This window comes from Oculina patagonica, chromosome 4 (assembly GCF_052425735.1).
Source record: "Oculina patagonica isolate OP01 chromosome 4, crgOcupat, whole genome shotgun sequence".
Classification (NCBI taxonomy): Eukaryota; Metazoa; Cnidaria; class Anthozoa; order Scleractinia; family Oculinidae; genus Oculina; species Oculina patagonica.
Genome location: NC_135761.1, coordinates 37,663,092 through 37,724,039, shown reverse-complemented (window position 1 = coordinate 37,724,039; position 60,948 = coordinate 37,663,092). Strand labels below are relative to the sequence as shown.

Sequence of the window (60,948 nt, the reverse complement as noted above, 5' to 3'; positions counted from 1 at the left end):
CTGTGACACTGTATTCTATATATTACCAGATTTTCTTTTAAAACGATTACAGTGCATACAGTTTGCAGCTGCTAGTTTTGTTTCAGGTCATGATGTAAGAGACTGTAGTGACGCCTGGAAGCTAGGATGGTTATCAGTGAGGGCAAGGAGAGATTTCCACCAACTTAAACAAGTTCATAAGGCATTTTATTCAGATTATTGGCCTTCTTACTTAAAACTTGATACAGTGACACTGCGGTCAAGTTCAGCAACTAGACTTGTAATTCCCTTAGAACATGGAACCTTCCAGGACATGTCTGCCAGCCTTTTCAACAACCTACCTGCCAACCTTAGAACTTGTAGCGATTTCAAAATTTTCTGCAGGGGAATCAGAACGCACTTTCTTAGGTCAAGATGCGCCCAATAGTAGCTTTTAAATATTATTTTAGCTATAGGAATTTTTGTATTTTTATATTAATTGTAAGTTTTTAGCTTTAGGAATTTTTTATTTGTCTTTTATATCAAATTGTACTCTTTTTTATGTTAGCTATAGGAATTTTTGTCTTTTATATTAATTGTAATTTTTTAGCTATAGGAATTTTTCTTTTGTCTTTTATATCAAATTGTAATTTTCTATATTTAGTTAGTATTAACAGGTGAAGAGCCATGTAGTATGGATATACTGTTAATAAACCATTATTATTATTATTATTATATTATTATTATTATGAAACCAGCTAAAGTTTTGGGATTACAGGCCTAGCCCTAACTCCTAAGCTTAACCCTAGCGAAAAAAGGTTAACCCTAAACCCCAAGGGTTAGGGTTAGGGTCTGACACTAGGGTTTCATTTCAAATTTGGGGTTAAAAAGCTAAACCCAAGTTTGAGGGTTAGCGCTAGCTTTCACTGCAGTCTGCTTGTGGTTAGCTGCTTTTTGTTGTTTCGGACAAGACTATTGTAATCTGTTACCGTTAGCTGTAATTTGAGGTGAAAGTGAAATAAAGACTGATTGTTGATTGAATACAGTTGCTCGTGTTGTCACATTATACTAGTTTTGCTTTCGGTTAAGTGCCGCCGGCTTGCTCTCACTTCTATCTCCACTCCTTACATCATTACACATCTACAAATTTCCACGAAAACAAGACAAACTAAGGCACGGATCGATTATTTATTGATTGATGAATATTTAACGAGGCACAGAAAAAAATTTTGCGAGGGAAGGTCCCCTGCGAAACCTATAAAGAATTTTTTAAAGTCTAAAACCAGGTCACTTCTCGGCAACTTTGTCGCGGCAGCACCCAAGCAGACCCTGCAAAACTCGCGTTGACGAAGTTCCCGGCAAGAAAACTCTTGTTTTTGGCTGTTTATGCGGCCAGGCTCAAAACTACCTTGGTTTGTGCAACGTTTTTTCGAAGCGCTAAACAGCGCTGTTGTACAAAACAAAGGCAGAAAAATCACTCAATTCTTCGAGCGATGCTGTAAACTTAGGGGTATTCAGACTTAACGATGTCCTTCAACCACCTGGCAGCCGCACTTGAGCTAAAACTAGTAAACAAAAATATTCACATACATAAAGTTGCCCCATGGACCTCAGGTAGTCTGCAACCTTGACAGTCTGTCTTTTCAACAAATTTGTTTTTTAATGATCTTCATTTCTATAGTGAAAGAACATACTGCAATTTTTTTACACAATTAGAACTCGAAAGTGTATAGCCATAGGTTATACTGTACAGTTTTTGACATTTCATGTTGTAATTTCCAAAATCTACACACCTTATTTGATGGTTTGGCATATATTTTGTCCTCTCTGTTTGGGTTTGTATTCCATGAACTTGCCCGACTGTATTTTGCCCTCTTCTACAGTGTCATAAATAGTGTTGCTGTACATTTTTACTCCTCATTCATATATATTTTGACTCAACCTGACTCAACGGCCGGTAGTGATATCGCACGCATTCTTTAATTTACTTAAAAAGAAGGGCCGCTGTTTCGACAATCTATGAACCAGCCACTTTCAGTTGGAGTCAAGTGGGTGGTGGCGTTTCGTCTGTGTATGTAACCAGTTATTAATTGGTCATGTTAGTTTATGTCATGCAGTGTATGCAAGGCGCTTAACTGGAAAACACTCAATTTTCACACTAGGTTTCGATTCATACGTAGTTTTCAGGTGCTAAACAAAGCTTATGAGCCTATGGTAATGGCTTACCTTGACAATCATTTTTTCAGATATTTACAAGATCAACAGCAGCCACCTTAGCATGTCTATTTGTTCAAAACATAAGGAGAAATCTGGCCTCAGATGGCGCTGCCAAAAACGATTGTGTTCTGTTTAACCAAGTAGGGCACCTCAGAAGACCACGCAAATGAAGGGAGATCGAAGTGTTACGTCCATGCAGTCAAAACTTAATGACAAGATGACCTCCACATTAGTCCCTATCAAATCTCGTAAGACCTTATGACCTTTTGCAGAAGCATCCATGTTACGTACAAAAACTGTATACCTATCACTAAAGTGATAGGTATTTTAGTTATTGTTTACTTGGTTTGATTCTGAATGTTAAGGATTTGAATATCATTCTGTTTCTATTGGTTTCAGCAATATGTAAGCTGTGTCGTGTTTTGCTGAGTAAGTTACCATTATTAACACAAAACTGCAAACAACTTCTACGTTTTTTCTTTTAAAAGGTTTATATTAAAGCCAATTGTTTGTTGTTTAGAAAAATTGAACGAGATGTCAATTTTTGTATTAATTTGATCAAAATGATCAATTGGTTGAGTACGAGTCAAGCTTGTTTAAGAAATTTAAAACTCTAGACTAATGTCTATGGAGAAACCTCAGCAACTTGATAGGTAAATTTTAAAAGGGTTTCTCAACTGAATCCCCAAAGTTAATGGACTGACTGAATGGTTTGGTTTGTATGCAGGTGACATCGAGATTTGTGATGAACTCATTAAAATCTGAATACTCAGACCCAGGATCAACATAGAGGCTACAGGAAGAAGCTGTAATGGCTTATTTCAATTGATGTGTTGAAGAAACAAACGACAGCTATGAGTATCATGTATCAGCCAGTTTAAACCAGCACTAATAGTTCTAGTATAAACTGGTACTAATAGCTTTTGTATATTTTATCTTATTGTACAGATGTGAGTGAGTCTGCTAATAGCGTTGGGAGTATTAAAGATATTTTTTAAGTTTCTTACTGGAAAAACCACATCGCCAGTTTTACCTGCAGAGAAGAACAGTTAACTTAATGGTTTGGCTAAGAACTATCCACGATGCTATTTTTTTGTAAGATGTTGTGCCTAAACAACTTCAGTGTACAATACTATTTTCTTGTACTTTATGTCTGCAATATCGTTATGGCTGGTCGACAGAGCTCATTAGTGCAAGATCTTTTGAACGTGTTACAGACATACCAGTCTGGAAACTCACCGAGGCCGACGGTGAGTGCTTCTGCAATTGCACGTTCTCTCCAAGAGGACAGTGCACTTGCACAAAATATTGGTCGCGTTCTAGGTTCCTCGTCCTCTCCTTCAAGTGCTTCAAGTGGCAGTCATCCACTCATGCCGTTTCTTCGTCAACCTTCTTTGGCCTGCGGACTGTTTAACCTGTACGGCAGGAGAAAGAAGAAGGACCAAAAAACCTATGACATGAAGCTAGTCATAGTTGATTTTATCGACAAAGTCAATGATACCGCGCAAACAAAGCGATTTAACGGAAACACTGATAGATTGTCCATTTCGAGTGCAAAGCCAAGAGCCAGATTCTCCAATTCGTGCTAATAATAATAATAATAATAATACGACTTTATTTAATGAGGGTAACAAAGTTTGATGGTGGCCCAGTAGTTTACAATATGGCCCTCCCTAATTAATTACATATTACATACTTAAAGTGCTAATGACATCAAAAATAAAAAACTGAATAGAGCTACTTAAAAGTTAGTTCTTGACGTTCTCATCATAGAGAAAAAATATTTTGGCCAGAAAATAATTAGTTTTTACGTTATTGACCCTCAAAATGTCCCAAAATTGGCTAATTCAGCTCCAAAATGGGCGACATTTTTATTTTGCATTTGTTTGGCTTGTGACGTCATCGGGTGGACTCGTATCTGTCAAAAAGGGCCGACACACACACACCCGTTTGTCTGGTGTTATACCAGGTGCAAAAGATTTAAGATGACTGAAAGCTGGGGCAGTGCCCACCATTGATAACACTGTGTTTAAAGAAACCGACCAGAGAGAACGAAGACAAGGAACACATGCACTATTTTCTTTCAAAGAAACCCGCTTTTTCGCGCGAGTCCACCCGATGACGTCACAGCCTCGGACGCCATGTTTTCTTTTGTTGCCAAAAGGGAATGATTTTTCGAGCAAAATAAAAGCACGAAGAAACGGTTTGTTGTTGTTTTTAATATAATTTTTTGACTCAACATACATCAAAGAGTTGAAAAAAACAATAAAAGTGGGGTTGAATTTTTGATGTCATTAGCACTTTAACTACAAATTAAATAAACCTAACTACATATTATATACTGAAGACAGTGATAAAAATTTTAACAATGAGAACTAAAAAAAAATGTTAAAAAATGTTGCTAATTTTAAAATGTTCTATATAAACCTAACTACATATTATATACTTAAGTGATAAAAATTTAAACTTAATTTAATACAATAAGAGCTAAAAAGTGCTGCTGATTTTAAAATGTTCTAGTCCAGCATTTTGTTTTAGTAGCGTTTGGTGTAGTTTTCCTGTAAACTGTTTGTGCAATGCAGCATTACGAATAGAAGCGTCAACATTGTTCCAGAGGCGGGTTGCGCTGGCGTGAAAGGTCCTGCCACCTGAAATTCTTTTATATTTAGGAAGAACTACGTTGTTCTTTGTTGTAGCTTTAGTGTTGTAGCTATGAGTGTCCTTTAGATAATGTATATATGGAATGAAATAATCCGGACAGTGTCCAAAACTAATCTCATGTAATAGATAAAGCTTTCTGCTACGTATAATATCGTCTATGGGGAGACATCCTAATTTAGTAAATAACTCCACAGAGTTATCAGAGAACTTAGCATCAAGTATTAATCATGCACACCGTTTTTGGATTTTAAGTAGTCTAATTAAATTCTCATTGGAGCAATTACCCCAGACAGTGCAACAGTACTCAAGGATAGGCTTGATTAGAGAATTATATAGCAGCTTTCTACAATGAGTTGTTAACTAACATCTTGCACGCTTTAAGAGACAGAATAGAAGATCTTATAAAATCGAGATTTCCTTCTTATGACGGAAGTTATTTCTATGCTTTGAGGCAGGGAAGGACAGTTCTAAATTTGAGTCCTTACCAAACTTTAGATGGTAAGGCCGTGCACACTCTTAAGTCGAGGTCAACCAACAATGTATATGTTATGTTATCGAAACTGGCGTGAAGAAAAAAGATGAAGAAGGGATAGCCCATGAGGAGAATGTGAGTACAGTATAAAATTTTATGTCGCAGTTTCTTCTTTATTCTAAATTGTTTACATGTAGCCACAACCTTGTCTTCAATCTCAATTTCTTTCCTCTATGGGGAAACTTCGGAGAGAGGTCCGAACAAGTTACTATTATGAACACGAAACTGCACACAACTTCTACGTTTTTTCTTTTAAAAGGTTTATATTAAAGCCAATCGTTTGTTGTTTAGACAAATTGAGTGAGACGTCAATTTTTTGTATTTATTTGATCAAAATGATCAATTTGTTCTTAATATCAACTGATTTGTAGTCAAGGATAAGAAGAGAAAAATTTATTGCACATGTTTACCTCCACTGAAATTAAGGCGAATTAAATGGGGAGATTCGAATGCTGGAGATTAGAGGTCAGGGAACGGGGAAGGAGTCAACTTTTTCACCTACTCAAGTCTGTAGGTGGCATTATTCTAATCTGTACACACAGCACTAGCTACAGTTGCCGCCTATCCCAGCATGTTTTTCAACATGTTTACAGACGCCAATAATGGTGAGGTACCAGCCCAGACTACCGCGTGTCTCAAAGCAGATGATCCAATGGAACCAAATGAGTTAGGCAAATCGGCCATAAGATTATTTTATGATGGCACAAATGCCACAATGCACAAGGAGAACACTTAAAAAAGGAAAAGAGCGTCTGATATATTGGCTGTTAAAGACAGACAGAAAGAGTCAAAAGAGAAAGATGAGGTAGAGGAAAGGCAACAGATCACGAAGGGAAGGTGGTACAGGAGCTGAAAGCAAAAGAAAGCAAGAAAAATTATTCGTGAACAAATTGTATTGTAATATGTTATTGTGCTATAAATATATATATATGCACAGACAGTGTATATGTCATTGTAAGACCTCAACTTATTAAAGTATACAGTAATTAGGTTTACCATCATGAACACGAACTTGCCCTAATTTCTACGTTTGTATTACTATCGAATGGTTTATATTTCTGTAAAGCAGTATTGCAGCTCTTCCCAACTTCGACTGCAGCTATACACGCAGCATTGGACAAGATTTTTCAGAACAAACATTTCACCTCACACAGGAAAAGAATTATTAACAAGGCAAATGAAATGCGTAGAGACGGCGAATCGATAAGTGCCTGGTCTTTGGATGGCAGAATATTCGTTAAGACCTCTCCAGAAGGAAGATCGATCAGAATTGGCGAATTGGAATACTTGGATTAACTCTAGGTAAACAAACCTCGCAAAGCTTGGGACTGTTTTGGATAAATTGTTTTTTGGCGGATTGGAATGCAAATCGAACCCTGCAGAAAGGAAACTCTTACGAAGCTATTTTTTCTTTCTTTTTACGCAGGTCTGGTGGTAAATGTTTTCGTTAGTTTACCTTTTGTAATCATGAGTTTGTTGTGGATTGTCCCAGAGCCAGTAGAGGATGAGCTTCACATTAAAATTCAAGTCAGACATTCTGAAGGAACACTGTGACAACTTACAGGTGACCGAGGTGCTAGACCTATACAAAAGAGTAAGTTGAATTGTTCCTAATGTAATGTCACAGACCCTATAACACATTCTAGTACCATAATATTTAATGTTAAAAATTAAAGTCGATTTGATGAAACAATAAATTTGCATGGCTACAAGATGACCTGGCCAACAACTTTAACCATCACATTATTTATAAAAAATATGGCAACAGGTTCTTGCTGGTACGTACTGGATAAATTCCTCTTTTACCTTATCACGGTGGGGCCAAACTACCCCCTAATGGTGCATGAGAGTAGCGCGGCGAGTGCTGGGTAAAATTCAAGATGACAGCTAGGTAAACAACAAAACCAAGATGGCGGCCAAAATTAAATTTACTGACCCACTTCGTCCAGCTCTTCTAATAGTAAAAAGCAAATGTTTGGATGATGTTTCGACTGGCGGTGGAATCAGACGAGTAAATGGCTTTTTTAGCAAGCTTGAAAGTGGGGCCCAAACTTTGGAAGCCAGTTCAGTATGCCAACTCGATTTGAAAATGTGCAGATGCTATTACCCTCAAGAGACATGGTTGCTAGGGCACTGAGGAAGATGCACCAAAAAATTATTTGTCGGCTACACGTGAAACCAAAACTAGTGAGTCCATGGTTTGCAGAGTTTTTTGGTTTTTCTCTTTTGTTTGTGTAAAAACCCAAACAAAAGAGAAAACCTGATGAGTTTGATACTTGTCTATGACATGGAAAAACTGGTTTGGGAAATGATGCATAGATGATGCTTACATGAATGACTACCGTTTGTGTATTTAATAATAAAATTTCAGGCGTGTCCCGAAAGACTAAAAGTTTATCTTGCAGAAAATTTAATAAATGTTCGCGGTGCATGATATAAACCTTAATAGAACATCAGGGACAGCAGAGCCAGGTGGGCTGGGTGGGACTTCCTAAGAGAAGTCTTTTAACCCCCCCCCTCCCCCACTTCAAGTCACAAGTCAGCCCCCCCCCCCCCACCCCACTTGGAAAAATGGTCCGCCATCCCTGAAAATCATTTTACCGTTTAAATCGCCCATTTAGAACCAGAAATACCATTTTTATTCAATTTATCTGTTGGGAGCGATATAAGCCTTTAGGTTTGCCACGATCAAGTACGCTCAGTCTGATGTTGATTAGATTATATTTGATTTTAATGTCGACCACAATCCAGACAATCAGTGAAATGAGGTTTGCTAGAACACAAATTAATATGAAATAACTAAGAATAAATCCTAAATTACATAATGAAAGAAAACAATGACGAATTACAATAATCTATACTTACATCTAATGGCGAAACGAAGGGCAAATAAAGTACAACAGAGTCAAATATGTGGAGTCAAAATCATCCGTCGATATCCGTCGGTATCTATCTATTTCACAATCTAAGAGGTCTCAAATAACTATCAATAGCTTAGTGATTAAAAAAGGGATCATCGGTGATTTATAATTAACTAAAAAAACGTAAACAAAACAAAACAGTTCAGTTCAATATCGGTGTCAACATCCTGGGGCCCCGATGAGGGAAACGGGGTTTGCTCATCTCGAAGTACTGGTTCCTATGCATCTGAGGCTTCCAACAGGCAAAGCTTTCTGATAGGTCGATGAAGAGTCGAATGCTTTGTCTTTACCTCTGCGCTCCGTACAAATCCGTCCTTTCCTGTAAACACTCTCACGATCCGACCAAGTAGCCACTGTCCTCTTGGGACGTTCTCGTCGACAACTACTACCAAATCGTCGACAGCAAGGTTCTTGCGCGGGTTGTTCCATTTTTGACGCTCCTGTAGGGTGGGGAGATATTCACGTAGCCATCTTCTCCAATAGTGATCCGCCAGGATTTGTGACTGCTTCCACCTCTTACGACAAATCAAATCGGCATCATCAAAGTGGCCAGGGGAAAGGGTCATCGCAGGTGACTTCTGCAATAGGAGGTGGTTCGGAGTAATAGCTTCCATATCTCTCACATCATCAGAGTTCGGGCAAAGGGGTCTGGAATTGGCAATACCTTGTGCTTCGGAAAGTACTGTTCTTAAAACTTCTTCATCTATCAGCCTTTCTCCTAGAATGGCCTTCATGGATCGCTTTACTCCCCTGATGAGTCTTTCCCAGACTCCAGACATGTGGGATGCACCTGGTGGATGGAAAACCCATTCACAGTCCCTATCTCTGAGCTCATCTTCGATTTGTCGATGGTTCCACTGGTCTATGGCTTCTCGGAGCTCACGCTCGGCGCCGATAAAATTAGTGCCATTGTCAGATCGCAGCTGCTTCACGTTTCCGCGAGTGTTGAGGAACCTTCTCAGGACCATTATGAATGCATCAGTTTCGAGCGATTGCGCTAGTTCCAGGTGTACTGCTCTGGACGTCATGCATACAAAGATACATCCATAACGCTTCACAGTCCCTCGTCCTCGTTTAGCATGCAAAGGTCCAAAATAGTCCACTCCAGTACTGGTGAAGGGGGGCTGATAAGGTGTCAGTCTCACCTTGGGCAGTTCGGCCATCTCTTGTGTCATTTGTTGAGCATATCGTCGTTTGCAACCAAAGCAATCGCCTATCACTCTCTTGATTTCAGACCTTCCCTTGATTATCCAAAACTCTTCTCGAAGCCTTGCCAGTAGGTGCTCTGGTCCACAGTGACCAAGCAGCTCGTGGTAATGTCTTATTAAGAGGGTCGTCACATGGTGCCTTTGAGGTAGGATCATCTGGTGTTTTGCATCGTACGTTATAGGCGCTTCACTGATTCGTCCAGAAACCCGAAGAACTCCGTCCTGACAATTAAGCATTGGCTTAAGCTTGACGATCGTGCTTGAAGGACTTACTCGCTGAGTACCACTCCCCTTTCCGTTAAGTTCGCGAATTTCTCGTTCAAATGTTTGCCGCTGCACCAGGGCGACGACGGTCAGCTTTGCTTTCCTGACGTCCGATGTTGTCAGCCTGTTCTGAATGATCTGCTTCCCATTCTTCAGCCACTTCACGAATTTGGCTAGCCAGGCAACACTCTTTAGCAGGTTTCTCCAACTTGAGTGTCTTTCCAAAAGCTCTTGAAGTGTAGATGTACTTGCAATCCTTACGTCTGTCGCGAGGGTCGTTGTTTCCTTCTTTACTTCTAACTGCTCATCAGGAACATTCTCAATCTCGCTGTTTGGCCAATGATCCTCCGTCTGCCAGAGAAACTGTGGCCCCTTTAACCATCTGTCATTGTCCAGAAGTTGCTGTGCATCTAAGCCTCTAGAGCAGTCATCCGCGGGATTTACCTTCCCTGGACAATGACGCCATTGCTCCTTGTCGGAAGATTGTCGTATCTCATTCAGTCGATTGGCGATGTAGGTCTTGAATCTCTTGCTCTCATTGCTTATGCAGAATAGTGTTATGGTACTGTCAGTCCAGAAAACGGTCTTGTTAACCGGTAGGTCCAACTCTGCTTGTATGAACTTGTCCATTCGAACTGCTAAGACTGCACTCTGTTGTTCCATTCTTGGAATTGTGGGTGCACGTACAGGGGCATTTCGAGACTTCCCCAAAATAAAAGAGCAGCTGATTGTCTGGTCTAGATGGGTTATTCTGAGGTAAGACACTGTCCCGTATCCTATTTCTGAGGCATCACAAAAGTGGTGTATCTGGACTTCGACTTGTTTCTGGTCAATAGGCTCACTGAAATAGCAACGAGGAATCTCAATCTTGCTCATCAATGGCAGCAGGTCCTTCCATCGACTCCATCTTTCAAGTAACTGGCCTTCCAAGGGCTTATCCCACAACCATTTTCTCTTCCAACAATCTTGTAATATCTGCTTGGCGAGAAGAACAACTGGTGCTGCAAAACCCAGGGGGTCATAAAATGAGGAGACGTATGACAGGAGTCCTCTCATTGTATCAGGCTTGTCGCAACTGACAACCTTAAAACCAAACGTGTCTTTCTCCACATTCCACCTGACTCCAAGTGCACGTTCAATCGGGAGGTCATCTAAGTCGAGGTCTATAGATGGAACGGCCCTTTCTTGATTGGGAATAGCTTCCAGGACAGCACGGCTGTTAGACATAAACTTTGTTAATCGGAAACCGCCTCTCGCGAGCAGGGACATGAGGTCGTGTGCAACCTTTATGGCAATTTCTTCATTCTTTAACGCTCTCAGCATGTCATCGACGTAAAAATGTCTCAGGACAGTGTTTATGACTATGGTATCGTACTTGTCCTTATTATCTTCAGCGACTCTTTTCAGGCTGTAGTTTGAGCAGCATGGGGAATCGGTCGCTCCAAAAACATGTACCGTCGTTACATATTCATGGGGAGGTTCATCAGTGGTGTCACTCCACCAAAGGAATCTAAAGGCGTCTTGATCTTCAGGTGCTACTTTGACCTGGTGAAACATGGCTTCAATGTCGGCCATAAGAGCCGTTTGATCTTGTCGAAACCTCGACAAGACAGCCACGAGGTTATTTGTCATGTCTGGACCCTGGAGGAGGTTCTGGTTTAATGAGACGCCTTGATATTTGGCTGCGGCGTCAAAGACGACTCTCACCTTTCCTGGCTTATTCGGGTTGATGACAGCATGATGGGGAAGATAGTTTGTCTTCGGCGTTGTCATTCTTGCTTCATCGTCCGTAAGCTTCCTTGCATATCCACGGTCAATGTATTCTTGCATTACCATCCTGTATCGTTTTTCAAGTTCAGGGTCACGTTGAAACTTTCGCTGGAGACTGCTTAGTCGGGACTCGGCAATAGCTTTGTTGTTAGGCAACTGGGGATTGTCTTCCTTCCATAGTAAACCCGTTTCGTAATGGCCGTCAACAAGCTTTGTGGTTTCTCGGAGGATATCTTCTGCTCTGCGGTCCTCCACGGATACAGATCTATCTAAACTTTCTTCAAATCCGGTCTTCTCTATTTTCCAGAACTCTTCGACTTGACGAGATAGCATTCTGTCGTTGTCAATGAAGTTGACACTAACTTCTGTCAGTACCTCTTGCTTCCCTTGTATGGCTCCAGCTACAGTCCATCCAAGCACTGTCTTTGTAGCATACAAGCCACAATCATCGTCAGGGGACACTTTAACGTCTTGAACTATGTGAGCCCTCCTGACGTCTTCTCCGATAATCAAGGACACCTTCTTTACTTCCACTTCCGGGACTCTTATGTCTGCAAGGTGAGGGTAGTCTTTGTGGTTAATTTCATGCGGAAGCACCTTCTCATTAATGTCTAGCTCTCCCACAAGCCCACTTTTGACCTTAAGGATTGGTTGATCATCTGTGGGTTCGACGGCCTGCAGTGCGAACGAGGCTTCTCTGAATTTACGGTCTTGTTTACCAAGAACTGTAGTCACTGACACTGAAAGTGGGGGTCCATCGATGTCCAGTATTTCTGCGAGGTCGTCGCTGATTATTGTTCCTCGACTGGCATTATCTAGAAGGCCATAAGTAGTCAAAGATTTACCATTGCTTGCAAGAACTCGGACTGGGACGACATGCAGTAGCACCACTTGATGTTTTTCTTCGGTCAGCGTTGTATAGGAATCCACCCTTTCCTTTTCTTCAGGAAGGATGTCGCCGGGCCGCTCTTGCTGTGTTCTCCCTGACAGCGAATTCTTGTGGAGCAACTTATTATGAGGGAAGGTAGCATGGCAAGCGCATCGCTCCACAGAACGACAATCTGCCCTCATATGTCCTGGGACCAAGCAAACATGACAAAGCTTCCGTGCCTGTACGAGTTGCCATCTCTCTTCAACGTTTTTTCTTTCGAACATCGGGCAATCTTTCAGCAAGTGCTTTTGGTGGCAGCAAGGACATGTCTCTCGTCCTTCGGTCTCCTCTCCCATGCTGGTAGCCATAGTTGATAACTGTCGTAAGCCGTTGAAGTATCTCTTCGGCAGTGCCGCTGATCTCTCTTGTTTCATCACTGGACTTGTTGTCCTGACCTTTGTGGTTAGATGTCCGAACTGGGGATCACTCATTATTCTCACTTGTTTGCTAACTAGTTCGAACACGTGAGTCAGATTCGGTCCAGAGTCAGTCTCGTCACGAAGTTTTGGAACTTTCTTAGCCCAGTCCATCTGTAAGTGGTTGGGTAGTCGCTCTATGACCTTCTCGATGTTAGATGAGGCATTTATCTCATGCTGATATTTCTTGTTGTTCTCGAGAGCCTTTAGACAGGTGCGGAGGTGATTCCTGAGTGTCGTAAGGCCATCCTTGTCTCCGTTTTCGATTCTTGGTCCTTCGGTTATTTTTCTAATGCAGGCATTTACAACCTTGGCAGGGTGTCCATATTGATCCTCAAGAATTGACATCGCCTCTGTGTAGCCGTTCTCTTCAATCTCACAGTGTTGAATTGCTTCTTTAGCTTCTCCCTGTACAAAACTAAGCAGGTGGGTTACTTTTTCCTTTTCAGTGAAGCCTTTCTCGCCTAGCCAATCTTCCATTCGTTGCTTAAATGTCGGAAACTGCCCTGCATCACCGTCAAACTTCAAGGGATCGGGCTTCGGTATTCCTTGTCTCTGCATCATGGTTTTCATCACTGTGGTCGCCTCCGCATTCTGTTTCATAACGCCGATTAACTGCTGATTCATCTGAATAAATGTGTTTGAGATACTCTGATCAAGGCTGGGCTTGGTTTCCTCGTTGGAAGATGTAATACTTTGGCCAATAACTCGGCTATCTCCAGGTATGATTCCGTCAACTTTTGATTTATCGTTCGGTATTGCGGATTGGAATATATCAACACCTTGTTTAGGAGTAGATGTCGTAACCCCTTTAGCTGGTAAGTAATCGCTCTCAATGGGCTCATGGCCTTCAAGAAGCTTGTCTTCCTTGCCGTCTATACATGTTTCTTCATCATTTTCCAATTTGACTTCTTCCGCTAACAGCTCTGCCTCGTACTGTGCACATTCCACTTCGTTGCTCAGGTCTTGGAGCTTTTCTTCTAGCTCCGCTTCAGCTCTTTTGCTTTCCAATTCAACTCTTGTTTTCTCTAGTTCAGCCAGCTCTTTTATTTGCTTTTGTCTTAACTTTGACTTTCTCTCGGCTTGATGCAGCTTGAGCTTAGCGATTTGAGCGGATCGGGCGGCCGCGCGAGCTTTAGAAGACGTTGACGACCTCCTCGAGTTAGCAGAAGATGTACAGCTAATGTCAGATTTGTCATCGTTAACCTCAGACTTTGTGGGCATGTCGTCAATGACAGAATTTACGTCTCCCAGGGTGCTCATGAATATTTGTCGAGAATCAGAGATTTTGCGTTGAAGCTGTTGTCTTCGAATTCCAATCGTGTGAAGCTCTTTCGAATCGGTCGAAAGCGTGGCGTATTCATTGTAAACACGCTGAAAGTTTTGCCATTCCACAGCCATATTGTCAAATTCCAGTTGAATATCATCACGGTTAACAACAACATCGAAACCAGATATTTTGATGAGCATCGTTTCAATAGATTTCGCGTGTTTCTCTAGGTCAGTTTTTAATTTCTTGCTACGTATATCGTCGAAAAAACTAGCGTATTTTGGATTTGGCTTCCTTTCGCGTGCCGATTTTCTCAGTTCAACTTCTGTTTTCGCTGCTTGATCGAGATCACGATCTTCGCCGCGGGCGGCAGTGATTTCATTCTCCGCCATGTGTATAAACAGATAAGCTCTCTTTCCGAGTTAAAAGTCCATTCGTTTCTCCCTTCTTCTCTTTAGATCAAACTAATGTTGGGAGCGATATAAGCCTTTAGGTTTGCCACGATCAAGTACGCTCAGTCTGATGTTGATTAGATTATATTTGATTTTAATGTCGACCACAATCCAGACAATCAGTGAAATGAGGTTTGCTAGAACACAAATTAATATGAAATAACTAAGAATAAATCCTAAATTACATAATGAAAGAAAACAATGACGAATTACAATAATCTATACTTACATCTAATGGCGAAACGAAGGGCAAATAAAGTACAACAGAGTCAAATATGTGGAGTCAAAATCATCCGTCGATATCCGTCGGTATTTATCTATTTCACAATCTAAGAGGTCTCAAATAACGATCAATAGCTTAGTGATTAAAAAAGGGATCATCGGTGATTTATAATTAACTAAAAAAACGTAAACAAAACAAAACAGTTCAGTTCAATATCGGTGTCAACATTATCCGATATTTTTTATCCTGAGCATGAGCGCTTATTGAGGTGGGCGCTTATTAAATTTTCACCATTTTTTGATAATAGTAAGTTTATTTTGAAATAATAATAATAAGCGGATGTTTTCCCAGGATAACCCTTCAGTAACTCTTCCAGAATAACCTTGAGACAGGGGAAAGGAATGCAGGGAGCCTTGAGGAGCTCAAAAAAGAGTGCAAGAGCTACAGAACATGAACTCAGAGCTGAGGAGCCAAAAGAGAGAAATGGATGAACTAGCGAAAAAAAATGACGAACTGGTGAAAAGGCTCAAAGTTAAAACTGTGAGGTGCTGGAAGTGCCACAGGATTGGACACAGAAGAGCCGACTGTAAGGGGAGGGGGCAGAGGGGAAGGGGGAAGGGCAAGGGCAAAAGAATGACAGTTAACTTGGGAGGGACTAAAATAAATATTTCGTGTTAGGTGTTTTTTACTGAACTTGGGAAATACACTCTTTTTATAAAAACCCTTTTTTATAAGAACATTAAGGCTGAGATTTACCAAAATCTTAATAACATGCTAAGAACATACCCCAGGCTGAGAGTGAGAAAACCTCTTTATTTTGCCCATTTGGGCTAACTGCTTGTTAAATGAGCAGTACAAAAGGAAATAAATAATAAAACATGAATATGTAACAAAGCAAAACTTTAAATGTGAATTGAAAGTTTTTGTAGAAAACGCTCTCTTTGAGAAACTCTCTTATGGTGGATTTCCAATTCTAATTTTTTATGTGCGTTTGCTTAAAAAATAGAAACAACAGAACAAAAACCAAGAGCAACGAATAACAAAAGAACTGCGTATGTGCATATAAGATGCGTTTGCAATCGAAGCTTTTTCTGAGCGGTGCTGTAAAGTTTCAACGTTTATTGGACGTGGTACTCTAAATTTTATAGTCTATTTTTATTAATATTTTTTCACTCTAAAAGGGAATGTTAGGAGTGTTCGTTTTTAAAACCAAAACATTGCACCAGTAAGATTGCAAGTTCACAAATTTGAAAGTATAAAGATTCATGAAAACAGTTCAAGCCAATAGGTTAAAGGCATATTGACTTGATTGGTCTTTCAGACCAGTTGTCTATTTATTAATTTATCTAATTCTTTATTTGTTACACAGGTCTGCCGGGATGCGTTCATCTCTATATACCGCATCACGTTGCGGCGTGTCAAAACAATAAGATCAAAAGCCTACCCCGTAGACCAGCGTGGGCGACATGGAAATATTTGGAATAAGGTTTCTGAGGAATGCAAAGACAGGGTATCACGCTTTTTTTCTGTTGGTGTAGATAGTATGCACCCTTCATTGATCCATAGTTATGTCTAGATGAGAGTATGTAAACATGGTTGTAACGTCATGATATTTGTTTCAGGGGTTTACAATAAGGCAGTAAGTTATGCAAATAAAAATGGCCCAGTATCGGGTGAGTGGGGGATGCCACCCCTTAGTTTTTTGAGAAATTTTGAACGAGAAGTTTTTATTTCTGTGATGGCAATATATTGATATTTGAAGGGTTCGTCCATGACTATTGACATTGACCAGACAATCACATAATCACATACTGTGTGGCCAAAATGTGACTTTTTTTAAAAAAAAAAACTTCTTTTAACACGCTTAAGTTGTTGCTAAATCTGTATATAGAGAATATTAAAAGGTGGCGAGAAGATATGAATTTTATGTTCCAGTGGCAAAAACAATATTGCAATGAGTGACATACTGTTTTTTTGCCACAAGAACATAAAATTCATATCTTTGAGCCAACGTGTAATGTTCTTTTAATTATATAGACAAATATTACAGAATTGAATGAAAAGCACAAACTTGGAAGAAATTGTAGGTGAATCTTGTAGCTTGGCCGCTGGAATTTCTTAATATATTTTTTATATATTTTGTAAGATAATTCTCAAGTAATTTTAAGTCATATGAAGTTTCCTTCATCGTGTCTGAAATTTGAAATTTCCTTCCTTGTGTCTGCATTCAAGGCTTTAGTGAATTCACTTCTCTAGTGCTCACCATTACTCAACCGGCATTTAGTAACGTTTTCAGCCTTGCGATGATGCAAAATGACATCATTGGATGAAGTTTACCAGTGGTATATTTTTCCCAGTAAAAAACTCAACCCCTCTTGTAACACGGTAGGGGTTTGTATGTACATTCGAGGGTAAACATTTGATACGATACGTGTGGATAATCTGCTGGTTGTTCATATATATGTTAATTTGTCCAGTAAGGTGCATTTATTTAATGTCTTGGATGACTTTCTAACATACTTTTTATTTTTATGTAGGTCAGAGCCCACATCAACTCATTTTTGTGACAGACGTTGCACTATTTGCGCAAGGAAAACCCAAACAGAATACCTAGAGCAAGGATGGTCAATACAGAAAATGTACTACAACTATTTTGATAATTAATTATTTCCGTTTTCCCGGCCAAATTTGTGATCTAAAGGCGTTTTTTCAAGTCAAAGTTCCATTTAAAGAATAACGTCGAAAAGTATTATAGTTTTTTATCAATATGATGAACAGTATTTTGTCAAATAGAATAGAGCCATGAATGTACAATCATTCTTGCCATAGCAAGAAACTGGTTTATTGGTTTGGAACACTGACATCTGCGCTAAACATATTCTTTTCGACAGTGTAATAATACTTTCTTAGATGTCAGCAACAGAACATTACGCCAGTTCCACCAAAACTCACCCCCAGCATCTCCATGCACATTACCGGGATATCTTCAATGTGGAATTTAACTTAGGGTTTGCATTCCCTAGAACTGATACTTGCGCAACATGCGACAAATTGTCAATGAAATTGAGAATGTCGGAGGGCACAGAGAAGGGAAAATAAGAAAAGCAACTAAAAGAACATCAGGACCTTGCTGTGGCAAATTTTGAGGTGAAGAAGAGTGACAAGGAAGGTACCATTAAGGACTGGTATGGAATGCCCCTTCCAGTTGGTTCTGCTGCTGTTAAGCACAGAAGTAAGGACGCCGTTGACGTAATCACATACGACTTCCAACAGAACCTGGAAACACCTAATCTTCAACATAATGATACGTTTTATTAAAGACAGTTATAATTTTGGTGTTATGATTGCGTCGCAAACCAGGAATACGTGTATAAGTGGGACGAGACCACAATTAAACGTGGGTCAGTGGAGGTTGCTAACTGACTTCACTTTCTTACAGAGTTCAAAACAGGAGCAAGGTAAGTTTGAATTATTTTGTTTTTGGAACATCGGTCGGTTGCATCTTAGTGTGAACACATCACCAAATTAATGATTTTAAGAAACAGCTTAAACAATATTTTAAAGATAAGGTTAACTTGTAATTAATTGTAAATAATTTTAAATAGCTATTAATTAAGTGTATATATTGTATTATCATTCTTATTATTTTTCAAACTTTAAATTAAATTTGATTGCATAATGTATATATTGTATGTTTTAATTTTCTTTAATTTTCTGTAGATGAAGAGCCACTTGACTGTGGATATGCTACAATAAAGTCATTATTATTATAATAATATCATAGGTGACAAATTACTCCTTAATTTTGGCGCGAAATTTTAGCGTTAATTTATAATTTCACATGTGAAATTAGAAAATTGCCATGGCAACGTAGTTAGCGGCAAGATGTCGTCCGGAATAAAAGATGTTTTGAGGCTTAAACTTTGTACATTTTCGCTTGAATTTCATCTTAGCCAGCTAGCCTTGACCATGTAATAAAACTTTTGATTATATTTTATATTTCAACATCAAAACGACTTCAAGACTTAAGCCAATTACATAAATGGCATCGAGCAGATTTTTGAGCGTTTTACACGGGCGCCATTTTCAGTTCATTCAAGACGAACTATGTGAGAAATAGTTGACATTTGATTTATCTTTGAAACTTTTTATCAACAGCAAAAAGGAATCTCTCAAAGGTTTTCTTCAAAGACTAAAAAACTTGCGAACTTAAACAAAATGTATGCTTTCAACTTTTCAAAGCTCGGAGTTCGCGATTGAATATACCAGTCAAAAACCTACGATTGCAAACGTAATTTGTCACCTATGATATTAAAATGTAATAAAATGTTATACTCGTGAAATTAAGAAATAATTTCACTTGCATTTTAACAAAATTCTAATAATTTCCCGAGCCTTTAAAACGCTCGTGAAATTATTTCCTAATTTCACTCGTCACCATTTGATTACCCATACTTATTAATACATGTTCTAGTTGGCTATTAAGGAGGCACGATGTAGTTTTTTTAGCTGAAGGGTGGTTGTTTTGAATATCAAACTTAACTAGGAAGCCAATGTTCGATTTTTGCCAAAAACACCATAATGATCAAATATGGTCAAAATTTAATTTTTTACCCGTCAATAATTTAAACATTTAAAACAACCTCTCTTAGGCTAAAAAAACTACACCGAGCCTCCTTAAACCGTGCATGCGTTTCTCAAATTTAAAAGTTTGAAACCTGACGACGTTTAGTTTGAGCGATCACATAAGTATCCTGGCAATAAATAAATTTTTTGTCTTTACGATTTTGGTCAAATTTTACTTTCTTTATATAAGAAAAGGCTTAAATTTTAAGCCTTCTAATTCTGAAACAGAACGGTTTGATAAAAGTTTTCCCCTGGTGTTTCATTGCGGTGATTAAACAAAGCAAAGCCACTGTTAATAATTTAACTTTAAGTAAATTGGGCGGGCCAAGCATAACTTATGTCAGTTTCAAACCAGGTAATACAATTCAAAAACTGCAAGAGTTGGAGTATGCCTGAGGGGACAGTGTACCGGTACAGCTAAATGTAGTGAGAGTTTCAATTCAGTATCATTAGTAACCCTTATATAATTAATTAACTTACATGTGATTCAATATCACAAAAAACGCCACATAATTTTATCTCTGTCGGTTAGTAAGCTACTCTGATGGCTGTTCAGGCGAAAACAAGAACAAAACCATAATTGCCCTCTATGCAGAGCTCCACCGTACAGGTGTGTACGAAGTGTCCTGAACCACAAGTAACAGGTAAGAGGACACATGTTCCTTCAGAATGACACCGACTTCAGGCCAATAGAAAAAAGAAAGAAGAGCAACGGGGGACTGGCACACAACAGTGAAGGAGGCGAACCAGCTGAAGCCATTCAATGTGCAAGGAATGAAGCAGCACCACTTCAAAGACTGGAAGTCCTTCGTATTCCAGTTACGTGGGCAATACAGTTAATTGATGGTATCAGGAGTAAGTTTCTGGGACAAGGTCCACATTGACAGTGAAACAAATAGGGAGAGTGACAGTTCATGGCACGATGACCACAATGTTAGCGAACAACAGTCGGATGTCGACTTCACTGAGGAAGCCTCAACATCTTCTGGCAACAGAAAAGAAAAAAGAAATTCTGAGAAAACCAAAGCAAAAGTGAGCCCTGGCACACAGATAGGAACACATGCAAAAGGTAAAAGTGCAAGGAAGACCGCGTCAAACAACAAGAACGACAACACAAAAGGAAAAAAGCGAAAAGCACTGGCAAGAAGACAAAAGGAAAGGTACTTACCCTAAAGGAACTAGACGTTCAACAAAAACCAGTACGTTGAAAAACATTACAAAACACACTACAAAGTTATTCACAAAATTCTCGACCATAAATACAATGAACTGCATTACCTCGTTCTTTGCATGTATTCATCGTACACAAAGCGTGTGTCAGCAATTTCTAAAGATGTGAAGAAAGACAGGAAGGCTCATTTGTCTTTGTGCTGGGTGAGAAGTTTAAATTCTTTTCTGGATGGGTCATCTAAGAATTCGAATGTGTGTAGATCGGTGTTTGCCGAACTTGCAACTGAGTATTCGTCCAGCAGGATACGGGCAGTCACTGGAATATTGCATTCCTTAGTTTATGATTTTGCTCAAACAGAAGCATACAACTTTGGTCAACCTCAAGATGACCCACACATTGTTAAACCTGAAGATGATGTTGCATTGTACCACATGTATGGTGCAGCTCTTTGCCAGATGATGAGATTGAGGAAAGACACTATGTCTAAAAAGAAGGGTAAAAGAGGAATGACATCTGGCAGCAGAGACCAAATGGAATTGAGCTAGAATTCCTGACTCATCTGAAAGAAACTGATAAAAGCCACCTTCCAGCCGCTCTTAGAATTCTTGATGAGGGTCATCTGACATTCGATAAAGAAAGAATTTCTCAACTTTGTGAGAGGAGCTGATTTGAACATTTGTGAATATGTGAACGAGCGCAGCTTGAAAAAACACAAGATTAATTTTTTGGAAGTTGTCCATTTCGATGTTTATAATGACAAGGAGTTGTTGAAATCCTTTGAATGGTCAGCAGAAAAGTGTGGAGTGCCAGTGGATACAAGCAACAATGTTATTGACAAAGTCTATAATGACATGAACTGTGACAGTGCAAGACCAGAACCAAAGAATTCTTCAGGGGGAAATTCGAAAGGGACGTGGCTACATCTGGTAAAGTTGTAGAAGCTGATCAGTTATTGAGAGATAATCTTATTGAGAGATAATCTCAAAACATTTAGTATTGCCAAAAAAGGTAGATTATTAGACAATATCTTTAGAGGCATTGATTTTGATAATTTAAATAAAACTATTTTTAAATTTTAGCTATATCAAGGATAACAGCTTTTACATGAGAATTAAGTATACCCCTGCTGTTATCCTCCCACTAGTTTTTTATTATTATTATATATGTTATCGTTTTTTGGTGGGAAGTATTTATTGTTTGGGAAATCTTAATAAATAAATAAAAATGAATGAATATTTTTTTCGTGTTTTCATTTACAAATATGGATTCTGCCTGGAGAAATCCATGAAATATAAGATCCGGGAAGAAATTGGCAATCATTTCCTGGATCATGCTGTAAAGCTTGTAAAAGAGGGTAATATTTGTCATTGTGCTAGACAATATTGACAATACAGAAGTGTCCATGCAGTTGCCACCAGCATGGTATTTGATAGAGTTGCCTCTGACTACTTGCCTGATGATGGCCCAAAGAAAAACTTGGCCCACTGCAACCTTAAGGAGACCTTAAGCCTCACTGACGAAGAAAAAAGATGTACAAGCGAGAGGTACAAAGTTTTAATAGGCAGAATCATTGTCGAGTCACTTCCAGCATTTGATTTTCTAAGACTGTTGTCCCTGCGCATACACCTTGACAGTACCAGGAGGAGATGAGCACCAAATCAGTTGTGGTACCACTTCCAGTTCTCATGATGGTTGAAAAAAAGTATGCCGAGCTTGTTGATGTACTAGATCAGCTTGAGGTTTGGATGCGTGAAATCTACAGCAAGGCTGGCATGTGTGATCCTGCAGATCCAGACCACTTCCCACCTGGTCCACCTGTTGCTGCTCCTTCTAGACCTGACCAACCATCTTCGCATGTACCACCAGTTCCTGAAATTGATGATCCCTTGGCTAATGTGAAAGTACCTTGCTCTGGCGACCAGCTCACCAGAGTAAGATTGGCTGGTGCCAAAGATTTGGTGCAGGATGTCACACTCCTCAGGACAGACTGGACCACCTCTATCTATTTAGAATTGTGGACTGGCACAGTAAAGCAGCCTTCACATTACAAACTAAAGTTTGCAAACTTGTGTTGGCAAACTCAAGTTGGTGTGTGTGAACGACACAAAAACAGTTGGCAATCACGTTGGCAAACTGTTGGCGACAAATAGACCTTGTCTCTATTCTCGCCAACTTTTTCACCGACTTTTTCGTGTTGGCAAACTGGAATTTCACGTGTGAATGACTGCCAAATATGTGTTGCTATCTTTCAACCAATCAAAATATCGCTCTATTCACATGATTTGTGTGGCACTTCACAAGATGGCGAACGCACACGAAGATCGCAAAGCCAGATTCAAATTCATTAGAGAAGTTCACAATTCCCCAGCTGTTTGGGACGTTTCATCACCATCTTATTAATTTGAATGCCATGGTATCTTCAGTGCGAAGCTCTTGAACGAGTGTATTGTACACGCCAAGGGAGGGATTTCTGGAAGTGTACGGCTTTGTCCAAATCTGTCTCTTTCGCCAACGCTTTCAGCTGAACATTTGATCTAAGCAGTTGTCCACAAACCTTCAAAGAAACATATCAGGAGGAAAAAAGCCAGTCATGAAAAAGAAAGCTAGAACTAGATTACACAAAAATTGTCATCAGAGATGGCAAATATGGAATGGAGCATGCCACATGCAAGGGTCTCGTCGAAGAAGATGGTGAACTAGCAGGTTTTACGATAGCAGCAAAACCCAAGGCAGCATTGCAACACTGGTCAGCAAGAGAATAGTATGCAAATAGAGCTACGTTCTTTTCACTCTGTCCAGTTTTGGCCGCTTTTTGTTACTCCAAATTGGGCAAAAACATGGTGTTTCAAAGCGACGTACATACAATGCGTTACTTTCGTTAGCTTGTGTGATTTCCGGTGAGGTGAATCTTTACCGAAATATGATTTTTTGTAAAATAATAAATGAGAGTATTGCAATCAACATGTCCTGCATGTCTTCTCAAACTCTGACGGAAATATTTATTTGAAAATCACGAATTTCAGACACAGTAGATTTCTTTTTGGAGTGGATATTTATCGAACAATGGACACTCCTGAATTTGGGGGTGGGGTGCAAAGGCATTCAAGCCCACGATGGAAGGCATAAAAGAGTTGAAGAATTTCGAAAAGGGGACTTAAATCAACAATTTTCGATCAAGTGGTCCATTGTCACAAAAGCAAGCGCTTACAGGGGAAACCTGTCACGCTGCAATTTGAATCTGACAAAGAAGCTCTGCATACTATCAGCTGACAGATCTACTCTCTTGAACAAAAGATCTGAGCTTGTTACCAAGTGCAGGAACAAAAACAAGTACTACACGGCCAATCAGAGACAGGATCGTACAAACCGTCCTCCATGAACGTAGTTTAAATTGTATTTCACCCGCATATAATGGCACAGCCTGATGATTGCTTCGTGCGTGAAACTCTGAGTAACTGTCTGTGAAGTTTCTATCTTTAATTATAGTATACCTCGATAAAGGATATTTTTTTCTGGCAAGCATTAAAGACCATTCCTGAAAAAAGGTCAATTTATCAGTTTGTGGCTGTATTAGAAAACCACAACCCAATCATAGACTATAATTTTTAATATTTATTTTATTTCTTTTAATTTGGTGAATTGTAGGAGGTGTATGACTGGGTGGGATCAAAAGAGGAATTGCCTCGGTTCTTCACCCTACAAAGGGGAAAGGAGGTAATTGGACACAGTGACACCTTACGGGTGACAGAGGTCCTCGACCTACAAGAAAGTGTAAGTTTGAGGAATTGTTCTAAGTGTAGTGTTACAGACCCTATAATACATCCTTGTACCGGAATATTAAAAGCAAATTTATAACCCTTATAAATTTAAGTTAATGTGACAACCATACTGTCTGGACAAACTTTGCTGTCACGCTCAAAGGTCATCCTTTGTTCACTTGCAAACAAGATATGATTTCACGCTCGGCTAATCACATGCTGGCTTTCATGCAAACCGGTTGTAATAGTGATTTTCCACAGTTCATCCTTGCCATGTGCTTCAAAGCAGAGCTTCTCACTTAGCCTGCTACAAAATTTTTGTCAGATATATCCAGAAAATTCGGCCGTTTTCTTCCAAGTTTTGAAAGCTAGTTGGTTTAGAAGTGAAGTTGCTCTTGCATCATGCCACCCATACAGACTGGTAGAATTCGTTCTGATGATAGAAACGCACAAATAAATATGCAAGTGAGTGCGACCATCTTCCACCATTTAACAAAAGCACAGTCACAGGAACTCTTTCCGCACAGGGTTGGTGAACCGTTCTGAAAAAAAGATTAAAGGACCCTGGCATCGCCCAGGCCGCCCACTCTACTGAACAAATCGCAGACCAAAGCCTGTCTACCAGAACTGTCCAGCAAGGCGCCAGCCCTGCAGCATTTGAGGAGCAAATCTCCGAAATCAAGCGACTCAATCAAGATTCCCTTACATCTGCGTCCAGAGATATTTCTTGACGAGCCGCTTGTGCAGCTGTCGAAGCTATGCAGTAAATGTCCTGTTTTTGTTGCCTTCTCTATCACCCATACAGACTGGTTCTAATCCTTATTATTTAACCAATGAGATGAGCGGCGTCACTTATTAGTAGTCATACCAATTATTAATTGCAACTATTCACATCTCCTTTTGCAAGTCATTTACCGGTAAAACATTTTATTTCTGTTTACAATGGAAACGACCACTATACATCTCTCCAAACCTATCGACTGTCAACTGGATAACGCACAAGCAACATTCAAAGAAGTGCCCAAGGAGAAATTTTTCCACTTACAGAGTGTTTGCAAATGCCTCACATGTCTAATTTATCCTACCATGGACAATGAACTGCCGAATGGTGATAGCGAAGTAACATTTTATAGCCTGTGCTACATCAAGACCAACCTCAACACGGCTAATTTCGTCTCAAAAACTTTATTTGTTGTGCCACCATGGATATTCCTGGGAGACAACGAAGAGCGTATAATAATTCATTTGTAGAAAAAGGACTGAGCATCACTTTTCAGACAGCGTTGTTCTACACATTCAACTCCAAGAGTGTAAACCTCGACAAAGTCCTCGAGCTTAATAGAGGTGGAAAAAAAGGAAGTTTAAGAATGTACAAAGGTATTTCTAGAATTGGAGAACGATTATGATGCAAAGAAATGTGTTCATGTGTTCATGTCGCAACAGAACGAATCTCGCAAGAAAAACGTTTCTGTCGTTAATTATATTTTCGTTGGAGGAGAACTATTGACCCTAGCCACCTTAATTTTTTCGACGAAAGTCACTTCAACATGGAAACTGATGAGCGGGAATATGGACGAACAGACTCAGGACTTGCATGTCCATCGTTTCAGCAGAAGGGTACAGCCCGGGATGGTCAATTTTACACACTCGGTGTTTGAGGATTCATTGAGGGACTGATTCAACATTCCGGTCAAGGGAAACTTTACGGGTGAACTAAAAAAAAAAAAAAAAAAAAAAAAAAATTCTACCACTACTGCTGAAAAAAAACTTTTTTGTTGCTTATAATGCGAGTGTGCATAAAGAAATTGCACTGTCCCCAAACTTAGTCAAAAAAAATGTTACCCTGGTCACTACCTCTATATATAGTTACGACTTAAACTATATGAAAATGGTCATTGGACAGGCAAAGGCGATTGCTAGTTCGACTTCTGGCTTTCTGAAACAAAATCCTATGTTGACAATTGTCAGTGCTTTTGAAAAATTCCGCCCCATAAACGTAAGCAAAATTTTAACAATGATCGTGGCATATTTTTGTGTAAAACTGGCACCATGCAACGTAAAAAGGACAGTCTAAAACTTAGCTGGACAGTCTTATAGTCTAAAATAAACTGAAATAAACCTCTTTATGTGGTTTTTTAATTATTGTCTCCTTCATTTTTCCTTTTATATATCAAGGTCTAGCGCCAGTGTAATAGATAGTGGTAGATAGTGTTACACACTAACTAATAGTTTCTGTTCCACAGATGAAGTAAAATCACTCAAGCATCGCTAAAAGTATTTAACTCACTTGGGTCTCGCTTACTCAGCTAATTTATGGCGTTACTATCGCTTTCATTTGGCAATCGGGAATTAAAAATAAAGGAAAGTGCCTTAAACATGACAAATCTAAAGATGATATTTCGCCTCAAGAGCCAGGGAATTTGCTCCTCGACAAGTCGATGAAACTAATAGCAGTAATGACAGCAGCGTAAAAAGGACTCGGGTGCACATGAAAGTTGAATGGGCAAGCAAAACGAAAGAAAACATTCTGCACGAAGGTCTCGAGTCGTTTGGCAAAATGCTTTGCCATGAAACTTACAAATAGATAGCTGGAGCAGTTTGGAAAAATCCAAATTTGAATAAGCACATCCAGCAACTATTTCTGCGAGACGTGGATCGTGAGTGTACTGCACTGCACTGTGCTCCTTAAAGAATCCGAGTTGCATGAGATCTCCGAAGAAGAAAGATCTTCAAACATTTTTGTTCAAGACGTTTTCAAACGGGGCTTGAATCCAGAGCGCCTTTATTTCAATGTATACAATTGAACATATTCTGAAGAGTATTTACTTAGACAGGCACAGCAACTCTCACTTTGATCCCAGTATTTTTTCTTATCAATCATGGTGTACAATATTCCTTGTATTTTCAGGCTTTTGGGGTCTTGGTTGCCTTTAGGGTGTGAACATGATAAGCCTTTTATTACCTAAAATTTAATAAAAGGGAAGTGAGTTTGACTGCTTGTCGCTTCGACTTGAAGATCACCTACCTTTACTTATTTAACAGTGGCATCAGTGGATAGACATTGATAAACTCGCATAAGTCATAGCCTTATTTAATACTGTGAGCCAATGTATTTTCTTTTGTTTCCAGAAAAGCCTATAACAAGGGGGGTGGGGTGGGGCTTTTAGAGTGCATTGGGTGGGGTGGGGTGGGCTTATAACTGGAATTTTATGGTATGTATAAATAACAGTAACACACTAATTCTCATAATTTGTTTGATTTGATTAGGATACCGTTTCCCTCACTCCTTTTACTATAAGAAGATGGATGAGTATGGTGAGGATTTTGCAGCCTCAGTTTAAACAAAAGTAAGAAATGAGTCTGAGCGACTAAAGGAATGTAACAGAGTATCTACGACAATTTTGATTTCCGGCAGCATGTTCATAACATGACTGAAGACCACCAGAATGTTGACGTCCATTGGGTCAGTCATTTGGCTGTAGAAAACCGAGTGAGCGGAAACCATTTGTCCAGCGAGAAGCCCTCAATTCAAGACCTTCAGCAGTTGGAGAATGGTTTGTGTTTGCCTAGTCGACACGAGCACCACCTTCAAAGAGAGAACTATATAACTCTGGCCGAAAGAGCTTTTGCAGAATTACCCTGCCTGGAATGTCTGCAGCCAGTTGTATGCAGGCATATTGCGCACCAATACAGGAAGGAGATGAGTGAAAAAACAGATGTTGTAAGAGACAACTTATTTCTATAAAATTTTCATGAATGCATGTGGGGTTCCTAAAAGTCATTACATTACATTACATGTGCCACCAATGGACTCTGAAACCCTTAGCATACCATACCATTTTCAGTTATTTTGTACATCCCATGCCAGACTTGCTTTAGAAAAAAAAACGACCTGTGTGATTTATTAATTAAACTATGTATGCCAGGTTATCTTTTATGATTTTTTTATGTATCCATTTGTTGGGCAGAATCTAGATTTTGTGCCACACCTCTACTTTATGCCAACTAAATCCTACGTAATGTGCTGCCCTGACAATGCCAAGGTACAACAATGCATTAGGCTCAATTGCCTACTAGACATATGTACGCATTGCGGACCTATTTTTTCTTTTCTTATATTTCTATGTTATTTGCATTTAACAGAAAGAATGTAAAGTACTCGTGTCAGTGGAGCTAGTCCAGGCCTGCTGAGGAGTTAAACAAAGAACCCTGTTCCCCTTTGCCTGAACAATTGGCAGCACCACCAACAGAAAGGCCAGAAGAGACACGACCCTCGATGGCTGAACAGTTGCGATCGATTGAACTGCCAGCATCACCTCTGACGGTTCCTGCCTCTGGCCCGCGTCCCCTGCGCGTCTCTCCCCCCGCTGCCTCCCTCGCCCCCTCTTCGCCGCCCGTTCTCTTCCTCTGCGGCCCTGCCCCTCCTGGCGTCAATCACTTCGGGAGGGAGGGATAGGGAAAGCCGGGAAAAGACAACTTGCGTTATCGAGGACAATTACGGGAGTAGTGGGGAAGGTCAGCATGTAGTTTTACGGGATATCTCAAACGTAATGGGAGGGCCGAATATTTTGGGAGGTAGAGGTGATGTTTTTGAGGACAATTCAGGGAATAGCGGGGAAGGTCAGCATGCAGTTTTAGGGGATATTTCAAATGTCATGGGAGGGCCAACGAGGGAAGGTAATAGGGAGCAGTCATTCGGGGAGGAAGGGGAACAGTTTATGGGAGAGTCTTTACTTTTAAAACGTTCTAGTTGTAGTGTAGGTAATTTCGCAGCAAAGTTTTTAAGTATAATTTTTAAGCCGGACGAGTTAATTAATCGTAATTGTACTGGGATGCCGGGGAAGCAGACACTATATCCGGCAAAAATGTCTTTTGTAAAAAGTATGTACTAAAGCTATATCCTTGTTCGCCGTCAGTGGTGGAGTCAGTGTGGAGGAAATGTATCGCCTCAATTGACGAGTTTTTACAAAGGAAAAAGCGGGATGGGGGGCAACGGCATACGTTACGCTTTTCAAAAAATCGCGAAATAACAGACCCGCGAAAAAAGGTTCTTGCGAAAAATAAGGGGGCAAACTTTAATATCCTTCTATATAATTCGTTATAATTAATAAACATTGCTGTCAGTTGACTACATAATTATATTGGTACAGTCGTTAAATCAACTCTACTTTGTAACAACGGAACATGTCAAACTGTTTGGGGGGTTTCGTTTTTTCATATGGTTTTGTTCAGCGTCGTTGGAAACTATTGCTGTGGGAAAATTAAAATCAGTTGTGCCAATTTTGACACTTACTGTTTCTTAAAGTAGAATTTGATTTTTCTTAGCTGAACAGTTCGCAAGCTCAAATATTCCATCAATCCATTAAGGTATCAGTAAACCCCAAGTAATTAAGTAAGGAGTAAGTAAGCTAGTCAAGTGCAAGGAAAATAGTGCCAACAACTAATCCAAAAGGAAGATTCGTTTTCAATGAGTTTAAATGCTGTTCTACAGCATTTTGCCGGAACTGTTTCTTATGCCTGAGCTTAAATTGTTTCAGTGCAATGTTGTTTCGAGTCATTTTATACACCCCTTGTTTAATGAGTGTCTTTATATCTGATCAAGACACGGCTAAACTTTACATCCAATTTTCTACGCCAAAAAGACCCAAATCTAAATATTAGTGCAAGCATGAGTTGATCTTCATCTAAAAACTTTTTTAAGCCGTTCAATAAATTGGCAGTTAGTGTTTTATCAAGTCTAAAACACCTGGCTGCGCCTCGTGTTTTAAACTTGATAAAACACTGCTGCTCATTTATTAAACATTACTTAGGTTCAAGTTATAAATGGTTGAGTGTTTCTGATAAGCTGCCTGTTTATGGCTTTTAAGGATAAAAGCACAGTTCACAAAAGGAGGTGATGAATTTGATTACAAGTTGAAGTCATTGACAGATACATGGACGGGTCATCATCCTCAAGGCCAACAGTTCCTATCTTATTTCTTAAAGTACAAGGCAGGACCAATGAAGCAAATTGATCCCTGGCAGCAATTGTTCAATGGCCTTCCTGGGTTTCCCACCAAGTGTCTACGACCAGAATGGGAACGAGTGCATGAACTCTGTTCTACAGAGAGAAAAATACACCATTGGAAAGAATTATCTCTGCCCCATTGTGTGCACGTATAATACACACAACTGTGAAGCGACAGCAAACAGAAGAGGAATTGGTTCTCCTGAGAAAAGGAGATTTGAGACTTGATACTTTGTATGAAGACATCGCAGTTTCATAGAAGGCTCATCAGTTGAGGTAAATTCAGCAGGACAAGGCAACAACAAGTCTTCTTGAAAGCTTGGACGATACATCAGTCCTGATCACACAAGACTGGGCTATGAAGTTCCTTCCACAAAAGTACAGGGAAACCCAGGCTGATTGGTTCGCCAAAAGAGGAATATCATGGCACATCAGTGTTGTTGTGCGTAGGCATGAAGACAAGCTGCAGCCTACGTACACATACTTGAGAATTTTAATCAAGACAGTGATGTGGCAGTCAACCTAATAAGGCACACACTGCAGGAGATAAAAAGAGCACCTGGAAATATCATCCGCCTTTCTCCGACAGGATAACACCGGATGTTACCATAGTATCACAATGTTAGCTGTTTGTCAACTCATGGAGGAAGCGACAGCTATAAAAGTTGAGAGAGTGGACTTCAGTGACCCGGAAGGCAGTAAGGGTCCGTGCGACAGAAAAGCGGCCACCATCCAGGCACATGTTCTTCGCTACATTGGCGATGGACGTGATGTGGTAAGTGCAGATGATTTAAAAGGAGCAATTTTATCGCACGGTGGTGTCAGAGGTGTAAGTGTTACCTTGGTCAACTTGAGGAACCAACCTCCACCAATATCGGTACAGGGAAAACTGGAAGGGGTCAGCACCTTAAATAACTTCCATTATGGAAATGAATGTCTGACCGTGTGGAAAGCGTTTGATGTCGGTAATGGAAAGACCATACCATGGTCTCAGTTCCAAGGTAAAAATATTTATCGATAAAAAAATATTTATTATGTTGATATAGAGCTATTTGGTTTCTGTTGTGATCACTCTGGCCAATCACAAAGGTCACAGATCATTAAGTGAAACATTCATTTCTCGCTGCTAATTATAAAGCTGTCAGTGTCTCCTATATTCTCTGCGAAACTTATCCTCCATATGTTCAATTGGGTATGGAATTTTGGAATTTAGATAGTTTTAATCTGGAATTTTAGTTAAAAATGCACAATCTGTCGTCAAGTTTGAAATTAGCCAATTGGAACAAATCATAGCGTTAGCTCTGTTAACTTGTTGCATTCAGTGTCAGTAAAAAAATCTTTTATTCCTCTTGATCTTTTCAGCAATAGTAGACATAATAACGAACATTCAAAAAAATCATTTTATATCGTTTCAATAAAGCTCTAAGGTCACAAGCTTGCTCCAGAAAGCTGTCATTTCGACCCCTCATACAATTTTTTTAGTTTGACAGAGGGTTATAGAAGGATTTGTGAAACAAAATTTTTCCCAGTTTTGGGGTTGGGTGCAAATTATGTGTAGAGACTGTGCAATTGAACAGTTACAATCAAGCGGTGGGAACACAGATAAATCTGGCAAATATCACCACTAGCCAGCTTCGCGGAAAACTCAACCACCGATATCCTCCTGAACTAGGGTCATAAAAGACGACATTGCTGTAACCTAAACATTTGGCCAAGAAGCATCATTAGACAGCATTATTTGAAAATAATTTGGGAATTTACTCTTCTAGCCCCAATCATTTGTCACCATTACACTTGACAGGACACAGTAGTGAGTGTTGTGCGCTAAATTATTTGAAAATACTGTGACAGCTTGGCACAAACTGCTGATTCCGAGTGTATCCTGGCATGTATCATTGTAATTTCCTTGCTGTTGCATTTTTGACTTGTGCCTTGCACTGATTAGTTTAAATATGACAGTTGACAAGCTGTCCAGTCTGCGGGGTACTTGTGGGTGGCAGTCATGATTTTCAGAGGTGAGTGCAGGCTACCCTTCGCCACAGCCATCAAATCTGCATTTTATGGATTGAAACCATCACCCTACAGTGAGGCCAGTGAAATTCACAGCCAACAAGTTCTCTCACTGCATAAGTAACTGTAGAAATTTTTTGAACAGAAAATTAATTGACTGTTTAAACAATAACAAGGGAGATAAAAGGTTGTTTATATTTGCTGCCGATTCTGTTTTAGTTTTTATGTTATATCTTAATATTGTTCAATTTTCCAACTTGTAATGCACATTTATTAGCGCTTATCGTCGCGTCTTCTTTTAGAGGGGTTGTAGCATGTTACCACACTTAAATGACGGACATTCCTTTTGGACTGCAACAGGACTTTCACGCACTTTGTAATAACGCCTCATTTAGTTAAGTTAATTAGTTAAGCTAGTTAATGAGTTAGTTTTTCATTCAAAGATTTTAATGATTCTTAGTTTTTATTTCCATTTTTACAGCTCAGCTATTTTATTTGTTAGTGTTTCCTTTTATCACTAATGTAAATTTTCTAAGTAAATTTTCATTTTTCTTTTAATAATATTTTTACTGTAAAGCGCCATGAGCCATGGATATGGCGCTATATAAATCTTTTATTATTATTATTATTATTATTATTATTATTATTATTATTATTATTATTATTATTATTAATGTCATCCGAGTAGTCCTGATCAAAGAAAGATGGATATTCTTCCAAACAAAATCCTTCTACAAATTTTTGCTTTTCTTCCTTCTGCAAAGCAATGGAGGAAATTATCATTTGATCATTCGCTTCTCCAGTAAGTAAACATCAACAACAGAAGCTTCAAAGATCACCAGCTGGAACCCTTGATGTCTGCTGCTAAGCAAGTAGACGAAGTGGACTTTTTCAATTGCTACAACTTAACAGGCTTGTGCATGTTGCTTTCAACAATGGCATCGTCGTAAGAATTCTTGACTTGTTCAAGGATCAGCTGATTGAGCTAAATTTGGCGGGAACCCGCATAGGATTGTCCAAACGTTTGCCCAAGATCGTGGAACTTAGGCAATCCAAAAATTTTCCGCCCCTCCAAGGGATATACCGGTAACTGTTTCGGAAACAAGGGCCGTAGTGGAAATCGCAGAGAGATGCCAGACCCACAATTACTGGACTGCCATAAAGGCTATTTCTTGGACGAAGATGTTTCATGAATTGTCCACGCCAATCCCAGGCTTACAAGCCTTCTCATCCCATTCTCCTTCATCAACAACGATACAGTGATGTCCATTGTTGAAAACCTTTGTAACTTAACATACCTGTGCATCTGCCAAACAAATGTTACCAAGGAATGTACAGAGGATCAAGTCTTCAGAGGCAAATTTGGAACTCTGTTGTGATGCTTGATCACAAGTTTAAAAAATATGTACGTCAGTGAGGCATTGATTACCTTGCAACATCGCTGTGATCACTTGTTATTCTACTGATACTGTAAAACATTGTGAAAGTACTGCATGATGTAAAATGACGAAAGTTGTGGTGATGATGAGAACATTCTCCTTCATGAACAACGATACAGTGATGTCCATTGTTGAAAACCTTTGTAACTTAACATACCTGTGCATCTGCCAAACAAATGTTACCAAGGAATGTACAGAGGATCAAGTCTTCAGAGGCAAATTTGGAACTCTGTTGTGATGCTTGATCACAAGTTTAAAAAATATGTACGTCAGTGAGGCATTGATTACCTTGCAACATCGCTATGATCACTTGTTACTCTACTGATCTTGTGAAACATTGTGAAAGTACTGCACGAGTCGCTCATTATTGAAGATAATGGATGAAGATCCACATATCTGTGATCAAGGTAATAACTGAATAGTTGATTTTACATCTCTCATGTGATACCTATAACAATTGCACGCTCAATATCACCGATTATAACTGTATCAAAATTTACATCAATATTGTATTCATAAAGAAGCTTTTAACAGAAAAATTGTTGGTGGTCACGCATTCAATCTTAACCATTACAGAGGAGAATCGACTTGTAGAAACCCTCCGGTGCGAGAGGAGACTCAGACGCTTCCTGAGGATTACAGGAGGATCTGTACCAACAATCATTAATCTAACTTTTGCAGAGGTTCGTATCTGCGCTGCTCGAAAAGAGTTTTGTAACAGCAGTTTTGGAGCAGCACACTTCCCTTCCCTATTTTAACCAAGTTGCAATGAAGGCCTTTCATCAACACTAGTATGTAAGAAAAACTATTTTATTTTGTTGAATCACTTATTCTCCAATTTAGTTTTTTTTACTTATTTTATATTTGGCCAAAGCACAATAGATTGGTCATTACGAGTACGTGCTCTTTTAAATTAATACATATATAATGAGCGACAATCAAAAATTGACTCAGTAGTGATGTCAGACTAGGCCAAATAGCAAATAAGCATTACTTAGTTTTAAACGAAAACTTACAGCAAACAGTTAAAATTCTACATTATAATACATCATAGTTTTGCTATTAGTAAATTTTCTACTAAAAGAAACTGAAAATGAACAGAGAGAAGCAGAAGAAGGAATAGACTGAGAATAAGTGGAAAATAGAAATAAGGCAGACAAGAACGAACCGAAGGAACAAGATGGAGAGAAAGATGAAACAACAGATGAGGAAGAAAAAAAGGAAGAATATGAAGTTTGAAAGCAGAAGAAGTTGAAAGGAAGGAGCTAAAGAGGATAAAAAGAAACAGAGAAAGAAGGATAAGAGGACAACATCAAGAAGGAAAAAGTCCAGGAAGGACAATTAAAGATCAAATAAACAGAAATTTCCAATTTTTTTAAATTTTTTTTTGCAGCGTCTCCATACCGAAAGTGATCTATAGCCAGAAGAAGAGGTGGCTTTATATTACTTGAAAGATTTCATAGGAAACATAGACTAGATGGTACTGGAAAAGTTTCTTCGTTTCATAAAGGCAACCGTCAGCGTCCCTACGTCCAATTCAGGTTTCCTTTAACCGCGCTGATCACAAGCTGGAACCCTTGATGTCCGCTGCCAAGCAAGTAGTTGAAGTGGACTTTTTCAATTGTTATAACTCAACAGGCTTGTGTTTGTTGAGTATGGAACTTAGCAGATTCCATCATTAAACTTAAACTGGCACTGCTATCAACAATGGCATCCTAGTAAGAATTCTTGACTCATGCAAGGATGAGCTGATTGAGCTAAATTTGGCGAGAACCCACATAAAATTGTCCAAATGTTTGACAAAAATCGTCAATCTTAAGCTACTCAAACATTTTTCCGCCCCTCCAAGGGGTATAACTGCTTTGGGAACAAGGGTCGTAATGAAAATCGCAGAGAGATGCCAGACCCACAAACACTGGACTGCCAGAAAGGCTATTTCTTGGACAGAGAAGACGTTTCACGAATTGTCCACACCAATCCCAGGCTTACAAGCCGTCTCATCCCGTTCTCCCTCGTCAACGACGATACAGTGATGTTGATTGTTGAAAACCTTTCCAACTAAAGATACCTGTGCATCTGTGAAACAGACGTTACCAAGGAATGTGTACAGAGGATCAAGTCTTCTGAGGCAAATTTGGAACTCTGTTGTGACACTTGATCACAAGTTTGTAAAATATGTGTGTCAGTGAGGCATTGATCACCTTAGCAACATCGCTGTGATCGCTTGTTATTCTACTGATACTGTAAAACATTGTGAAAGTACTGCATGATGTAAAATGACGAAAGTTGTGGTGATGATGAGAACAAGCCAGTACTGTCATTCAACAATACCGACAGCTCAATTACAGTCAAACTAAATGGCCAAAGGACCAAAATGATCGTGGACACAGGCTGTAAGTACAATATAGTATAGTATCTTTATAGCTTCAATTTCAAGTCTTTTGCGTTTGTAAACCGGATGAAACTGGATGGTTTATTGATTTTAATCGAAGCCGACGCGACGCGACAGACTAATTTGTTCGAGACAACATGTCTACGGTTCGCTGAACATAAAAGTTTTTTATTTTTATGACATTTGTTTCCAACAGTTTAGCGTAGCAAAGCCCTTTTTGATAACATAATTTTAGAAGGTTTTATTAATTTCGGACCGAAGTTGGGAACTTTGTATCGAAGCTCACAAAATACGTTTCAAATCCATGATAATTCACAACTCACTGAAAGCTGAAATATTTCAACGAAAACGAACTGCGACACGCTGTGACACATAATTTCGTCAGATTACTTCGCCTTTATAAACTGCAATTTGATTGGTTCTGATAGTACCTGAAATCTGATTGGTGTGACAAACACACATACTTCACTGACCCACTGACTGATTACAAGGACACGACGACTAAGAGCTATTTTGAAAAAATAACTCAAAAAGGCGAAAAAAAAATAAAGTTCCCAGAAAAGATGAAATCGTCGGAGATTTTCAGCTTTTTCCGTTCCAATATTCGCCCCACACCTCACAAGACTCACAAGAATTCAGCAATACCATAAGGACCGTTTCATTTCGACCTGTTCTCCAAATTGTAAACGCTCTGAAGAAGCCAAACCGCTTGCAATGAAAATTCTGACCCCTGGGACCGTTCCGTTCCTATCAGTTTTTTTACTGCAAATGGTACACTTTCTTGTTTTAAAAGTGTGTGGTGCCAAGGTCTTGGTAATATGAACCAACCGCGTCTTTTGCGTTTTCTGCTAGTTGAAATGAGTTATTAGAATTATTTAAGGGTCGAGGGCATATTTTGGGCCAGGAACGTCGACTCTGTATTCAGGGGCGTGGAAAAGTTGAATAAGTGTCTAGGGATTTTTGGTAATTTATTTAATTTTTTGCAACAACGAGTATTTGAATACACTACTGACAGTATTAAACTTAAGCGACAATACATGTTACAATAATTACGATAACTGTTTACAATAAACTCCTTAAAGTATATACCTTATTGTTACTTATTTTCGCGGGACTTAATTTTCGCAAAAAAACGCACACTACAAGGAAAAAAAGGCACACTACAAGCAACGAAAACGTCGCTAACCCAAAAAGTTTAATGAGCAAAACAATGGCGTAGCCTGCACCATGTGCACGCACGTTATAAATATTGGTACATTTCTTTGCTGCCGCCTGCAAAACAACAACGGAAAACAACCGAGTTCACCAAAAATTTTTATTTGGAGTTTCAAGAATGCTTCCTTAACACATGTAGCTGCTTTTAGCTGCACAAATTGCTACATTTTCTGCCGAAGGAACTCAGGGTGAGTGTAAAGTGGTAGCTTTTTCCAAAATTTCCGGAAAAGAGGACAACCTCGCAAGGTAGACCCAAATTTTCGAAAACAATTTCCGGGAAATTTCAGTTCCGGCATTTGATTTTGCTTCTAGAATTTGCGAGGTTTTTGGTTGAATGGTTCGCATTTCGGAAAGTCGAGACTTTCCGGATTTTCTGGAAACTTTCCGAGCAAATGTCTGTACCTTTCGTCCTTGTTCCGAAATTTCCGGAATTTTTGGTCGAATGGAAAGCGCCCCATGAAAGATATGTTTCGGAAAATTAAACTGCTCAGGTCCCTTAATGGGTTTCTAAGTGAATCGCGCACTGAGGCATACGAAACTCGCGGCTGTGCGACGAGTATTTCTATACAGCATTAACCAACTTTCACGAGTATTCGTATAGCTTCATGAAAACACCCCCCCCCCCCCCCTAAATTGCCACGCTACGATTTGTTGACATTATCTTGCCGATTGGCGGCCATGATCAGTGGAAAAACGAATCGGCGCGTGTGACATGTATGAATGGCGATAGCCTGCAGGCCCCAGTAGTTTGGATAATGCTATCTACCGGATAAGTCACTTTATTTCATAGTATTATATCCTCACTGTCTACTACTTAACACATCAAGAAACTAAGTTATGGGAGAGAGATCCGCGGATTGTTGTGTAAAGAGGTAGACAGCGAGGATGGCCATAGGGACGTGAGGAGTTGTCAACCAACACCAGGGGAGGAGGGTGGGGCGAACCTTGATCCGTCGTCTAGCTCGGCGGTCGCTGTGACACAGTGAAATCAAAGCCACGCGGTCTATTCTACTTATACGGAGAGCCCGCAATGCAGCAATGCATCCCTAGGGACCGCGGAGTATTTAAATAGTTGTTTCATGATGCGTTAATTAATTATTCAGTGAGAATAGTATTATATCCTCACTGTCTACTACTTAACACATCAAGAAACTAAGTTATGGGAGAGAGATCCGCTCCTTGTAATTCCCTGAGGCAGTCTGCTATAACCCAGGCCTCCGGCTTCCCTGAAACGTACATCGACTTCATAACCTTCAATACCCAAATACTAAAAACACCCAATACTCAATACTCAACACCCAACACTCCAAAACTTAAAGATTTATTAACTAACAATGAATGAACAAAACAGAAAATAACAAAATAAAGCGCACTGGCGAGAAAAAACTCTAAGTCAAGGAATGCTACAGTTTAACCTTACAAAATTCTTTGCAAATTTCCCTGGTCAGAGAGGTCCGGAGCAGGCTGAGAGCCCTTTGAAGTAAGGTTAAATGTTACCCGTTCTAGCAACTGTAACGAAGTGGAAACATTAGAATGGCGCGTGTAATACAGGGCCATTTCTGTGCTTCGCCAACCCACGTACTGGGCAATCTGCTCTGGAGTACAACCCAAGCCTTTGAGGGTGTAAGAAATCCCTACCCGGAAGCTGTGAGGGGTCTCACCGTCATCGATGCCCGCGGCCTTAAGATACTTGTGAAGTCGTGCAGATACCGCTGACCCTCCAAACGGGCGATGTGATATAAATTTCTTATGTTCCGAAGATCTAAAGAAATACTCACCGAGAAGAGGGACACCCAACGACCCACAAGCTGCGATATAATAGTTAAGCCAAAAAACCGGGCAGGCGGGTACATTTGGAATACGTAACAAAGCAAAAGGGCGTAGTTGACCCGCGCGCCTCGTTTTGCTGAATGTAAAGTTAAGAAGAAACCCCTCCCTGTCCTTAAGGCGGAAAAGCTGATCTGCCTTTAAACGCCCCAGATCGGATGCTCTATCGCCCGTGTAAAAGTCAACGACAAAGAAAGTTACATCTCTGACCAAAAGGTATTTATTGAGAGGAGAAAGCTCAGAACCTTCAACAATAAGCCCACGGAGATAGGTAATCAAGCGGGTGAATTTGTCATAGAACAAAGGAACAGCTTGGCGAGGTTGCAAAGGTTGCTGGGCTTGCTCCTCTCTTACAAACTTGAGATATTCTTTTACACAAGGATGTGCCAGCGGGTTAGAAAACCCTGTACGGCCTAACTTATTGAAAATCGCTCTAAGCTTCCCTATATATGAATCGACAGTTCCAGCGGCCAGACGCTTAGGGCAATCACAGGTCTTCCTGGAGCATGAGCGAACATGGATTTTTTGTTTTCCCGCAGTATCCTTGCTAACCAAAAACTTTACGATATCTTCAGCGGACGCAGCAGAGACCTTCTTTGGAGGTACCAAAGAGCGTAAGAAACTTGATAGCTGAATTTCCAAAGAATCCTTCTGTCGTTCATAAGGTCTGTTTCTAAACGACTCTCGGAATTCTGCGAAACGCTTGTTAATCAGAGGCATGTCTACATTAGGACGGGCTCCTTGTGTTGGTTCACGCGACGTGGGATTACCACAGGCTTGGCAAAAATTAGCATCACTGTCGTTCGGGTAACAGCAGGCGGAACATCTGAAAGCAGGTTTCCAAGAGCGTTCGATCTATATAGACAAGCACAAATACACAGCTTACCAGGAGCAGATGCAACGAAAAACCCACAGATCCCATGGTAAGGGCCTAGCAATGAATTCTGGGGAGGAGCGAGAAGGGAAAAGCAATATAGCCGGATCACCTTTCCTTCCAAGAAGAAAGGAATCCACTGCTATGGCCTGGAGTAAAGCCCACCAATAACGATGCGGGTGTAGACGAGGGACAATAATGGTAAAAGCGAAACGCTGATGTTGATCAAAAAAGGTATCGCAACAACGGTCCCACGAGGACGAAAGGAGGAAAAACATATACACTATGTTCCACTGGTACCGGTTGAGAGAAAACGTTAACTCCTGAAGAAAACGGGGTTGGCCAAGGCGAGTAATGAGGCAACAAGCTTCCATCCCTCTCTCTGCGACAATTACTGTCTAAAGACATCAAATCAAACGTGTGTGGCCCAAACATCGCTTGAACACGGGCCCACGCCTTCTCAGACAGAGAACAATCAATATCAGACAGAGAACGGGAGGGCGCGTCAGCAATGTTTTACTCGATGGGATATACTTCAAGTGTAGAGCAAAATTTCCAGCTCGAGACATTTCTTCTATCTTTTTATCTCCTGGTTGACCAGGGAACTTCTACAACCGCCATTTTCCCAAGCCGCTCGGAGCGTCATGTTATCCGTCCATACGTCGATCCTTGTGTTTTTGATAGAAGGGAAAAGGGAGCTTAAAGCGTTGCATAAAGCCCTAGCTTCAAGGACATTGATATCGTCTTCAAGGTCGGTCCAGTAATCTCGTATTTGCTGACTCAGACCATCTTTTACTAATACTGCCCCCCAGGCCCTCTGAGAGGCGTCGCTGAACATTGTGACAGAGAGATGATGCTCCGATCGCCAAGGCAAGTGTCCCGACCAGTTATCCAGAAAAGTCCATTCTTGGAGTTCCTGTCGCAAAGGTCCCTGAATTGGGACAGAAATCTTAGAATTCTTGGCAACGACGGCAATTGCTTTGAACACTTCTCGTACATACAGCCTGCAAGCCGGAATTGCAAGACTAAAGGATAGTGCTTTCCCTGCGAAGCGTTGCAAGCTCTTTACGGGCGCACAAGAGGATCCCAAGAGTTCTTCGCGCAGCGCTCTAAATTTCTCCTTTTTATCCGGCGGGATAAAAAAGGCTTGCACTATAGAATCGGAGATAAAACCCAGGAATCTAACAAAAGTGGACGGTTCTGGGGAACTCTTAGCAAGGTTAACAAAATATCCTGCTGAAATGAGAAGGAACAACAGGATAAAGGCTGCTGCTTGGGCGAGTTGGCGACTAGGCTGGCAATCCACAAGACCGGAAAGGAACAACTGGCCGACATGTCTGTCATCAATGTACTGCGATAGGGGAACGCCCAAAGATCGAGCGGCACTAGTGACGACAAGGCCTGTGTTATGGTATAAAAAGGCACTTGCTTTCCATCCGAACGGCAAGGTACAGAAAGAAAAATAATAGCCTCTCCAGGAAAAACTGAAAAATTCCTGGGAGTCCGGGTGAATCTTAAGGTGCTGGTATCCATTCTTATCATCAAAAGTTGTCTGGAAATGCCCTGGGAAGACATAACGAGGCAGATCCGGGAGGTGATCTAATTTGAATGGAAGATCCCGAACCCATAAATTTAGAAAACGTTCGTCGTGGCTAAGACGTGGTTTTGATGGTTCGACTGTCAAAGGAAGGACTAAATGCGGGGGAGAGCATACGCCAACCTTGCCGTAGACTTTGATGACACCCTGAGACACCCAAGCCAAAAACTGTTGTATCAATGAAATCGGTATGCTGATGGCAACAAGAAGAGTTCGGAAAACTGGAAATTGGCGGGACAGCAGAGTCATAATGTCTACCTTTAAAATTCCCCTTGAAATGACGGAAGAAATCATGAACCCTCACTCCCTCTCGGATTATCTGCAACAAATTAACTTGAGGACAAACGTAACCAGTTGAAGAGATGAGGTGTTCCCAGAAATCAACATGATCATGCAAACTTCCTGCCTGAAAGTAATCTGGATGTCTGAAACGTAAGTGCGCCAAGTTTGCAAGGGATGGGTCTTTGCTGACAAGCTCTGCTGATACAGTGGGGCCAACGAAGGATAAGGGTTCCCCGTTTATATACACCATACGATGCCAGGCTTCGGGCGGGAAAGGACTTCCTGCAGGGCAACCGCGAAGTCCTGGAAAAAACACGTCGAACGAAAACCAAAAATAAGAAACTCGAAAACAAAAAACAGGGGAAACCCCTTATCCTTCGTTGACCCCAGCTCTGATCATAGACCAGAATAAAGGCACTGAGAAGGCCCCCCAGGGTCAACGAAGAAATGAGGTAAAAAACCAAAAGGATTAAAACGCAAATAAACTAGAGAACATTCTTTATTAACCAAAAAGAAAATACAAGTGATCGATAAAGGCAAACGTTTTTGACTCCTTACGCAAGGAAAAAACGAGCTAAACCATAGATAAATATGACATAGAAATCAGAAGCACAGGAAAGGTACAAAAATCGTACTCCACGCCCTGACAATAGTCGCTAACGCCTTGAGTTTCCGCGTCCTCGTCCGCGGCCACAGTCCCTGGCAAAAATGCCCGGGTTGGCCACATCTATAGCAGTTCCCTGCTCGCTCCAAAGCAGGAAATCCGGCTCCCGGAGCCAGAAAAGTTTCCGGATTGTATGCCCAATATCCCGTACGTACCCTGAAACCAAAAACCGCCGGGCTCCCAGAGCCGAAACGGACCCGAACCGTATACACAATAATTATTTTGCTTAAAAACAAAACTGACTCCCAATAAACAACCCCGGCTGCCAGAGCCAAACAAACGGTCCCGGACCGTTTACACAATAAATATCTTGTTCAAAAACGACACCGGCTTCCGGAGCCTAACGGACCCGGACCGTTTACACAATAAATAACTCGTTGAGTGACTATTTCGTTCAAAACAAAACCCCGGCTCCCGGAGCCGAACGGTCCCAGACCGTTTACACAAAATAAAATATCTCGTTCAAAACAAACAGCGGCTCCCGGAGCCGAACGGTCCCGGACCGTTTACACAATAAATATTTCGTTCAAAACATCACCGGCTCCCGGAGCCAAACAACGGTCCCGGACCGTTTACAAGTGACTATTTCGTTCAAAACAAACACCGGCTCCCGGAGCCGAACGGTCCCAGACCGTTTACACAATAAAATATTTCGTTCAAAACAAACACCGGCTCCCGGAGCCGAACAACGGTCCCGGACCGTTTACAAGTGACTATTTCGTTCAAAACAAACACCGGCTCCCGGAGCCGAACGGTCCCAGACCGTTTACACAAAATAAAATATCTCGTTAAAACAACAGCGGCTCCCGGAGCCGAACGGTCCCGGACCGTTTACACAATAAATATTTCGTTCAAAACATCACCGGCTCCCGGAGCCAAACAACGGTCCCGGACCGTTTACAAGTGACTATTTCGTTCAAAACAAACACCGGCTCCCGGAGCCGAACGGTCCCAGACCGTTTACACAAAATAAAATATCTCGTTAAAACAACAGCGGCTCCCGGAGCCGAACGGTCCCGGACCGTTTACACAATAAATATTTCATTCAAAACATCACCGGCTCCCGGAGCCAAACAACGGTCCCGGACCGTTTACAGGTGACTATTTCGTTCAAAACAAACACCGGCTCCCGGAGCCGAACGGTCCCAGACCGTTTACACAAAATAAAATATCTCGTTAAAACAACAGCGGCTCCCGGAGCCGAACGGTCCCGGACCGTTTACACAATAAATATTTCATTCAAAACATCACCGGCTCCCGGAGCCAAACAACGGTCCCGGACCGTTTACAAGTGACTATTTCGTTCAAAACAAAACACCGGCTCCCGGAGCCGAACGGTCCCGGACCGTTTACACAAATAACTATCTCGTTAAAGCAACACCGGCTCCCGGAGCCGAACGGTCCCGGACCGTTTACACAATAAACATCCCGTTCAAAACAACACCGGCTCCCGGAGCCGAACGGTCCCGGACCGATTACACAATAAATATTTCGTACAAAACATCACCGGCTCCCGGACCAAACAACGTCCCCCGTTTACAAGTGACTACTTCGTTCAAAACAAACGCCGGCTCCCGGAGCCGAACACAATAAATATATCGTTAAAAAAACAACACCGGCTCCCGGAGCCGAACGGTCCCGGACCGTTTATACAAAAATATTTGTTAAAGACAAAAACAAGACCAAGGACGCTATAAAAAATCCCTATAAAACGAAACAAGAGGTCCCGGAGCAGAACCGGCAACTATAGAGTAGATAACAAGAAAGAGACGAACCAAAACGCCTGGGAAACAAGCTGGAACGAACCGAGTAAGCAAAATACTAAAAAAACGCCGACAAAAGCCCCAGGGACACGTGCAACATGAAAACATGCTAAGCAAAGTGTTAGCGAAACTAGGAAAACAAACAACCCAAAAAATGCTGTAGAAACGATATGAAAACGCGTCCTACAAACGAGTAGCCAAAGCCATAGACGAAAGAAACGCACTAAAAACTGAATGTTACCTGATTAGGCGCCGCCGGTTGAGCAACCGGTTCAAGTACAGGCTCTGCCACAGGTTCTGCTGCCGGTTCAGAAATTGCGGGTGGTTCTGCCGCCAAAGGAGGTAGTTCTCCCGCCGGTTCCGCCATTGAAAGGAACGAAAGACGAGCTGGTGTTGGTTGACAAACTAAAAAGACAAGCGAACCTTGATCCGTCGTCTAGCTCGGCGGTCGCTGTGACACAGTGAAATCAAAGCCACGCGGTCTATTCTACTTATACGGAGAGCCCGCAATGCAGCAATGCATCCCTAGGGACCGCGGAGTATTTAAATAGTTGTTTCATGATGCGTTAATTAATTATTCAGTGAGAATAGGTACTGAGATTTACTCATGAAAATCGTAGGGAGTAAAAATCGTACTGATTCATAGCCTACGTGGCCGGCGTTCAAAGGGGAAGGAGAAGGGGAGTTCGAACGCGAAGCGCGGGGTGCGAGGAAAGAGCGCGAAGCGCGATCGGAGAAGGGGGGAAGGGGAACGCCTGCCCTGACGCTATTGTTTTTTTCATACCGCCCCTAAAGTACTTGTCATCTGCTTGCCCTCTGTTTTACGTCTGGCTGTCACGCGCTTCTCGCTCAAACTCCCTTTCTCCTTCCCCTTTGAACGCCGGCCACGCAGGCTAACTGATTCAAAGCTTAGCCAATCAGGAGCACGAACGACAAAATTTCACTGTGAAAAAATATCGTTCGTCCAATTAGCAACGCGAACGACGAATTTTCACTGGTGATGAATGAACGTATTGAAGGAAACGTCATCCCACAGCCGTTGCCGACAAGAAAAATTGCGCTTTGAAAAATGGCCGAGGGAAGGTTTGCTTCTGTTTCTTCAGTTGAAGAATTCATTTTAGAACAGGAAAACGAAAAAAACGCTAAAAAAACTGAACGAGATGTAAAACTGCTTGAAAGATTTTTGATAACGAAGAACGAAGACAGAAAAATAGAAGATATTCCGGCTGTTGAGCTGAATGAATACATCAGCCAATTCATCATTGCCGTCCGCACCAAAGATGGAAATTAATACGAGCCGACTTCTCTTCGAAGTTTAGTGGCTAGCTTCTAAAGAAATCTGAAGAAAAAGAGCTATTCTGTTCGCATAATCAACGAATTGGTGTTTGAGAAAACCAGGAAAGTTCTCCAGTCTAAACAAAAGCAGCTAAAAAAGCAAAGAAAAGGAAATAAACCGAAAGCGTCGGTAGCTTTGACAAGCGAAGAGTTGAAAATATTGTGCGAGAAGGGTTTGCTCGGTATGCCAGTCCCGAGGCACTTCTAAACACGCTCTGGCTAAACAACACTCTTCACTTCGGACTCCGTGGGTGCCAAAAACATCGTGATATGTGCTGGGGAGTAAGCTACTGAAAACGGCAAGCGGAGTCGAGTACTTGGAGTTCAATGAAAGACAAACAAAAACTAGAACGGGATCAGACTGCAGCGATGTCAGAACCGTACCGCCGAAAATGTTTGCGACCGACGGAAAATAAATTGACTGAAATAATATTGTGATTTATCTTCTTGACTTAACTTTGTTGTTGGCATGGCTTCCTTTATTACCAGACAATTGACTCAACTTAAAAATTTTAGATGCTGCAGATCTTTGATTTACTCAGTTGTTGAGCACTTGAATGGTTTTACAGTGTCATTTATTTGTGCAAATAAATTTGTCTACTAAGTAGCACGGAAAAGAAAATCTCAGTACCTATGAAATAAACATATTACAGCATGGAAAATGCTTTGTACGATTTTTATTCACTCGTAGAGTTGTATCAGAAAACTACGCTCACTCGTTCGTTTTCTGACACTACTCAACTCGTGAATAAAAATCGTACGCGTGCATTTTCCATGAAGTAATCTCTATATCCAGTGGATAACCCAGTACGTTTTGTTAATACTTATCCATTGGATAGGGATTTATCCGGTGGATAGCCTTATCCACCCTTTGAACAACTGGGCCCTGGACAGGCGGTGTTTATTTTGTGCGACCCGCAAAATAAACCGCCTGTTCTGCGGGTTAAATCCGACCAGTCGGCCTTTTCTTTGTAAAAAAAATATCCTAACCGCTGCGCGGATTTTCGCGTGTTTGAAACGATTCATTTAACGAAAACGAAACGCGGAAAAAAGGCGCAAAATTTACCCAAACGTTGCCTGATTTTGGCGTGTCTGGATTCATTTGAAGCACAGGCAGCCCAAGCACGCGTCACAAGTACTGGCCATGATTTCACTTGTAATTAAAACGAAAAATATAATTGAGTTACTTTTGCCATTTTCTGTGTGCTACAAAAGTCTTGTTAGTTAATAATCCTCGCAGATCGCCAGTTTTTGTCGAACAAACTCTTCGCTTATCGGGAAAGATAACTGATGCTCGCGGACAAAAATCAATTCAAATTTTCGGGCCAAATTTCTGAAATGTAAATAAAACCATTTATATATAGCGGCCTTCCTCTAAGCCGTCCCGGCGAGGTTTCGTTTTTGTTTCACTTCAAAAGCGGTCTCCAAAATTTCAATATACGAAGTTTGGCCCTGTTATCAACAACATAATGACGGATAAGAGTCCATATAAAAAAGAAGTTTAGACTGATCCTATTCTTAGAGATTTCACCTAGCGAAGGGATTTTCTTTTGACCAACTAGCTCTAATTGGTCTTTACTGGGAAGAGAGTATTGTTTCTACTGACTAAGCCTGTTGCTTTTATCGGACGACACGTATACACCAACCGATCCGATGTAAAAGTTTACGTCAAAGGAGTCCTTTACCGACCTTTACCATTTCCTTACAGAACCGCTCTACAGAGTCTTGATTCTTTGGAAAATAAAATGTCAAAGTTTTAAGCAGGTTAACGAGAATTCGATGTTCACCATGTAACGAGAACTATAGGATTTTTTTTTTACTACACGGTCATAAGTAAAGAAAGACAAGTCCTGTCCTATACAAAGGCGCATTTTATATTAATATCAAACGCCTAGCACCTTCTCTCGACAATGGACTGAAATCTAGCAAAAAAACGTTGCTTTTTCTCCTCAGCGGTATACCTTTTTTTCTTTTCGGTTCGCTTTGTTATCAACCCAAGACCTGCTTTGTATGAGTATGTCTAATAACGGTATAGTAGTTCGGGTGACCCTATCCGGCAGAATGACGGAATGGTGGTAGTATATTGCCTTAACAAACAAAAGGAAAGTTAACCGCAAGGACCGCCAGCAATTGAGAGACTTTCCGTCATTATGACATTCCGCCGAATAAGACAATTCTATGGTTCTAGTACTATCTCATACCGAAGTATAACTTTTCCAACTTTTAATAACGTATTTTATTCGATTAAACGGCGCGACGTTTATAAAATTTTTCTTGATTCGAGCGCGGCGTGATTTCGTGATGAGCAATACATTCGAATTTTTAAAAAAGAAAACGTTTTTTGTGATTGTCTAAAAAGTTATTTTCAATATCTTAAAACATTGTTACAATCAAGAATTTTTTTTTTGTCGAGGCTTGCTAAAAACCTGATTAAAACTGCAGTTGCTTTTTAACTCTTATATTGGAATAAAAACGGTGTTCATTCGAAGGCGGCGTTTATTAATTTCTGGCCTAATGTGCGGTGTTTATTCGAGGGAGGCGTTGTTTTGTCGAATTAATAAGGAAGTTTTTGTCTGAATATTCAGACTCAACGAACATACTCGGAGTGCCTTTCATTCTTTAGTTTGAAGCATGTAGGTTAAACTTCAAAGAAGGTAAAAAATGCATAACCCCTACCCTATTAGCCTTTTCTAACACAAATCCGTCTTTTCTGTCAAGAGAAAACAATAGGTCGGCAATCAGTCTCTCCTATGAGATTGTCAATCAAATATGAACAAAGAAAACAGTAATACCGACAACAATAAGGCCTAATGAGATACCACGCTTTGCCGTGATAACCAGAAATGCGACGCTATCCCAGCATGCAAACGCGCCGTTTGTTGCTCGCGACAAAATAAATACTGCACATTTATTATTTTATATACAACTTGTAAGTCCGCAGTTTCACGTTCCTAAATCGGAAAAAACTAGACCAACAAACGGAAATCTTGTCTAAAGAACATACATTTTCCCCTTTTTATCGCCTCCGAAATGGGAGACCGTCTTTTCGCTGGCGAAGGAAATATCAGGAGCTAATGGAAGAGAACGGGGGCCCTGGGCTCTAGATTGATCGGAGGATTATTGGTTTATCTTACATCGAGTACAAGCCGCAAAGCTGGTAATTCATTCTTTAACAGTCGTTTGAAGTGTGGAGTTGTTTTCTATACTCAGCTAACTGTTTTAGCAGTTTTTCGCTGTTCAGGTAAGTTATACTGCCTTTATCTTGTCCATTATTATAGCGCTGCAACCTGTTTCAAAGGCTGCTTAGGTATTCTGTCTTTTAGCTGCTTTTAGCAAGTATTTTGGCTCGAAATTCCGATACAGTGAAAATATGACACATTCGAATGCACGCGCGGATTCAAGCTGTTCGTCAGCTCGGCCGCTAAAAAGCATCTTTATTTGTGCTCATTTATTGAATATTGCATTCTGCTGCAAAAGTCTGGAGTTCCATCCTAGCAAGAAACCAAAAGCAGTGTATTTTGCGACGTAAATCAATTAACGTTTTAGATGTAAACCGTCTATTTCACCCCGGATCTTATTCGCATCTTCTTCGTCTTCGGAAAGCCTGTAGTACTACACGAGTTCATAAATAAAGTTGTTCAGTTTAGCCGCCGAATAATAGCTTTAGCGCCAAAGCATACACTGAGAACAAACGCAAAAAACTATTTTATCGTGGCAATTTCGCTGAGCACACGTTCTAAAATCGTTCCATAACCTAATTAGTAATACACAAACAAGCTGCTCTGTGTGGCAAGGGATGCAGGGTATGATTTGTGCAGCATAATATAAATGTCTTCTAATGTTGTCGTCTTTTTTTCTCAATTTCCCAGAGTTGCAATGAAGTGCAAACTTGTGTGAGAAAATGTCAAATGATTCTGTGGATTTTGAACTTTGCAAGTAACATGAATGAATCAATAGAGGTAAGGTTGCCAGGATGTTGTTACACATGAAGATGTTTTCTTTCGTGTGATTTCCTTAAAAACGTGTTGTTTAGTCTTCAAACTAAGAGAGCTCTCAGTTAACAAAAACCCATCAACTAAAATATTGACTATGTGATAAGCTGGTTGCGATTAACACTGCTTGTCGCTTTGTTTGCAAGTGATTTTAACGTTCAGGCATTCTATATGACTTGGCTCTAAGTCTGAGCACTATTTTTTTTTCTTCTGATAAATGAAAAGTATTGATATTTCAGCAAACAGCAGTTATTGACAAGAAACAGCATTTGCGATGAATTTCGACACACTACATGTTGGGTTGTTTCAAGTGATTTTCAATGTTCAGGCATTCTATATGACTTAGCTCTAAGTCTGAACACTATTTTTTTTCTGATAAATGAAAAGTATTGATATTTCAGCAAACCGCAGTTATTGACAAGAAACAGCATTTGATACTTACTTGGTAAACTCATCTTTTTGCTTGCTAAGCTTCTCAAAGAAAACAGATAGACAAAGGAACAATGATTTGGAGGACGTGACAAAATCTGAATTTGGGCGATTTTTCTTGGACTGCAAAAATGCAACTACAAAGATGTAATGTTGATCCAAAAAAATGTCTTGCGAAGAGACAATGGCTGTATTATTCTTGATTAGACAGTTTCAGATTAATCTTCAAGTACACTGGCAAGGCCACATAATCAATGCCTATATTCTTGATTACTGGTATACACATTTTTGAACAATTCAGTGTGTTTTCTGTGTGCATTTTCAATTCATTATAGCCAAATAAACTTTTAGTTAAAAAAAAAAAATGAGTAGTAAACCTTGCAGTTACAATAAGTAAAGGCATGGTTAGAGTTAAATGTCACGAATGTTATGAAAACACATGGCTGCAAAGAATTTTTCCCTTGAAAGAACATGCATCCAACTAAGTTACTATCTTGATCGAACAAAACAAAAGTGAGGTCGGATGTCATATTACAGTACTGTTCTAAATGTGAACCTGCTAATCTAATAAATTGTCAACACAGAACATGCACTGTAAAGCAAAAGATAGTTCTCCAGAAATTCTGTCCAACCACAGTTGGAATGTCATTGGACATTGGTAAATTTTGGTTGAACAGTGCCCAACATCTGACTGTTATTTGCAGCCCTCTTTCTTAACAATTTATCTGTTTATTGCTACTTGAAAAATCGACAACAGAGTTCAATCATTGTTTCATAATTTAATACCAGTACCAACTTTGTTTTTTTCTCAATTGTTTTCCAGACTGGGAAGGTATGCACAAGATATCACAGCTGTTATACAGGTATTCGTTTTTGGTGAAATATTTGTTCATATCAAACCTTAAACATTAGAAATATTAATCTAAATGTAATATACTTGGCAGTTTAAATGCTTGGTTTGTACTTTGTCTTGAAAAAACTAGAACAATGGTCACTTTAAAACAGGACTAAAGTATGGTCATCTTAAAACAATAACACATTAAAAAGCGACCACTAAGAAACCAATACTTCAGTCTGGCCCTGTTCTCAACAACATAACAACTGACAAGAGTCCAAAATAACCTAACCTATCAAAAACAAAAACCAACAAAAAACCATTCAAACTCATGCTAATTACAGGGTTGTAAACTCAAGTGCACAGCAACAGAACTTCCAGGGAAAGGTCAAGCTAATGCAGACAGTTCACCCTGGGTGTCATGATTTTTTGTTCAACAAGATACAGTAGTTAGAATATGGCAACAATAAGTGCATTCCTGGATCGTATGGTGAATTACAAAAAAAAATTATCCAAACCTACCAATAATAACCCTGACTGAAAAACACACTTGCCTAACTAAATCTAAAGGTAAAAAGACTAAAAAAATTAAAATGCCATGATAAATAAACAGAGGTAAAAAAATACCAATATTTGTACTAGAAAAATATGTCATCAGCAATATGAAGTGAATATAAATGCTGTTTACATCAATAATAATAAAATAAATAATGTTGGTATGCTGAGAATACGAAAAACTAACAAAAAAAGTTCCAAAAACTAGTCAAGTCTTTTGAAAAGGGTTTGGATAAGAAGTGGTCGATGATCATTGTTGTACTCAGGACATTTTACATTGGTGTTGGACATGGGTTTCTGTTGGGGCAAGGACATCTGGTGATAACCTCTATTGGAATTGTGTTGTTTCTAGCACTCTGGGTCTTGGATATTACAAAGATTTGTTTCAGTTACAAAAACCTTCCTGCTTTCTTTTCTGGACAAGTAATTAAGATAATTGTGGATGGCTGACCAAACCAGAGGGGACAGAATTGTGTTTTCAAATGGTACCAAACAATCCAGGCACTTGTGAAGAGCTTACAAAATAGTGGACGAAGGATGGAACATGGCTGATGCAGGAGCTGGTGTGTTGTCTGGTCGCGTTATTACGGAATCTGAAGATGGTATCGTGCGTGGCGACTGTTCAAGGTTTCTGAGGGCTGAGGCAAGACCATTCTTGATGCTATCTTTCCGGCATCTTGAGTGGCGGTTTTGGAACCAGACCTGAAGAGAAAAAGTGATAAAAGCTGGCATGAATAAAATCAGTACACTCTGGACTTCTTTTAAGCATTCCATGGTCATAACCAGTCAACAGTGTTTGTATAATTGTAAAGAAAGGAAATAATAATTGTTTAAGCTGTTGAATATAAAATCAAAATCTCAGATTTTGGAAACAAACAAGAAAAAAAAGATCTTGCCAAGTACAAAGGGGCTTTGCATTTAACCTTGTAGATAATATATAGTAGAAAACAAGGCCGGTAAGTGGTAAAATGAAAAGCTACAAAAACTAAAAAATGTATAACAATAGCACTTTAAAAACAAGTTGACTACAACTCTATTAAAGTAGCATTTTCCAAAACTGTTCTTTAAGGGTGAGGGGTTATTTGAAGAAAAGTTTTTTCCTTAGCGAGTTGTTGTACAGAAGGTCAATGTTTGTTACATAAAATTGAAAAGAAATGTAAACTTCTCTGACTGCATACAAAAGTAATAATGAATACTTTCACATAAATGACTACTTCTTAACATTACTGTAAAGACAAAAAAAAGTGTGACTTACCACTTACAATTGATCTGCCAGGATAATTTCTGGTAGAAGGCTTTGTAATCTTTGTAGAGCCTCCTCGTCCATCAGTCCTGCAATTTGTACGGGTGTGGGCAGGATTTCTCGTATTTCTTGCACAATAACTTTAGTTATTTCAACATCCATGATCTAAAACCGAAGGCGATAATTGTCATTAACATCAAAGTCATCTGGTAATAATTATCAGAGAAACATCATTTAGCAAAAAACAAAAACCATATAAACATATAGATATAATTTCACCAAGTAGTGAACAACGAGACATAACTACCGACAAATTCCTCCTCCTCAAAGTCTTTTGCTTGCTCTTCTCTGCCTTCTGTGCCAGGCACACGCCTTCCACACAAAACCACAGTTATTGCGTTTAGTATTTTGTTTTCTGTCTATGTTTATAAAATGTTTATGCCTTCTTCCTCTCACTTGGTTTTTGTGTAATTTTTTCTGCTTACTTATAAAAAAAAAACGGTTGTTTAATCAATCTGTGTTAGATTGAATTAGGTTATACTTTTCAACCGTTTTTTGCATTGGTCTGCAATGTGGGCAGTTTTCACGGCCCTTACATGTGGTTTCCATGCATTCTAAAATTCGCCTGACTAAAGTGGCAAAATCGAGCTTTTGGATACGATTCAGCACGTCGTATTTAGCCTCGACCATGGTATAAATTAGTGAGAGATAATCATAAGTATCATAGAATCTGGCATAGTTCGGCGTCAGAGAGTTCATGAACATGAGCAGGAGGTGGTCTTTGGAAATCAAAAAGTAACAGCAGAGTTGAAACACTTGGTCCTGAAACCCATCAGTTGTCTATTGGAAGTTGAGGGTAGAGTTGAGAACGCCTTGTAAGATGTCCTGATCCTTCGGTGTCATGCAGGTCTCAGAAAAACAGATCAGTGTGAATGGGTGGTCTTCATTACAGAGGGAACATCAACGGAGGTCATGGGCGGCATATGCTTGAAAGAAGTCTGAAACTTTGATAACGTCGGCAAGGGTAGAGTGTGTGTACACACTGCGCTTGTAGTACTCACAATGCAGCTGGATCTCCAGCTGTTCCTGGTAGACGAGGTCGTCTGCAGCGGCATAGTGTTGTTGAATCATGCGCGGCATTGTGCCTACGATTCAAGTGTGAATTTTTTTAAACACGAACACACGAACAAGGTTATATGCGGCTAAATATTTTTTTTTTTGAAAAAGGAGAAAAAGGCATAAAATATAAAGTATAATGAAATGAGTAAATATATTTATAAAAATATTGCTTGTTAACTGGAAAACATGGTCGAGACTATATTTTTCAGTTTTAGTGACGTTTGGTCGGGGAGGGAACTAACCGTCAAGAGAAAATGGTCATATGACGTCGCCCGAAACAGAAGGGATGGGGAAACAAATAATGAATAAGAATTCTTGTTGAGGTACGTCAACAAGAACGACGCTAAAACCTCGTATTTAGCCTCAACCATGGTATGAATTAGTGAGAGATAATGATAGTTATCATAGAACCTGGCATAGTTCGGCGTCAGAGAGTTCATGAACATGGGCAGGAGATGGTCTTTGGAGATCAAAAAGTAACGGCAGAGTTGAAACACTTGGTCCTGAAACCCGTCAGTTGTCTATTGAAAGTTGAGGGTAGAGTTGAGAACGCCTTGTAAGATGTCCTGATCCTTCGGTATCATGCAGGTCTCAGAAAAACAGATCAGTGTGAATGGGTGGTCTTCATTACAGAGGGAACATCAACAGAGGTCATGGGCGGCATATCCTTGAAAGAAGTCTGAAACTTTGATAACGTCGGCAAGGGTAGAGTGTGTGTACACACTGTGCTTGTAGTACTCGCAATGCAGTTGGATCTCCAGCTGTTCCTGGTAGACGAGGTCGTCCGCAGCAGCAAAGTGTTGTTGCATCATGCGCGCCATTGTGCCTACGATTCAAGTGTTAATCAATAACTCTTTTAATGCTTAAAACAGCTTTACCCACTTTGCAAAACATTAATTTCTGGTTCTATTTAAACTCTTGTAAATGCTACGATTTTAACACTCCCGACAAGGCTTTGCAAACCTAGTTAAGCTGTTAAATAGTTAATAACTAGTTAAGCTGTTTACCTCACTGAATAGTAAGTGGCTTACCTTTTCTTTTTAAACCCTGTCCAAATGGGTTATTCTTAATCTTCATTTTTATAACTGTCTCGTTATAATATCTGGTAACAGTTACAAACTGTGTTTCTGGAAATGTGAACAGCGGTAACCAATCGGAAGGCAGTATTCCTTCATTGGCATACAGCATGACATGTGGTGGCTCATAAAAGAGCCGTTTGTGATTCACTTTTGAGCTACTGCTCAAAAAGAGATTCTATCATTATTGCGAGGAGCGATACAGTCTCATCTTATTGAGCAATCTGTTTTCGGGGCTTTAACTCTGTAGAGTGTCGGATATGTTGATCTGGTACTCTTACCAGAAAATGTCCGTTGAGTACCACCTTCAATTTAGTCTTCTTCTTTACTAGTTGACATGTTTCTTGCTTCTCAGGTAGTGTGTTCACCAGTGAATTGGTTGGTAGATGGCAATCTAGACTGAGATCTCTTTCAATTTCCAATAATGTTCTTGCTCTAACGAAAGCTCAACCCTTCTTTCAGCAGAGTCGCCTCTGGCGACTCAAGGCAAGGGAAGAGAGAATATGAAGATCGTAACAAGAACAAAACCATGTTTTTTTTGGATTTTTAAAGTTTTGAATTTTTTTTTAAACACTAACACACGAACAAGGATATATGCGGCTAAATATTTTTTTTTTTGAAAAAGGAGAAAAAGGCATAAAATATAAAGTATAATGAAATGAGTAAATATATTTATAAAAATATTGCTTGTTAACTGGAAAACATGGTCGAGACTATATTTTTCAGTTTTAGTGACGTTTGGTCGGGGAGGGAACTAACCGTCAAGAGAAAATCGTCATATGACGTCGCCCGAAACAGAAGGGATGGGGAAACAAATAATGAATAAGAATTCTTGTTGAGGTACGTCAACAAGAACGACGCTAAAACCTCGTATTTAGCCTCAACCATGGTATGAATTAGTGAGAGATAATGATAGTTATCATAGAACCTGGCATAGTTCGGCGTCAGAGAGTTCATGAACATGGGCAGGAGGTGGTCTTTGGAGATCAAAAAGTAACGGCAGAGTTGAAACACTTGGTCCTGAAACCCGTCAGTTGTCTATTGAAAGTTGAGGGTAGAGTTGAGAACGCCTTGTAAGATGTCCTGATCCTTCGGTGTCATGCAGGTCTCAGAAAAACAGATCAGTGTGAATGGGTGGTCCTCATTACAGAGGGAACATCAACAGAGGTCATGGGCGGCATATCCTTGAAAGAAGTCTGAAACTTTGATAACGTCGGCAAGGGTAGAGTGTGTGTACACACTGCGCTTGTAGTACTCGCAATGCAGCTGGATCTCCAGCTGTTCCTGGTAGACGAGGTCGTCCGCAGCGGCAAAGTGTTGTTGCATCATGCGCGCCATTGTGCCTACGATTCAAGTGTTAATCAATAACTCTTTTAATGCTGAAAACAGCTTTACCCACTTTGCAAAACATTAATTTCTGGTTCTATTTAAACTCTTGTAAATGCTACGATTTTAACACTCCCGACAAGGCTTTGCAAACCTTGTTAAGCTGTTAAATAGTTAATAACTAGTTAAGCTGTTAACCTCACTGAATAATAAGTGGCTTACCTTTTCTTTTTAAACCCTGTCCAAATGGGTTATTCTTAATCTTCATTTTTATAACTGTCTCGTTATAATATCTGGTAACAGTTACAAACTGTGTTTCTGGAAATGTGAACAGCGGTAACCAATCGGAAGGCAGTATTCCTTCATTGGCATACAGCATGACATGTGGTGGCTCATAAAAGAGCCGTTTGTGATTCACTTTTGAGCTACTGCTCAAAAAGAGATTCTATCATTATTGCGAGGAGCGATACAGTCTCATCTTATTGAGCAATCTGTTTTCGGGGCTTTAACTCTGTAGAGTGTCGGATATGTTGATCTGGTACTCTTACCAGAAAATGTCTGTTGAGTACCACCTGCAATTTAGTCTTCTTCTTTACTAGTTGACATGTTTCTTGCTTCTCAGGTAGTGTGTTCACCAGTGAATTGGTTGGTAGATGGCAATCTAGACTGAGATCTCTTTCAATTTCCAATTGTGCTTGCTCCAACGAAAGCTCAACCCTTCTTTCAGCAGAGTCGCCTCTGGCGACTCAAGGCAAGGGAAGAGAGAATATGAAGATCGTAACAAGAACAAAACCATTTTTTTTTTGGATTTTTAAAGTTTTGAATTTTTTTTAAACACGAACAAGGTTATATGCGGCTAAATATTTTTTTTTTTTTGAAAAAGGAGAAAAAGGCATAAAATATAAAGTATAATGAAATGAGTAAATATATTTATAAAAATATTGCTTGTTAACTGGAAAACATGGTCGAGACTATATTTTTCAGTTTTAGTGACGTTTGGTTGGGGAGGGAACTAACCGTCAAGAGAAAATGGTCATATGACGTCGCCCGAAACAGAAGGGATGGGGAAACAAATAATGAATAAGAATTCTTGTTGAGGTACGTCAACAAGAACGACGCTAAAACCTCGTATTTAGCCTCAACCATGGTATGAATTAGTGAGAGATGATAGTTATCAAAACGTCCGCGAGTAAAGTTCACAAAGGCTAACAAATTTTAAATATTAAAGTCAGTTCATAATGGTACCAAATCTCCATCAATATAAAGCTTATCAGGCTCTGCACGGCTGAAATATGCAAGCTTACCAGATTTTCTCGCCTCTAACAACTTCTTTGACTGCTCCCCGTGCCTTTTAACGATCTCCTTCGGCAAATCCGCTGAGATACGAAACTGGGAATCCTTTGAAAGACTCGTCTTGGCCTTGGAGAAGATAATTTCTCGATCTTGGTATCGCAAAAATCTCGCAATTATCTATGGTAAACTATGGTTTCAACCTGCGACCTTGAGAAAAAAACGGATCGAAAATTGCCTAAATTAAAAATATGCGCCCGCCTATCTTCCCACGCCCAGCTCCAGCATTCCCACCAGTCAACTGTACACGCCCATTACCAACCACCTGACTTCCACTGCCATTTGATGCACTATACGGTCCAGCCATTTGGCCAAGACTAACACCAGCACCCACACCAGCCACCTGCCCATGCTTGACACCACTTGTCTGACTCCCATTGTTATTTCCGGCACCACCACTAGCCATTTGGTCACAACCAACTACACCATCCACATTGGCCACCTGCTCGCGCCCTTCATCAGGAACAATAGGTATCTGCCCACACCCAGCAGTAGCTGCCTGACTCCCACTGCTTCCCGGGCCATCATTGCTCATTGCTGAGCCAACCACACCCTCTGCCTGATCTACCTCTCCTGTGCCTTCAGGTGCCAAACCAGTACATACAACCGAAATTTTGTCCTTTTCAACATTTACGGTAAGTGATTTATCATCTGGTTCATCAGCGAGAACAATAAAAAAAGCAGTTTACAAATTCGAGTGTGTGCTTTTCGGGAGGTAAAGTTAGTATGGAGTCACTGTGTGTACGAGCTTATGTATGTATGTGCTTATGTATGTATGTGATGGGAACGACTATTTACAAGGAGAATAAAACTAGATTACAAAGAAAAAAAAATTACTCGTCATCGCAACGAATGTTTGTTAAAGAAACGACGCCTTCCAAATCCCTATTTACAAAATAACGAAAGCGTGTTCTTACGCGCGATGGGTACATGTATTAAACTCCAACTGGAATCATGCGATCCACTATTGATTCCAAGTGAAATCTATGTACAAAGTGTAACGGCTCGCCCGAGAATACGTTGGCACTGATGATCATTGGAAGATCTGGCGAGTGAAATGAGAGATAGGCATCGATCATCTCCCATAAGTTAAACCAATCCATTGGAGCGACGGAGAAAGGAAACTGAAAAATAACAAACATAACTTTTAGTACAAACTTTGGTGCGAGTCATATTTCAAACGCATGATTACTTACTTCGGGGGTGACACGAATTCTAAAGGCTCTGTCGCTTTCTTGAAAGGAATTTAAGGCTTGCCGGGCGACTTCTCTCTGCGGAGGGGCAGTCAGCTCTTCTGGAGGATTCCAAATGGCGTTGTCTTCTACTAAAATCGCGTGCGTGCAATGTGCACAGAACGTTGATTCTTCCATCCAGCGATTTTGGCATCTGGAATGCACGAATTTTTTGCAGCAGATTAATGGCTGGATTGCTGAACTCGTCAGTCTCGTCAGAGTTATTGCCTCCAAGCAAAAAAAGCATCTTTCTTCGAAAGCTTCCACCTCTGGTTCCAAACCTCTTAATCGTCGGCTTTCTCGTTGCACCATTTTTCTTAAATTTAGTTAAAGGATCTTTACACGTTTGAAGAAGACTGTGATGGTTTGTGAGTGAAACACGAATGAAAGCTTGACTAAAAAGCTATGGTAAACTTTTTTTTTTTTTTAATTTTTATTGATATTTTTACACAAAGCTTACAAAAAAAAAAAAAAAAAAAAAAAAAAGACAACAACAACAAAAAAAAGAACTAATACAGGTACCCTAATTACAATACATTACATATTTTTGCTCGGCTTACAATACTGATACAAATGCCACTCTACTTACAAAATATAGCTACACTACTAAAAGATACAGTATATAAATATTTGTTATAAATTATGTGCAAAAATAAGACAAAAAAGAAAAGATAAACTGCATTAAAAAACAAAGAAAAATTGTTAACTAAGGTCAAAAAGTCAAAAACAAAAGCATCAACTTAGGCTTACTTAAGTATTGTTAATATCAACATCGAGAAAGCCAAAAGAGAAGATGATCCCACTTTTTGTAATGATTAATTAGAATTCCATTCTTGTTTGCTATATATAATTCCAATTTATAGGTAGCTTTTAACTTAGCTTTGAAAACTATAAGTGATGGACAGTTCTTGGAAAGTTTACATTTATAGATAAAGTATTTAGCAAGCAAAGTAATATGATTAACTAATAGAAAATCTTTGTCAAGGTCAAATTTTCCAAAAAAAAAATGTCTAAGTGAGAGACATTAAGCAAAATATTGACTTCATCTGCGAGCCAAGATAAGAGCTCTTTCCAAAAAAATGTTGATGAGTTACAAAAGTACAATAAATGCTCTAGGAATTCCTCTTCTTCATTACAGAATACACATAAGGGGGATTCCCCCATTTTGAACTGGTAAAGTTTTTTATTGGTGAAAACTATAAGGTTTAATAATTTATATTGAAATTCTCTTAATTTTGTATCCAGAGTAGTTTCAAAAGCCAAAGAATATAGTCTTTTCCAGTCTATAGAAAGATCCGGATATTTAGTGAAAATTCTAGCTTTAGCGGTGGGTGAAGTTTGCTTAAAAGAACGAAATTCCCTATAAACCAATTTAGATGTGATATTAGTAAGGTCAATAGTTTTACCAGCAACTGTTAATACAAGGCAAGTTTGATCCAAAGGAGAGGGAGCACAATAAGGGTTTGTTTTAATTATAGAACGCCATTCATTTGGGATAGCATCAATAACCCCCATTAGAGCAAAAAGGTGACCAGAAGATAAAGAAGAACTGAGAATTTTGTCACTTTTGAGAAAAATACCTTCCTTCGAAACAAGATCGCCAACCTTAAAAATTCCTTGCGTATAGAAAATCGGTTGAAAAATAGATTTTCCCTCACTCAAAATATACTTATTGTTCCATATAATTTGGTTCATTATCCCGTTATAGGTTGTCAAATCATAATTAGCCTTAGAAGACCAGGCTTGCAAGCACTCCTTATAAAAGTCAGGAAGTGAAATGGACAATTTACGACAGTCAAAATTGCAATGTAATAAAAAATTTCCCGCCAACCTTCTTGAGATAAAAATCCAGAACATACTTCCAGGGACTGTCATAATTCTCAGTGTATTTCTTCAGACAAATGATTTGTTGAGCAGAGATCAGTCTCATCTTGTTGAGCAATCTGTTTTCGGGGCTTTAACTCTGTAGAGTGTCGGATATGTTGATCTTGTACTCTTACCAGAAAAT

General features: G+C 39.9%; 2 protein-coding genes, 2 long non-coding RNA genes and 1 pseudogene across 4 annotated transcripts; 2 read left to right on the top strand and 3 right to left on the bottom strand.

Annotated features, from left to right (window-relative positions):
• The first annotated feature begins 6,860 nt into the window (after positions 1-6,860).
• Positions 6,861-17,440, top strand: LOC144651590 (uncharacterized). The gene is made up of 3 exons (XR_013570347.1): positions 6,861-6,962; positions 16,193-16,333; positions 17,361-17,440. It is a non-coding gene; the product is annotated as an uncharacterized LOC144651590 (long non-coding RNA).
• Positions 8,073-8,790, bottom strand: LOC144648690 (uncharacterized). The gene is made up of 2 exons (XR_013569735.1): positions 8,234-8,790; positions 8,073-8,141 (listed from the first exon to the last, which is right to left on the bottom strand). It is a non-coding gene; the product is annotated as an uncharacterized LOC144648690 (long non-coding RNA).
• LOC144647867 (uncharacterized) lies at positions 8,830-14,997 on the bottom strand. The gene is made up of 3 exons (XM_078507562.1): positions 14,830-14,997; positions 8,954-14,737; positions 8,830-8,867 (listed from the first exon to the last, which is right to left on the bottom strand). Exons 2-3 carry the CDS (start codon positions 14,538-14,540, stop codon positions 8,830-8,832), a joined length of 5,625 nt encoding a protein of 1,874 aa, XP_078363688.1. The 5' UTR covers positions 14,541-14,737; positions 14,830-14,997.
• A 23,276-nt stretch (positions 17,441-40,716) lies between the features above and the next one.
• On the bottom strand, positions 40,717-41,988 carry LOC144648417 (uncharacterized). The gene has a single exon (XM_078507983.1). It carries the CDS (start codon positions 41,986-41,988, stop codon positions 40,717-40,719), a length of 1,272 nt encoding a protein of 423 aa, XP_078364109.1.
• A 3,529-nt stretch (positions 41,989-45,517) lies between these two features.
• On the top strand, positions 45,518-46,199 carry LOC144649167 (uncharacterized protein KIAA1958-like; annotated as a pseudogene).
• Positions 46,200-60,948: the final 14,749 nt, after the last annotated feature.

Coding starts and splice junctions, on each gene's coding strand:
- LOC144647867 (XM_078507562.1), bottom strand. CDS start 14,540: ATGGCGGAGAATGAAATCACTGCCGCCCGCGGCGAAGATCGTGATCTC. Junction 8,868..8,953: donor AGTACTTTCCGAAGCACAAG/GTATTGCCAATT, acceptor CTCCTATTGCAG/AAGTCACCTGCGATGACCCT.
- LOC144648417 (XM_078507983.1), bottom strand. CDS start 41,988: ATGACTCTGCTGTCCCGCCAATTTCCAGTTTTCCGAACTCTTCTTGTT.